Source organism: Kogia breviceps, unplaced genomic scaffold, assembly GCF_026419965.1.
Source record: "Kogia breviceps isolate mKogBre1 unplaced genomic scaffold, mKogBre1 haplotype 1 scaffold_49, whole genome shotgun sequence".
Taxonomy (NCBI): domain Eukaryota; kingdom Metazoa; phylum Chordata; class Mammalia; order Artiodactyla; family Physeteridae; genus Kogia; species Kogia breviceps.
Window position 1 is genome coordinate 2,139,578 of NW_026711928.1, and position 72,089 is coordinate 2,211,666.

A 72,089-nucleotide genomic window follows, 5' to 3' on the forward strand; every position below is an offset into this window, starting at 1 on the left:
GCTGGCGCCTGTCCACTGAGGTCTGGAGGCTGGTCCTTGGGCTTTTGGTGGCTGGGCCCATGTCCAGGGGCAGCTGTGCACTGAGGGTCTGAAGGCATCGTGTTCGCTGGTGGATGTGGCTATGCGCCTGCTCAGTTAGTTGCTTGGCCTGCAGCCCCCTAGTGCTTGTGTGTATAGTGTGGTGGAAATGGGTAAGGCTAGGTCCTGAGGCTAAATAGATAGAGGGAGGATTCTGAAATTTTGCTTGCTGGTGCCAGTGGCCGCGAGGTAGAATGAGCTCCCCCAGATGGCTGCTGCCAGTGTCCATGTCCCTGAGGCTGTGCTGTAAATGCCTCTTGCGTCTCTGGGAGACTCTCTAAGATCAGGGGGTAGGTGTAACGCAGGATCCTTGCAAATGACTGCTTCTGTTCTGATTCTCGGATCACGTGGGATTTTGTGAGCATCTTCTAAGAGTGGAATCTCTATTTCCCACAACCCTCTGGCTCTCTGGAAAATAAGCACTACTGGTGTTCAAAGCCCAACTTTCTAGGAACTCTTCTTCCCAGCACAGGATCCCTGGGCTTGGGAGCCTGATGTTGGGTTCATACCCCTTGCTCTCTGGGAGCCCCTCAGAAATTGTAATTATTCTCCCATGTGTGGGCCACCCCCAGGTGGTGTGGGTCTTGATGCTATTGAGATGTTGCCCCGTCCTTCCTGCCTTGCCGAGGGGCCTCTTATGTCTTTAGCTGTAAAACATCTTTCATGGTGAGTCCCGCTCTTTTCTTCAGTTGCTGCTCTGTAAACAATTGTGACTTTGGTGTGCGTCTGAGAGGCATCCAGCTCTGAGTTTCTGAATGCTACCATCTTGGACAGTCTCTCCACTTCATTCTTAAATCATATTATTTAATTTTTCTTAGTATCTTGTTTGATTCGTGACAGTTTGAAATTTATTATCACTCATGTTTACTTCGCCTGTTTTAAAAAATGGAATAGTGCATTCATTCAGTTTGAAATGAAGGTAGTGACCTGTGAATTTCCATACCTCAAAACTCAAGGATAGGACAAAAGCCTTTTCTACCTGTGTTACCCTCAAACTGTGCACCCCAGCCCAGCCTGGGGATTAACCTCTTGTACCCATGCTCACCTTCTGCTTTTGGACCGTAAACCATCACTGCATCTGTATGTGTGTTGACAACGTGAACTCTAGTCTTTCCAGTTTTTGTGTTTTGTTTTTTTGGTTTAGGGAATGGTCCTACTATGAATGTACATTTACTGGTCTGCTGAAGTTCATATATAAACCTGTCAAACACACATTACCAGAATTGGAATTGCTTGTATATACACTTTGCTAAATTTTAGAGACAATGCTAGAACAGAAGTAAATTGTATTTCAGGTCCCACAATATTCTCACACCATGAAAACCCTTCCCTTTTTCATATATCTGTGTGTAGTTTATCTTTATACCCATACTATATTTCCCAGAGATGGGTAAGTGTTATGTTTCTTGCCAGCACATTTACCGTATTGTTCAAAGTGAGGTGTTTACTGGTTTTAGCATGATCATATTTCCATGAACTCGCAAATACAAGATCTTCTCTCACACTGTCTTTTACTTCCTGCTGTTTTATATTGCCCTCCTAATTCTCAGTCCTGGTCTTTCTTTATGTTCTTCATCAACCTGGATAGGTTATACTATTTTCTCCTCTATTCAAGACCAACAGAATAGAATAGAACACCTAGAAATAAACCCTGATATATGGCCAAATGATTTTTGACAAGTTGCCAGACTTTTCAAAGTAAAAAGGATAGTATTTTCAACAAATGGTGCTGAGAAGTCTTGTTGTCAACGTGCAAAATAAGGAAGATGGACCCCTTACCTAACATCATATGCAAAAAATAATGAAAACGTATCAAGAAACTAAATATAAGACCTAATAAACTAAACAGTCTTAGAAGAAGACACAAGACAAGAGCTTCATGACATTGGATTTGGCAGTGTCTTCCTCAGTATGAAATGAAGGAACAACAAATGTACAGCTAACAAAAAATAAACAATTTGCAGTACATAATTAAAAAATAATGTGTATGAAAGAAATGTAAACAGAATAAAATGGCAACCCACAGATGGGAGAAAATATTTGAAAGCCATCTATCTGACAAGAGATTTCTCTTCAGAATATACCAAGAACTTCTACAACTCAACAAAAAGCAAACACCCTGATTCAAAAATGGATAAAAGACTTGAATAGATGGTTCTTCAAAAAGATGTACAAACGACTAAGCACTTGAATAGATGCTCCATATCACTAAATGCGTGTTTATATATTTGTGTGCATGCATACACACACAAGCACACACACACACATACACAAGCAGAAAACAAGTATTGGTGAGGAAGTGAGGGAGTAGGAAGCATTGTGATGTGTCAGAGGGAATGTAGAATGATACAGCTGCTTTGCAAAAGAGTATGGCAGTTTTTCAGATATTGAAAAATAGAATTACTCCATGATCCAGGAATCTTACTCTGAGGTATACCCAAAGGAACTGAAATCAGGGTCTTAAATATTTGTACTCTAGTGTTTAGAGCAGTAATAATCAGAGTAACTAAAATATGAGAGCAACCTACGTGTTCATTCACTGGTTCCTGGATAAGCAAAGTGTGGTATACTCATAGAATACAATATTATTCAGTGTGAAGAAGGAAAAGATCTAGGAATGTGCTACAACATGGATGAATCTTGAGGACATTTAGCTTCCAAAAATGCCACTTTTGTGACTTTTAGTGAGTCATAACAATACAACTACTTATTTCAATTATATGGGGTACTTAGTGTAGTCAAAACCATAGATCTGGGAGGGTAATGATGCTTTTCATGTGTTTATGGAACAAAAAGGAAAGTTAGGTTTAAAAGATATAGAGTTACAGTTTTAAAACGTAGAAAAGAATTAGAAAGATAAATGGCGATGTTGATCGCCCGATAATATGAATGTATTTAATATTACTGAACGCTGCACTTTATAATAATTAACATGTTATATTTTATGTTATTTGATTTTACCAACATACAAAATTGGGAAAGAATGTAATACGAGGGAAGGGAGTGGACCTGGGATACAGCAGACAGTAATCAGATGGGCGAGACACTGCATACGTTGAAGGAGAAGAGCTGAGAGTCTTCATTACTCTGAGGGTGTATTAAATAGATATGTGTGGGTGTACTGCTATCCCCCGTGGGTTATCTTAAGGAGTCTTTAATAAAGTCCATAAGGCTTGCTGAGGCTTTTTTAAAAACTGGATAACCTAGGAGATAATTAAAGGGTGGTACTTAAGTCTATGTCTAGGTTGACAGATTTTGCAGGGAACACGAACCCGAGAACAGTGGAAGTCCTGAGAGTGTAAGTACATGGAAATTAGAAAAAAAATAAAGGGAATTAGGAAAACTTTGGACTTGGAAGGTCATGTATTAATGAGTCAGACCTGAGGTCTCTAAGGAGTTATATACACAGTTGCTATTTGGATTACTTGTTGATAAAGACCAGTGGAAAAACTAGAGTCGTTTCCAAGTGTAGGTAAGATATACTGAGAGGATGGAGGTGGAAAGTAGGGAGGCCCAGAGAAAAGTGGGAAGGTCATATTGGGCTACGGTGGTGGTAATATCCAGCAGAACAGATGCTAGGGGAGAGTATGGATTCATCTTTCTTCTTTCGATTCCCCACCTCATCCTTAATAATTCTTTGGGACTGTTTCATTGCTCTGTGACGCAGGTACAGAATTCGCGTGAGGAGACTACACCCTCAGTGTCCAGCTGTCTGAGGCCTCAGTGTGCTTCAAGTGATGGAGAACTCTTTCTTCTTTATGAGAAGAGTTAGTACCTCGTAGCTAAACTTAGGCTGGAGCTTATGCAATATTGATTCCGTTTTATATATACTGTTGGCATAGAGGTTCCTCCTCCTCTTTTCTTGACCATTCTGAAATGAATCTATATTTCTCAATATTTGGGTATATCAGATAAATACATTAAGGAAAGGAATCTTATATATTGCTCCCTGCATAGTTTGCTCTTTCTTGTTTCTCCTTTACCTTTACTAAATTAGCACAGGGAGAGACCTTGAAATGTTCTAATCAGGAGAGGTTAGAACATCATATTTCTAGAGAGGTTGGTTGGACAGAGCAGGGGTCCCAGTGAAAATCAAAGCTTCTGTTTCTACTTGGAAGTTTACCTGTATAGAGTAGAGGGCTCCAGGAAATATCCTGGAATATTCCAATGTCCCTGCAGGAGATCATTAAGCGAGGCAGGATGTGGTAGCAGATCAGGGTCCTATGACATGTTTGTCAGTCATCTGATGTGAGATTCTCAGAGCCAATCCCATATGGTAGGGCTGACTGCAGAGTGAGGCAGCACCTGTGAAAACCTTTGATCGCATGTTAAAGATGAAGCTCTGATTCTGGGGAGAATTCTGTTGCCTGACTGAATGTCACTCTTCGGTGGGGATGAGATTCTGTGCTTTTCTTCTCTTGATGACCACTGACTGAAAATCTTTAGAGGATCATGTCTAGAAAGCATTCTTGATTTAATTTCTTAAAGAAGAAAACATAGAAAACATTTTTATCCACTTCCAAATTGAGGATCAAGGGGAATGACATCAGCGAAAACATCAGAGTCGGGAGCTCTGGCTTGTGTCCATCTCCAGAAACACGGACATACGTGGTCAAACCTGTCAGAATGATCTTTTCAACACATGTCAGTTTTCTTTTCTTTTCACCCTGTAGATTTATCTTTCATTGAAACTTAACTTACTACAGGATGTGGAGAATAAACAGGAAAGGTGAAACTGTATTTCCTGATGAACGAATCAGTAAGTCACATTAGCTGTTCTGAGCTATGTCTTACCCACCGTGACTGTAATTAAAACAAACAAACACGTTTTTTTTTGTTAAGTCAGTTCTGACATTTCCTCGTTAAAGACGAGGTAACAGATACAGACTTAGATCTCCCAGAATTGAGCAAACTTTTGATTGTACCTGTGCTGAATATATGAGCATGACCTGCTATAAATCTTCATGATACTGATTGCCACAACTGACAAATTCCCTTTTTCCACTCCTGATATGTTGCATGTAAGGAATGCACAGGTCACTAACCCCAGCTGGTCACAGGTAAACTCTGCCACATGGATTACTGCATGTTTTCCTGCCGGAAGACTACACATTCTTTTTTTTTTTTTTTTGGTGGTACGCGGGCCTCTCACTGCTGTGGCCTCTCCCGTTGCGGAGCACAGGCTCCGGACGCACCGGCCCAGCGGCCATGGCTCACGGGCCCAGCCGCTCCGCGGCATGTGGGATCTTCTCGGACCGGGGCACGAACCCGTGCCCCCTGCATCCGCAGGCAGATTCTCAACCACTGCGCCACCAGGGAAGCCCGACTACACATTCTTGAGTATCATGCCTGCAGAGTATCAGGACTCTTCTTTTTTCTGGATAATTTTATGAGAAAAATATAAATTGTATTTGCATATTCTTCATGTTTTTATTTATCAATTCTCTTTCAAGTCCTAAGTGCAGATATTAAAATGATTTCCAAGAGGGTGGTAAATAAGACAGCTACGTATATGCTCCAAAATTAGCAATAAAGCATAATACAATTGTAAATGCATTAATGTGTGATTAATATGTAGATATTTATGTAAAAGCAATTTTAGTAATGCTTTGTGGAGAGCTTCAGAATCTAGGTATTAAAATAAAAGAAGAAGGAGTTCTTGAAACTCTCAGGGAATTATAGAGAATTCTTTGTGTCTATAAATATCAACCTGAAATAATGCATATTCTCAGAAATAAACTAAGCATAAAATTGTAGGAAGAAACTTCATGAAATGAAAGAGCGTGTGCTGGCCATACAAGAAAAATAATATTCTCAGAGAATAATGAACAGTGTGGAGTTCAGCAGAAGGGTAATACAGACTCAGGCAGTAAATCTTTGGAGACCCTAATTATGAGTTCCTGATATTTCATCTTTGGAGAGACAGTAGTCAGTCATTTGAAATATGATGTTATAAGATGACGTTAACATACTTAAATACTTTCGTTTAGAAATGACCACTTAGAACCAGAATAAATGAAAGAGATCACAAAAGTATGTTTTTGTTGATTTTTAAAGACCTCAGGTGAGTGCTGATAATTTAAAAATCCATGATGTCTTTCACTGCAAAGTAAAGAAACTGTTAGAGTGGAGCGATGACTGGACTGGATGTCAATATTCTGACATCGGCTGAGTGTGATTCGTGTTTGGTAATTGCAGTCATTGTTGCTTTTGTTGTGGTCATCCATTTACAATGCTTGGTGTCAGTTGATTTATCTGTTGTAAAAATAAAATACAGTCTGTGTGTGTAAAAAAACATACGTGATGTCTTGATAAAGTTGTATGGAATTTGAGATCCAGAAAAAAGCATTTATTTTCTGTAATGCTAGGATGCTAATTGGACATTTTTGCAAGAAAGGGATTTCAGGATGCAAAAATCTCATGTCTCTAAGGTGGGAAGTCAGTTCATTGTGGAACATTCTATTAAACTTGTGTGAGTGGAGAAATAATCCTTTGCAAGGAAGAGGTCTCGATTCCCTTTTTAATAGTTAGTGGTTTATAGTATACCGAATGAGGAAAATGGCTATTTCTGAACTTTAGAAAAAAAGAATATAGTTTTTCTGCGTTTATATTGAGAAGCTGATGTAGAATATCCAAAATTCTTTATTTTGAAAAACAATGTAATTAATTTGACATAATTCATATATATTGAACCTGTGGTACACACACACAATAAAACTTACATTCAAAAATGTTTTGCACTTAAGAAATATTTTCTAGTGTAGTCAATTTACAATGTTGTGGGTTTTTTAATACATGTTTATTGGAGTATAATTGCTTTCTAACACTGTATTACTTTGTGCTTTACAACAAAGTGAATCACCTATAGGTATACGTATATTCCCCTTATCCCCCCTCTTGAGCCTCCCTCCACCCTCCCTATCCCACCCCTCTGGGGGTCATAAAGCACCGAGCTGATCTCCCTGGCTATGTGGCCGCTTACCACTAGCTCTTTTACATTTGGTAATGTATATATGTCAGTGCTACTCTCTCACTACGTCCCTGTCTCCCCTTCCACCCTGTGTCCTTAAGTCCGTTCTCTACATCTGTGCCTCTAGTCCTGTCCTATCACTAGGTTCGTCAGTACCATTTTTCTACATTCCATATATATGTGTTCATGTATGGTATTTGCTTTTCTCTTTCTAACTTACTTCACTCTGTATGACAGACTCTAGGTCCAACGACCTCACTACAAATAACTAAATTTTGTTCCTTTTTATGGCTGAGTAATATTCCATTATATATATGGGCTACATCTTCTTTATATATTCATCCATCAGTGGACATTTAGGTTGCTTCTATATCCTGGCTATTGTAAACAGTGCTACAGTGAACATTGTGGTACATGTATCTTTTTTTTTTTTTTTGTGGTACGCGGGCCTCTCACTGTTGTGGCCTCTCCCATTGCAGAGCGCAGGCTCCGGACGCGCAGGCTCAGCGGCCATGGCTCACGGGCCCAGCCGCTCTGCGGCATGTGGGATCTTCCCGGACCGGGGCACGAAGCCGTGTCCCCTGCATCGGCAGGTGGATTCTCAACCACTGCGCCACCAGGGAAGCCCCATGTATCTTCTTGAATTATGGTTTTCTCCAGGTATATGCCCAGTAGTGGGATTGCTGGGTCATATGATAGTTCTATTTTTAGCTTTTAAGGAACCTCCATACTGTTCTCCATAGTGACTGTATCAGTTTACATTCCCACCAACAGTGCAGGAGGGTTCCCTTTTCTCCACCCCCTCTGCAGCCTTTATACATTGTTGTATTAATTTCTGTATAATTAATTAATTATAATTAATTATATATACATATAATTAATATATATATTCTTTTCCATTATGGTTTAACACAGGATATTGAATATAGTTTCCTCTGCTATACAGTAGGTCTTTGTGGGTTGTCCATCCTATGTAGAATAGTTTGCTTCTGCTATTCCAAAACTCCCAATCTTTCCTTCGCTCTCTCCTTGGCAACCACAACTCTGTTTTCTGTATCTGTGTGTTTGTTTCTGTTTCACTGACATATTCATTTGTGTCCTGTTTTCGATCCCACATATAAGTGATATTATATGCTACTTGTCTTTCTGTTTCTGACTTACTTCACTTAGTATCATTATCTCTAGGTCCATCCATGTTGCTGCAAATGCCATTATTTCATTCTTTTTATGTCTGAGTAATATCTGTTGTATATGTATGCCACACCTTCTTTATACATTCATTTTTCAATGAGCATTTAGGTTGTTTCCAAGTCTTGGCTATTATAAATAGTGCTGCTATGAACATAGGGTTTCATGTGTCTTTTTGAATTATAGTTTTGTCTGGATATATGTCCACAAGTGAGATTGCTAGATCATATGGCAACTCTCTTTATAGCATTTTTGAGGAACCTCCATACCGTTTTCCATAGTGGGTGCACCTACTTACATGGCCACCAACAGTGTAGAAGGGTTCCTTTTTCTCCATATCCCCTCCAGCATTTGTTAATTGTAGATTTTTTTAATGATGGCCATTCTGATCTGTGTGAAGTGATACCTCATTGTAATTTGGATTTGCATTTCTCTAATCATTAGTGATGATGAGCATCTTTTCATGTGCCTGTTGGCTCTACTTATGTCTTCTTTGGAGAAATGTTTATTTAGGTCTTCTACCCATTTTTCCACTGAGTTATTTGTTATTTTGTTGTTGAGTCGTATGAGCTGTTTGTATAGTTTGGAAATTAAGCCCTTGTCAGTCTCATCATTTGCTAATATTTTCTCCCAGTCCATAGGGTGTATTTTCATTTTGATTATGGTTTCCTTTGCTGTGCAACAGCTTATAAGTTTGGTTAGTTCTTGTTTCTTTTTTGATTTTACAGTAAGTCTCCTCCATATGAACAAGTTCTGTTCCAAGAGTGCGTTTGTAAGTCCAATTTGTTTGTAAGTCCCACAAAGTTAGCCTAGGTACCCAACTTACACAGTCGGCTCTATGGTATTGTACCGTAATATGTTTATAATACTTTCCATGCAAACAATACATAAAAAACAAACACAAAAATAAAGAAAATGTTTTTAATCTGATAGTACAGTAAGTAGAAAAGTACAGTAGTACAGTACGACAGCTTTGATACTGGGGCTGGCATGGAGGGAAGAGGCAAGAAGAGTTACTGACTGGAGGAGGCAGAGGAGGTGGGAGAAGGTAGAGGTGGAGGATTATCAGCAGTAGGAGACAGAGGGCAAGCTGCCATTTCACTCACGTCTGACATTGATGGCAGAGGTTCTGGTTCCTTGCTGGATTTCATTCTATCTACCCTCTTGAAAAAATGATCCATTGATGTCTGGGTAGTAGTTCCTTTTTTCTCATCATAGGTGACAAGGTAGCGTAGCACTGGATTGCATTCTGAATGGTTGCCACCTTTGGGTACCATTCTAGGTTCGGGTCCTATACCTCAAAAACGAACAGTGCTTCCTCAAATAAAGAAGATTCCGTTGCCATTCTCTGTGTCGTGAATCTCTTCAGTTCTTCTGTTACCTCGTCTTCCTCCTGTCCCTCTTCATCCTTTCTCTGGACCTCCAATTCCATCAGCAAGCTCCTCATGTTGCACAGCAAGGAGTTCAATGAAGTCGTCCTCTTGCAGATCTAGCTGCAGCTTCTCTCTGTGGGTCACTACGTTGCTGAAGACCTCTTCAGACTTCTGATCTACCTTCTCAAATCCACAAAAATCACGAACAAACTGTGGGCAAAGTTTCTTCCAAACTCCATCCACGGTGCCCACCATACCCTCACACCGTGCAAAGTCAGTGTTTTTTATGGTCTTGTGGATGTTATAGTCCTTCCAAAGTTGTCCCTAGGTTGTTCCTGATTTGTCACTTACCTTCACTGCCTGACAAAAAGTGGGACATAAGTAATATTTCTTGAAAGTCACTTTAACTCCCTGGTCCATAGGTTGAATGAGCAATGTAGTATTCGGTGGCAGATGCACTACTTTGACGTTGAGATGAAAGTCATTCGTGGATGGGGGATGGCCCAGAGCATTGTTGAGCAGCAAAAGAATGTTTTGCTGGAATGTCCTTCTCCAAGCGATATTTCTCTACATCTGGGATAAAGTGGTGGTAAAAGCAGTCCTGGAACGTGGCCTGTGCAATCCAGGATTTAGGGTTATGCTTCCACACAACAGGAAGAGAGCCCTTGGCTATGTTTTTAAGGGTTCTTGGGTTCTCTGAATGATAAACTAAGAGAGGCTTCAGCTTCAATTCACCAGAAGCATTGCCACGAAACAACAGTTAGCCTATCCTTTGCTGTTTTACAGCCCGGCATCAACTTTTCCTCCTTACTGATGTAATTTTGGTCTGGCATCTTCCAGTACAGTTGTGTCTCATACACATTAAAAACCTGGTCGGGTAAATACACACCATCATCAATCATTTCTTAAAGTGTTTCCGGAAGTTCCTGGACATCTACCCTATATGCACTTGCTGCCTCTCCACTTACTTTTACATTGTGAAATTTGGCTCTAGCCTTGAACCGATGAAACCAGCCATGGCTGACATTAAAAGATGTGCCCTCTGATTCTTTTCCGTGTTTCTTCAAGTCTTCATAAAGGCCTTTAGCTTTCTCTTGAATCAGCATTAAGCTGAGCAGGACTCAGCGCTGATGTTGGTCTTGCATCTGCACACTGAGAAGTTTCTCCATCTCCTCCACCACTTTTCCATGCTTCTTCGATATTTTGTCAACATCGTCAGCACAGCAGACTTCACATGTTCCAAGATCTTGTCCTTGGTCTTTAGATTTGTGCCAGTGATTGAATGATTCATGTTATAAGAATGAGCGATGTCTAACATCTTTTTGCCTCGATCCACTCTCTCAATTACTTTCACTTTTCTTTCCATCATTATCGCTTGGCGCTTCTTAACAGTACCAGCTACATCACCACTGCTTTTACACTTGCCTCCAGACATCTTGGCCTTGAAATAAAGGTACTGTACTACTGTACTCTATAATACAGTACTGTAAAGCACACAAAAGCACAACCACTTATAGAGGATGCATGCACGTGACAATGTATGCCAGATACACAAACTAACTTACATGATTTGACACGCGAATGGACGTTTGCATCTTTGAAAGTTTTCAACTTGAAAGTTTGTATGTAGGTGACACTGTATTTCTGCTGCCTCGGGAGAACTACCTAGGAAAACTGTGGTATGATTTACGTCAGAGAATGTTTTGCTTATGTTCTCTTCTAGGAGTTTGAAGGTGTCTTATCTTATATTTAAGCATATAAGCCGTTTGGAGTTGATTTTTGTGTATGCTGTGAGGGTATGTTCTGACTTCACTGATTTGCATATGGCTGTCCAACTTTCAAAACACCACTTGCTGAAGAGACTATCTTTTCTCCACTGTATATTCTTGCCTCCTTTGTCGAAGGTTAATTGACCATAGGTGTGTGGGTTTATTTCTGGGATCTCTATTCCATTCCATTGATCCATGTATCTATTTCTGTGGCAATACCATGCGGCTTTGATTACTTTAACTTTGTAGTATTGTCTGAAATTTAGGAGGGTTATGCCTCCTGCTTTGTTCTTTTTCCTCAGGATTGTGTTGACAGTTCTGACTTTTTATGGTTCCAGATATATTTTAGGATTATTCTAGTTCTGGGGGAAATGTCATGGGTATTTTGATAGGGATCACATTAAATCTGTAGATTGCTTTGGGTAATATAGCCATTTTAACAGTATTAATTCTTCCCATCCAAGAGCATGGGATGTCTTTCCATTTCTTTGAATCATCTTCAGTTTCCTTTACTAATGTTTTGTAGTTTTCAGCATATAAATCTTTCACCTCCTTGATGAGAGTTTTATTCGTAAGTCTTTTATTTTTTTTGATGCCATTTAAAAAAGGGATTGTTTGTTCACATTTCCTTTCTGATATTTCATTGTTAGTGTAAAGAAATGCAACCAGGGACTTCCCTGGTGTCTCCATGGTTGAGAATCTGCCTGCAAATACAGGGGACATGGGTTTGAGCCCTGGTGCAGGAAGATCTCACATGCCGTGGAGAAACTAAACCTGTGTGCCACAGCTACTTAGCCTGCACACTAGAGCCCGTGAGCCACAAATACTGAGCCCGTGTGTCACAACTACTTATGCCCGCATGCCTAGAGCCCATGCTCTGCAACAAGAGAAGCCACTGCAATGAGAAGCCTGTGCACCACAATGAAGACTAGTCCCCAGTGGCCACAACTAGCAAAAACCTGTGCACAGCAATGAAGATCCAATGCAGCCAAAATAAATTAACAAAAAAGAAAAACAAGAAATGCAACCAATTTATGTATGTTAATCTTGTATCCTGCTACTTTGCTATATTTGTTTATCAATTCTAGTAGGTTTTGGGTGGAATTTTTAGGATTTCCTTTATATATATTATCATGTCATCTGCAAATGATGACAAATTTACCTCTTCCCTTCCAATTTGGTTAGAGTTTTTTCTTTTTTCTGTCTGATTGTTGTGGCTAGGACTTCCAGTACTATGTTGAAGAGAAGAGGTGAGAGTGGGAATCCTTGTCTTGTTCCGGATTTTAGCGGGAAGGCTTTCACCTTAGGAACATTGAGTATTATATTGCCTGTGGGCTTGTCATAAATAGCTTCTATTATGTTGAGATATGTTTCCTCTATACCCACTTTGGTGAGTGTTTTTATGATGAATGGATACTGAAGTTTTTCAAATGCTTTTTCGGCATCTATTGAGATGATCTTTTTTTTGTTTTTTTCCTTTGTTGATGGGGTGTATCATGTTGATTGATTTGCCTATGTTGAAACAACTTTGTGACACTGGGGTGAATCAAATTTGGTCATGGTGTATGATCCTCTTATGTGTTGTCAGATTCAGTTTTCTAATATTCAGATGAGAATTTTTGCATCTAAATTTATCGAAGATATTGGCCTGCAATTTTCTTTTTTGATAGTGTCTTTCTCTGTGCTTTTTTTTGGAAAGTCTTTATTGAATTTGTTCCAATATTGCTACTGTTTTGTTTTGGTTTGTTGTTTGTGAGGCATGTGGGATCTCAGCTCCACCACCAGGGATTGTACTCACACCCCCTGCACTGGAAGGTGAAATCTTAACTGCTGGACCACCAGAAAAGTCCTCATCTGTTTTTTGTTTGTTTGTTTTAGTCAATTTCTTTCTTTATTTTTGGATGCATTGGGTGTTCGTTGCTGTGCACGGGCTCTCTCTAGTTGTGGTGAGCAGGGGCTACTCTTCATTGTGGTGTGCAGGCTGTTCATTTCGGTGGCTTCTTTTTTTGCAGAGCATGGGCTCTAGGTGTGCAGGCTTCAGCAGTTGTGGCTATCAATCTCAGTAATTGTGGCTCATGGGATGTAGAGTGCAGGCACAGTCGTTGTGGCACACAGGCTTAGTTGTCCCATGGCATGTGGGATCTTCCCAGACCAGGGCTCGAACCGATGTCCCCTGCATTGGCAGATGGAGTCTTAACCACTGTGCCACCAGAGAAGTCACCCCACCTGTTTTTGATATCAAGGTGATGATGGCTTCATAGAATGTCTTTGGAAGTATCCCTTACTCTTCAATCGTTTTGAAGAGTTTGAGAAGAATTAGTGTAAGTTCTTTTTTGTATATTTGGTAGAATTTGTCTGTGAAATCATCTGATCCTGGACTTTTGTTGGTAAGGAGTTTTTTAAAATTACAGATTCTATTTTGCTTTTAGTGATCAGTATGTTCAAGTTATCTATTTCTTCTTGATTCAGTTTTGTTTGGCTGTAAAAAACCAACATATATTTTAACGTAATTTTAGCAACTAAATACTTACCATGTATTAGACCACAAAAGAGTGAAGAAAACAATATTAAAACAGTTTTTCAAATAGAAAAAGTATTGAAATATTTTTAAGAAATTGGGATAATAATGCTAATTACAATAATGACAAATTGTTCTGAACTTAAAGACTACTTTATTGGGCTTCCCTGGTAACGCAGTGGTTGCGAGTCTGCCTGCCGATGCCTGAGACACGGGTTCATGCCCTGGTCTGGGAGGATCCCACATGCCATGGAGCGGCTGGGCCCGTGAGCCATGGCCGCTGAGCCTGCGCGTCCGGAGCCTGTGCTCCGCAACGGGAGAGGCCACAACAGTAAGAGGCCCGCCTACCACACACAAAAAAAGACTATCTAAGATGCTTATTATATGCTTATTATAAGCATGATATTATATGCTTATATATTATATATGCTTATTATATGCTTATTATATTCTTATTATAGGCATGATATATGCTTATTGTTTTATTGTTTTAAAATACATGGAATGTTTTCTCCTTTCTAATGTAATTCTTTTATTTTACCTGTATATTGTGAAAAAAATGTAGTTGCACATAATATAAAAATTATACTTTAATAGGAGATATTAATCCGTTTACAGTTACTATAGTACTGAAAACACTTAGGTTTAGAGTTACCATGTTATTGAGTGCTCTTATTTATTTATTTATTTAAAAATATTTAATTTGGGGGGGGCATAAATTATTTATTTATTTTTATCATCTTTATTGGACTATAATTGCTTTACAGTGGTGTGTTAGTTTCTGCTTTATAACAAAGTGAACAAGCTCTACATATACATATATCCCCTTATCTCCTCCCTCTTGCGTCTCCCTCCCACCCTCCGTATCCCACCGTCTAAGTGGTCACAAAGTACTGAGCTGATCTCCCTGTGCTATGCAGCTGTTTCCTACTAGTTATCTGTTTTACATTTGGTAGTATATATAAGTCCATGTCACTCTCTCACTTCGTCAAGGCTTACCCTTCCCCCTCCCCATGTCCTCAAGTCCATTCTCTATGTCTGCGTCTTTATTCCTGTCCTGCCCCTAGGTTCTTCCCAACCATTTTCTTTCTTTTTTTTTTAGATTCCATATATATGTGTTAGCATACAGTATTTGTTTTTCTCTTTCTGACTTACTGCACTCTGTATGACAGACTCTAGGTCCATCCACCTCAGTACAAATAACTCAATTACATTTCTTTTTATGGCTGAGTAATATTCCATTTTATATTGAAGATGTGCAACATCTTCTTGATCCATTCATCAGTTGATGGACACTTAGATTGCTTCCATGTGCTGGCTATTGCAAATAGAGCTCCAATGAACATTATGGAACATGACTCTTTTTGAATGATGGTATTCTCTAGGTGTATGCCCAGTACTGGGATTGCTGTATCATATGGTAGTTCTATTTTTAGGTTTTTAAAGAACCTCCATACTATTCTTGAGAGTGGGTGTATCAATTTACACTCCCACCAACGGGGCAAGAGGGTTCTATTTTCTCCACACCTCTGCAGCATTTATTGTTTCTAGATTTTTGGATGATGACCATTCTTACCTGTGTGTGGTGATACCTCATTGTAATTTTGATTTGCATTTCTCTGATGATCAGTGATGTTGAGCATTCTTTCATGTGTTTGTTGGCAATCTGTATAACTTCTTTGGAGAAATGTCTATTTAGGTCTTCTGCCCATTTATGGATTGGGTTGTTTGTTTTTTTGATATTGATCTGCACGGGCTGCTTGTAAAGTTTGGAGATTAATCCTTTGTCAGTTGCTTCATTGGAAAATATTTTCTCTCATTCTGAGGGTTGTCTTTTCATCTTGTTTACGTTTTCCTTTGTTGTGCAAAAGCTTTTAAGTCTCATTAGGTCTCATTTGTTTATTTTTGTTTTTATTTCCATTTCTCTAGGAGGTGGGTCAAAAAGGATCTTGCTGTGATTGATGTCATAGAGTGTTCTGCCTATGTTTTTTCCTCTAAGAGTTTTATAGTGTCTGGGCTTACATTTAGGTCTTTAATCCATTTTGAATTTATTTTTGTGTATGGTGTTAGGGAGTCTTCTAATTTCATTCTTTTACCTGTAGATGTCCAGTTTGCCCAGCACCACTTACTGAAGAGGCCATGATTTCTCCATTGTATATTCTTGTCTCCTTTATCAAAACTAAAGTGACCATATGTGCATAGGTTTATCTCTGGGTTTTCTCTCCTGTTCCATTGATCTATATTTCTGTTTTTGTGCCACTACCATACTGTCTTGACTACTGTAGCTTTGTAGTATTGTCTGACGTCAGGGAGCCTGATTTTTCTAGCTCTGTTCTTCTTCTCAAGATTGCTTTGGCTGTTCAGAGTCTTTTGTGTTTCCATACAAATTGTGAATTTTTTTTGTTCCAGTTGTCTGAAAAATGCCATTGGTACTTTGATATGGATTGCATTGAATCTGTAGGTTGCTTTGGGTAGTATAGTCATTTTCACTATGTTGATTCTTCCAATCCAAGAACATGGTATATCTCTCTATCTGTTTGTGTCATCTTTGATTTCTTTCCTCAGTGTCTTATAGTTTGTTGAGTAAACGTCTTTTGTCTCCTTAGGTAGGTTTATTCCTAGGTATTTTATTCTTTTTGTTGCAGTGGTAAATGGGAGTGTTTCCCTAATTTCTCTTTCAGATTTTTCATTTTAGTGTATAGGAATGAAAGAGATATGTGTACGTTAATTTTGTATGCTGCAACCTTACCAGATTGATTGATTAAGTCTAGTAGGTTTCTGGTAGCATCTTTAGGATTCTCTATGTATAGTATCATGTCATCTGCAAACAGTGAGAGCTTAACTTCTTATTTTCTGATTTGGATTCCTTTTATTTCCTTTTCTTCTCTGGTTGCTGTAGCTAAAAATTCCAGAAGTGTGTTGAATCATAGTGGTGAGAGTGGGCAACCTTGTCTTGCTTCTAATATTGGTGGAAATGGTTTCACTTTTTCACCATTGAGAATGATGTTGGCTGTGGGTTTGTCATATATGGCTTTTATTATGTTAAGGAAAGTTCCCTCTATGCCTACTTTCTTGGGTTTTTAAAAAATCATAAATGGTTATTTAATATTGTCAGAAGAATTTTCTGCATCTATTGAGATGATCATATGGTTTTTATCCTTCAGTTTTTTAGTATGGTGTATCACATTGATTTGCATATATTGAAGAATCCTTGCATCCCTTGGATAAACCCCACTTGATCTTGGTGTATGATCCTTTTAATGCTCTGTTGATTTCTGTTTGCTAGTATTTTGGTGTGGATTTTTCCATCTATGTTAATCAGTGATATTGACCTGTAGTTTTCTTTCTTTGTGACATCTTTGTCTGGTTTTGGTATCAGGGAGATGGTGGTCTCATAGAATAAGTTTGGGAGAGATCCTCCCTCTGCTCTATTTTGGAAGAGTTTGAGAAGGATAGGTGTTAACTCTTCTCTAAATGTTTGATGGAATTTGCATGTGAAGCCATCTGGTCCTGGGCTTTTGTTTGTTGGAATATTTATAATCACAGTCTCAATTTCAGTGCTTGGGATTGGTTTGTTTATAGTTTCTATTTCTTCCTGGTTCAGTCTTGGAAGGCTGTGCTTTTCTAAGAATTTGTCCATTTCTTCCAGGTTGTCCATTTTATTGGCCTATAGTTGCTTGCAGTAATCTCTCATGATCCTTTGTATTTCTGCAGTGTCAGTTGTTACTTCTCCTTTTTCATTTGTAATTCTATTGATTTGAGTCCTGTCCCTTCTTTTCTTGATGAGTCTGGCTAATGGTTTATCAATTTTGTCTATCTTCTCAGGGAACCAGCTTTTAGTTTGTTTGATCTTTGCTGTTGTTTCCTTCATTTATTTTTCATTTATTTCTGATATGATCTTTATGATTTCTTTCCTCTGCTGACTTTGTTTTTTTTTTTTTTTCTTTCTTTCTCTAATTGCTTTAGGTGTAAGGTTAGCTTGTTTATTTGAGATGTTTCTTGTTTCTTGAGGTAGGATTTTATTGCTATAAACTTCCCTCTTAGAACTCCTTTTGCTGCATCCCATAGGTTTTGGGTCTTCATGTTTTCATTGTCATTTGTTTCTAGGTATTTTTAAATTTCCTCTTTGATTTCATCAGTGATGCCTTGGTTATTAAGTAGAGTATTTTTTAGCGTCCATGTGTTTGTATTTTTTACAGATTTTTTTTCCTGTAATTGATATCTAGTCTGATAGCATTGTGGTTGGAAAAGATACTTGATAATGATTTCAATTTTCTTAAATTTACCAAGGCTTGATTTGTGACCCAAGATATGATCTATCCTGGAGAATGTTCCACGAGCCCTTGAGAAAAAGTGTATTCTGTTGTTTTTGGATGGGATGTCCTGTGAGTATCAATTAAGTCCATCTTGTTTAATGTATCATTTTAAAGCTTGTGTTTCTTTATTTATTTTCATTTTGGATGATCTGTTCATTGGTGAAAGAGGGGTGCTAAAGTCCCCTACTATGATTGTGTTACTGTCGATTTCCCCTTTTATGGCTGTTAGCATTTGCCTTATGTATTAAGTTGCTCCTATGTTGGGTGCATAAGTATATAGAATTGTTATATCTTTTTCTTGGATTGATCCCTTGATGATATGTAGTGTCCTTCTTTGTTTCCTGTAATAGTCTTTATTTTAAAGTCTTTTTTGTCGGATATGAGAATTGCTACTCTAGCTTTCTTTTGATTTCCATTTGCATGGATTATCTTATTCCATCCCCTAACTTTCAGTCTGCATGTGTCCCCAGGTCTCAAGTGGGTCTCTTGTAGACCACATATATACCAGTTATGTTTTTGGATCCATTCAGCCAGTCTATGTCTTTTGGTTGGAGCATTTAATCCATTTACATTTAAGGTAATTATTGATATGTATGTTCTTATGACCATTTTCTTAATTGTCTTGGGTTTGTTATTGTAGGTCTTTTCCTTCTCTTGTGTTTCCTGCCTAGAGAATTTCCTTTAGCATTTCTTGTAAAGCTGGTTTGGTGGTGCTAAATTCTCTTAGTTTTTGCTTGTCTGTAAAGATTTTAATTTCTCTGTCAAATCTGAATGAGATCTTTGCTGGTTCGAGTAATCTTGGTTGTAGCTTTTCCCCTTTCATCACTTTAAATATGTCCTGCCAGTCCCTTCTGGCTTGCAGAGTTTCTGCTGAAAGATCATCTGTTAACCTTACGGGGATTCCCTTGTATGTTATTTGTTGTTTTTCCCTTGCTGCTTTTAATATTTTTTCTTTGTTATTTAATTTTTGATAGTTTGATTAATATATGTTTTGGCATGTTTCTCCTTGGGTTTATCTTGTATGGGACTCTCTGCACTTCCCGGACTTGATTAATGATTCCCTTTCCCATATTAGGGAACTTTTCAACGAAAATCTCTTCAAATATTTTCTCAGTCTCTTTCTTTTTCTCTTCTACTTCTGGGACCCTGATATTCGAATGTTGGTGTGTTTAATGTGGTCCCAGAAGTGTCTCAGATTGTCCTCAATTCTTTTCATTCTTTTTTCTTTATTCTGCTCTGCAGTAGTTATTTCCACTATTTTATCTTCCAGGTCATTTATCCATTCTTCTGCCTCAGTTATTCTGCTATTGTTTCCTTCTTGAGAATTTTAAATTCCATTTATTGTGTTGTTCATCATTGTTTGTTTGCTCTTTAGTTCTTCTAGGTCCTTGTGAAATGTTTCTTGTATATTCTCCATTCCAGTTCCAAGATTTGGGATCATCTTTACTATCATTACTCTGAATTCTTTTTCAGGTAGACTGCCTGTTTTCTCTACATTTGTTTGGTCCGGTGAGTTTTTACCTTGCTCCTTCATCTGCTGTGTGTTTCTCTGTCTTCTCATTTGGCTTTGGGGACTGTGTTTGGGGTCACCTTTTTGCAGGCTGCAGATTCGTAATTCCCATTGTTTTGGTGTCTGCCTCCAGTGACTAAGGTTGGTTCAGTGGGTTGTGCAGGCTTTCTGGTGGAGGGGACTGGTGCCTGTGTTCTGGTGGGTATGTCTGGATCTTGTCCTTCTGGTGGGCAATTCTGCATCCGGTGGTGTGTTTTGGGGTGTCTGTGGCCTTATTATGATTTTAGTCAGCCCCTTTGCTAATGGGTGGGCCTGCATTCCTGTCTTGCTAGTTGTTTGGCATGGGATGTCCGGCACCATATCTTGCTGGTCTCTGACTGGAGCCAGGTCTCAGCATGGAGACGGATATCTCTGGGAGAGTTTTCATCGTTTGATATTATAAGGTGCTGGAGGTCTCTGGTAGATAAATGTCCTGAACTTGGCTCTCTCACCTCAGAGGCACAGGCCTGACACATGGCCGGAGCAGCAAGATCCTGTCAGCCACACGGCTGGGGGTGAGAGCAAGAGGTAGCTTTGGTACATCTCAAAGACCACCAATGGGATTCACTGACCATTTTCTCCCCAGACGTGAAGAAAACAAAATTCAGTCTTCGTCTAGTCAGCCACTTTGGTAGCCAGCCTCCAAGATGGCCCTAATTATCCCCTAATTATCTCCCAGTCTTCATCTACCTGTGTGTCTCCTCACACTTGAAAAAAGCTCACTGTTTAACTAATAAGAAATTGCAGAAATGACAAAGTGCAGTTTCCAAGTTTATCAAAGGCATTGCAGCTTCTGCTTTGGTTTCTGCTAGATCACTCATCCTGGGGTAATCCAGCTTCCATGTCATGAGGACACTCAAGCAGCCCTAAGGAGAGATCCATGTGTCAAGGAACTGAGGCCTCTTACTTACAACCATGTGAGTGAGTCATCTCAGAAGTCAAAAGATTTAATTTTATTTATTTTTTGTTGCATTGGGTCTTCGTTGCTGCACAAGGTTTCTCTAGTTGTGTCACACAGGGGTTACTCATCGTTGCGGCGCACGGGTTTCTCCTTGCAGTGGTTTCTCTTGTTGTGGAGTATGGACTCTAGGTGCATGGGCTTCGTAATTGTGTCATTCAGGCTCAATAGTTATTGCTTGCAGGCTCTAGAGTGCAGGCTCAGTAGTTGTAGTGCACGGGCTTAGTTGTTCCATGGCATGTGGGATCTTCCCAGACAGGGCTCAAACCTGTGTCCCCTTTATTGGTATGGAGATTCTTAACCACTGTGCCACCAGGGAAGCCCCTGGTAACTAGTTCTTGAACTTTTCAGCCTCAGCAATTATGAGAAAACAAAAATATTCTGTTGTTTATAAAATACCAAGTCTCTCGTATTTTGTTTTAGCAGTGAAGGGGCTGGCTGAGGAGTAATATCTGTGAGCTTGAAGACATATCAAGAGAAACCTTTAAATCTCAAAAGAAAAAATGGGCAGGAAAGAAATCAGCAGAACAGAGTAATCAATAATTGTGAAACAGTGAAAATGCTGTGACCTATACATAATGGATATAGCAGGAGGAAAATAAAGGTAACAAAGAACAGAAAGAATTTTTTTAAATGACTGAGAATCTCCCCAAATTAATGTCTCACACTAAATCCATAACATCCAAACTTAGAGAAACATATGAATAGTAAAGAAAATTGACCAATATCTCTCAGGACCATCAATGCAAAAATCGTCAACAAAATATTAACAAATCAAATCCAACAATATTTTGAGAGAATTTTATATCATGAATGAGAAGGAATAATCCCAGTTATGCAAGGCTTGTTCAACATTCTGAAATCAAATAATTATATTCATCATATCAACACCCTAAAGACAATCATTAACATATCACTAGATTCAGAAGACCTTTGAAAAAGCCTAAAACCCATTCTTCATAAAAACTCTTAGTTAAAGAAATAGACTGGAAGTTTCTCAAGTTGATAATAAAGATCTACAGGAAACTTTGATCTTACCTCATGATTAATGGTTAAAAACATGAAGCTTTGTCACTAAGTTCAGGTAAAAACAAGGATGTCCCCTTTCATGACTCCTTTTCCATATTTTACTCCAAGTCCTTACTAATGCAATAAGGCATAAAAAGAAATAAAACAGTACAGATTGGTTAGAAAAAAATGAAAGCAGCCTAAATAAAATGTGGACCATTATACTTTATGGGCACCTCACCAAAGAAAATAGACACCATGCATATAAGTATACAGAAGAATAATCCAGATTACATGCTGCCATAAAAAAGCAAATTAAAAATACAATTACATACCACTATGTAACACTTAGAATGGCTAAAATGTGTACAATGACAAGGACAAATTCTGTAGCGGATGTGGAACATTAGGAAATGACATTTGTTATTGGTGGAAATGAAAAATAATGCAGCTACTTTGGTAGTCTGATTGACACTTGCTATAATATTGAACATTCCATTACTGTACAATCCAGCAAGTGTTCTCATGGATATTAACTGAAAGTAGTTTAAAACATACTTCCAGATGAAAACCTGCATATGGATATTTATAGCACCTAATTCAATATTGCCAAAATGTGAATGAAACTAAGGTGTCCTCCAATAGGTGAATGAAATGATATAGTATTAATATATACTGGGAATGGGATAATATTGAGCACTAAGAAAGTAAGCTATCAAGCCATAAAAATATATGGGAATTCTTTTTTTCTTTTGAAATGAGGTGATTTTCTTTATTTTGTAATTTAAATTTTATTGGAGTATAGTTGATTTACAATGTTGTGTTCATTTCAGCTGCACAGAAAGTGATTCAGTTACACATATGCATATATTCATTCTTTTTCAGAGTCTTTTCTGATAAAGATATTCCCAGAGTATTGAGTAGAGTTGCCTATACAGTAGGCAACAGTAGTGCTATACAGTAGGTCCTTGTTGCTTACCTATATTATATAGAGTAGTATTCATATGTTTACCCCAAGTTCTTGATTTACCCCTCCCCCCACCTTTCCCCTTTGGTAACCATAAGTTTGTTTTCCAAGTCTGTGAGTCTGCCTCTGTTTTGTAAGTTAGTTCATTTGTATCAATTTTTAGTTTCCACCTAGAAGTGATATCATACAATATTTGTCTTACTCTGTCTGACTCACTTCACTTAGTACAATCATCTCTAGGTCCATCCATGTTACTGCAATTGACATTATTTTCTTCTATTTTTTTTTCCTTTTGCGGTACACAGGCCTCTCACTGTTGTGGCCTCTCCCATTGCGGAGCACAGGCTCAGGATACACAGGCTCCGGATGCGCAGGTTCAGCGGCCATGGCTCACGGGCCTAGTCGCCCCATGGCATGTGGGATCTTCCCAGACCGGGGCATGAACCCGTGTCCCCTGCATCAGCAGGCAGACTCTCAACCACTGCACCACCAGGGAAGCCCCTATTTTCTTCTATTTTATGGCTGAGTCATATTCCATTATATATATGTATCACATATTCTTTACCTATATTCGTATGTTGATGGACATTTTGGTTGCTTCCATGTCTTCACTATTGTAAAGAGTGTTGCAGTGAACATTGGGGAAGATGTGTCTTTTCGATTTATGCTTTCCTTCAGATATGCACACAGGAGTAAACTTGCTGGATCATCTGGTAACTCTATTTTATTTTATTTTCTTTCATTTCATTTCAATTTCTTTGGAGTATAGTTGATTTACAATGTTGTGTTACTTTCTGCTACACAGCAGAGTGAAGCAGTTATACATATATCCAATCCTTTTTGGATTCCTTTCCCACACAGGTCATTACAGAGTATTGTGTAGAGTTCCTCAAGTGCTATACAGTAGGCCCGTATTTGTTATTTTTAAAATATATAGTGGTGGGCTTCCTTGGTGGCGCAGTGGTTGAGAGTCCGCCTGCCGATGCAGGGGACACGGGTTCGTGTCCTGGTCTGGGAAGATCCCACATGCCGTGGAGCGGCTGGGCCCGTGAGCCATGGCCGCTGAGCCTGCGCGTCCGGAGCCTGTGCTCCGCAACGGGAGAGGCCACAGCAGTGAGAGGCCCGCGTACCGCAAAAAAAAAATATATATATATATATATATATAGTGGTGTGTATATGTCAATCCCAATTTATCCCTCCTGCCTCCCCTTACTCTGGTAACCTCCAGCTGTGCTCCATAGTGGCTGTTGCCAATTGGCATTGCCACCAATAGTGAAGTATTTGTGGCACAGTAGTTAAGAATCTGCCTACCAGTGCAGGGGACACAGGTTTGAACCCTGACCCAGGAAGATCCCACACGCTGCAGAGCACCTAAGCCTGTGTGCCACAACTACTGAGTCTGCGCTCTAGAGCCCATGAGCCACAACTACTGAGCTCACGTGCCACAACTACTGAAGCCTGTGTGCCTAGAGCCTGTGCTCCACAACAAGAGAAGCCACCGCAAAGAGAAGGCTGCGTACCACAACGATGAGTAGCCCCCGCTTGCTGCAACTATAGAAAAGCCGCATGCAGCAACGGGGACCCAAAGCAGATTAAAATATACGAATAATATGTAGTAGGTTTCTCTTTTTTCCACACCTTCTGAAGCATTTCTTGTTTCTAGACATTGTGAGGATGGCTATTCTGAGTGGTTCTAGGTGATACTTCTTTGTACATCTGATTTGCATTTGTCTGACATAAAGCAATGGTGAGCATTTTCATGTGTGCTTTTTTTTGAACAGTGTGAGTAAAATGTACCCCTTGAAAAAGGGTTATTGAAAGGTTGCCTTGTTTTGAAGTCTATTTCGATTATCTACCCCAAGACATTTTTTTTGTGTGTGGTACACGGGTCTCTCACTGCCATGGCCTCTGCTACTGCAGAGCACAGGCTCAGGATGCACGGGCTCCGGATGCACAGATTCAGCGGCCATGGCTCACGGGCCCAGCTGGTCCATGGCGTGTGGGATCCTCCCGAACAGGGGCACGAACCCATGTCCCCTGCATCGGTAGGAGGACTCTCAACCACTGTCCCACCAGGGAAGCCCACCAAGACATTTTTTGAGGGCTGTTGTCACTTACAGCTTCCCAGGCATTGTGAATATGAAGTGCCTATAAGGTCCAGGTTTAGAATTGTTGTTATGGGAAAGAGAAGGTGGCAGGATTTCTCCTGTCCCTCTCTGGTTACTGACACAACCTTAGCTGTAGGGAAAGTCCTGTTCCTGGGTTTTAACTTAGAGCGGGATGTGCCTGACCAAACATGTAAGGGCTTCCGTCCCATTCCTCCTATCCCCTTCCCCTTCAGCCCCCGAACAAGCATAAACCCCTGCAGAGTCACCTGTTGAGGGGGCTGTCGTGTAGAGTCTGATGACCCTAACGAAGGAGTCAGAAGGTCGGAACCCAAACACCAGGGTATGTTGAGACCAGGTGATTTTCCAAATGTCATGCAGCCCAGAGAGCCCACCATCCTTTGGGTGTCAGAGGGTTGGTTTAGTAGTATGAGGGCACACTTCGATCTGGAGATTGTGATCCCATGCAGAGGGGACCAAGTACTACATGTTCAAGGGGGGTGAATTAGCTGGCGTATCCTTCCGAGGTCCTCAGGCCCACAACAGTCCAGCCTTGGGATCAAATTGTGTCTGTGTCCAAGGATGTGACACTAGCACGTCCACCGTGACTAAATGGATTTAGTGATCATTTTTCTTTTCTATAATTTAATTTTAAATTTATAATGGGGTATAGTTGATTTACCATGTTGTGTTCATTTTTGATATACACCAACATGATTCATTTATACAGAGATGACTATACATTCTCTTTGGAATTATTTTCCCATTGAGGTTACTAAAGGGTGTTGAGAAGAGTTCCAAGTGCTCTACAGCAGATCCAGTTTGATGACAAGTTTTCTCTCTGAAAATATGTATATACTAACTCCAACCTCATGATTTGTGCCTCCAACACACCTTTCCAGTTTGGTAACCATAAGTTTGTGTTCTAAGCCTGGGACTCTGTTTCTGTGTTGTAAGATAGTACCTTTGTATCAATATGTAGATTCCACAGATAAGTAATATCATATGATATTTATCATTGTCTGATTTATGCCACATAGTATGAATGCATCTACGTCCTTCTGAGTGGCTGCAAATGGCCTTATTTCATTCATTTCATGGCTGAGTAATATTCCACTGTACATATCTACCATAATTTCTTTATCCAGTCTTCCTTCCAAGGACGTTTACGTAACTTCCAAGTAGGGGCTCTTGTAAACAGGGCTGCATAAATTTTGGAGTGCCTGGGTACTGTCAATTTACATTTTTTCCAAGATACAGGCCCAGGAGTGGAAGTGCCATATGCTCTGAAGCTCTGCTTTTTAGATTTTTAAGGAATCACCACCCACTTCTCCAGAGTGGCTGTTAGCAATTTACATTCCCACCATCAGCTTGTCAGGGTTCCCTTTTATCCACACCCTGTCCTGCATTTCAGGTTTTACACTTTGTGAGGTTGGCCATTCTGACTGGTGCAAAGCGATACCGCTTCCTCACTCTTCCCGAACAGACGGTGTACCATCCTCTGGATGTCCCATTCATGTTTTACCTGGAGGAAGGGTCCTCTGCACCTGGAGATATGGGACCCATGGAATGGGGGCCAGGCAGTGTTACTGTAAAAGTACTGCATTTGCTGTCCCATCCTCAGCAAGCCTCTCAGACCCACGAGTGTAGAGCCTTAGGTCCCATCCAGCTGTGTGTCTAGATGTGGTCAGTCCAGGTTGCATCACAGCCCTTGAACACATTTTGTAAGAATTTCTCTCTCTCTCACTGTCTTTTTTTGTTCTTTTAATTTAATTTTATAATGGGGTAGAGCTGATTTTCAATACTATGATTCTTCCTGCACTACATCTATCCACTTGATTCACTTAAAGAGAGACACCAATCAATTCTTTTACAGATTCTTACAGTCTTATATACGCTTTTCCAGTGACAGCAGTGTGCTGAGTCCAGCTACTTGAGCTATTCAGCAGGTCCTGTTGATTACGTATTTTGTTTATGGAACCGTATCTATGCTAATTCCAACCTCCTGGTTTATGCATCACCCCCACCACACCTTTCTCTTTTAGAAGTCATAAATGTGTTTTCTTTATGTGTGACTCGGTTTCTGTTTTGTAAGTGAGTTCATGTGTAGCTATTTTTAGATACCACGTATAATTGATACCTTATGATAAGTCTCTACTAATGTCTGACTTACGTCACTTAGAATGATCGTACGTGAGTCTCCACGAGTTGCTGCAACTGGCCTTATTTCATTGATTTAATTGCTCAGGAATATTACATTGTACATAAGTACCACAAATTCTTTATCCATTTCTTCCTTCAAGGACATGTATGTTGTACCCAAGTTGAGGCATTTTAAGCAGAGCAGCATTAAACGTAGGGATGCCTGTGTCCTGTCGACTTTTGGTATTACCACTATATACGCCCAAGATTGGAAGAGCCATATGGTCTGTAGCTCTATTTTTCTGGAAGGTTAAGGAAACAGCATGCACTTTTCCAGAGTGGCCGTTGACTATTTACATCCCCCCAATCAGGATAAAGAGGCTTCCTTTGCTCCATGGCCTGAGCTGCATTTCTGCTTTACACTTTTCCAAAATGGCACTATTGACTAATGTGAAGTCAGAATACTTTGTAGTGCTGATTTGCATTTCGTGGTTGTTTGGTTCGCCAAAAAGGGCGTATGGGTTTTGCCTGAAAATGTTTATGTTTATAATGGGGTTTAGCTGATTTTCACTGCTGTGGTTATGTCGCTTTACACTCACGTGATTCACTTACACAGGGATATCAATAAATACATTTTAATATTTGTACAACTCAGATATATTCTTCTGTGGTGAATAGGGTGGGTTGAGTACAGATCATTGAGCAATAAGTAGGTCTTGAGGATTACCTACTTGGTTTATGGAACGGTTTATGTGCTAATTTCAAACTCTTGTTTTATGCATCACCCCACATCACCAATGCCCTGAAGCAGGCATCAGTGTGTTTTCAAATATTTAACTCTCTTCTATATTGTAATTCGGTTGATCTGTAGCGATTTTTAAAGGGATGTTTCAGGCAATTCTGCCTTGCGTTCAACGCCTCTTCGTAGGCTGACCTCAATATATTTTGGGGCAATAGTTATCGTTTAGAACTCTGCAGGTTTGGGAAGTGCAGTGCCCCTGAGCTCCATTTCCCAAGTCTCTTTTTTGTGAGTGGGACGCAACACGGCTGGATGGCTTCACGCCCTATTGTCGATCCGGGGTGGCAGGCAGAGCCTTTGGTGAATTCTTCTTCGTGATGGGAAATGAGAGTGACATGTGCCTGAGCACACACCTCCAGCGAGTCTCTCATTGGTTCCCCCTCTTGCAGTTCATCCTGCGGACAAATTGCAGACGGTACGAAAGAGGCATGGAAAGGCGCTGAGTCTCCAAGTGGGGAGATTGTTAGTAAGGGGGCCTGAATGGAGAACACGAGCACCAGGAGATGAAAACTGAGGTGAGTTTCAGAAAGCTTTCCCGATCCCACGGTGTAGCATCCGCTGGGTTTCCAATGAGTGCTTTCGCTGTCGGAAGATTGCGTTGAACCTGGAGAGTTGGGACCCATGGAATGGGGAGCAGGCAGGATTCCTTTCAAGGGTCTGCATTTGCTTTCCCAACCTCACCAATCGTCTCAGCCCCAAGAGTGTCCAGCCTTATGTCTTCTGCCGCTGGGGCTGTAGATGTGGTCAATCCTGGTTGCATGCCAGTCCCTGAACGCATTTTGGAAGAATTTCTCTCTGTTTTGCCCTGCTTGTTTCTTCTTTGTGTTGGAAATGTATCCTCAGAATGGGTCTGAGCTGATTTTCCCTGCTGTTTTTAGACCACTTTACACACACTTGATGCACTTACACAGAGATATCAAGACTTAGCTTTTAAGATGCTTACTAGTCGGATAGATACTTGTGCGATGAACAGGGTCTGGTGAGTCCAGTTGATTGAGCAAGGAGTAGGTCGTGTCCATTCCATATTCGGTTTTCGGAAGGGTATCTGTGCTCATTTCAAACTCGAATTTTATGCGTCACCCCACCTCACCTTTCCCCTGAAGCAGGCATAAGTGTGTTTTCTAAAAGCGTGACTCTGTTCTGTTTGGGGATTCATTTCATGGGGAGCGATTTTTACATTCCCTCGATAAGTGATATCATAAGTTTCTTTTTTTGTGGGACTTATTTCACTGAGGATGATCGTACCTAAATCCACTCAGGATGCTGCTACCAGCCTCATGACGTGGATTTCATGGCTGAGTGACACTCCATTGGACCTACGTAGCACCACTTGTCCACTTGTCCACTTGTGTTTGTCCACTTGTCCACTTGTCTTTGTCCACTTGGCTCTTTCCTGGGATATGAAACGTGTACCGGAGTGGAGGTTCTTGTCAAGACAGCAGCCCTCAACTTTGGGGTCCCTGTGTCTGGTTGATTTTTTCATTTTCCCAAGGTCAACGCCCATGTGTGGAAGTGCCCTATGCTCTGTGGTTCTGTGTTTTACATGTTTTGGGAAAGAGGATACACTTGTGAAGATTGGCTGTTGGCCATTGACATCCCGCCCATCAGCTTAACAAGGCTCCCTTGACTCCGTGGCCTGTCCTGCCTTTCTGGTTTTTAGACTTTTTTCGCCTGGCCCTTTTGCCCGGGGGTGGGGCGAGAGATTACTTTGTAGTGCTGATTTGCTCTCCCAGGTTGCTTGGTTGGCCAAAAAGGGCGTATGCGTTTTTTCCTGAATATATTCAGGAAAAAACGCATACGCCCTTTTTGGCCAACCGCATCAATGTCCACGTTCTGGCGCTTTTCATGTGCTATAGGGGCCATTCCGATGTACCCGTTGACATCCGTTTCCTGCAATTCTGCCTTGCGTTCAGCGCCTCTTCGTAGCCTGACCTCAATATATTTTGGGGCGATAGTTATCGTTTAGAACTCTGCAGGTTTGGGAAGTGCAGTGCCCCTGAGCTCCATTTCCCAAGTCGCTTTTTTGTGAGTGGGACGCAACACGGCTGGATGGCTTCACGCCCTATTGTCGATCCGGGGTGGCAGGCTGAACCTCTGGTGAATTCTTCTTCGTGATGGGAAATGAGAGTGACATGTGCCCGACCAAACACCTCCAGCGAGTCTCTCATTGGTTCCCCCTCTTGCAGTTCATCCTGCGGACAAATTGCAGACGGTACGAAAGAGGCATGGAAAGGCGCCGAGTCTCCAAGTGGGGAGATTGTTAGTAAGTGGGCCTGAATGGAGAACACGAGCACCAGGAGAGGAAAACTGAGGTGAGTTTCAGAAAGCTTTCCCGATCCCACGGTGTAGCATCCGCTGGGTTTCCAATGAGTGCTTTCGCTGTCGGAAGATTGCGTTGAACCTGGAGAGTTGGGAGCCATGGAATGGGGAGCACGCAGGATTCCTTTCAAGGGTCTGCATTTGCTTTCCCAACCTCACCAATCGTCTCAGCCCCAAGAGTGTCCAGCCTTATGTCTTCTGCCGCTGGGGCTGTAGATGTGGTCAATCCTGGTTGCATGCCAGTCCCTGAACGCATTTTGGAAGAATTTCTCTCTGTTTTGCCCTGCTTGTTTCTTCTTTATGTTGGAAATGTATCCTCAGAATGGGTCTGAGCTGATTTTCCCTGCTGGTTTTAGGCCGCTTTACACACACTTGATGCACTTACACAGAGATATCAAGACTTAGCTTTTAAGATGCTTACTAGTCGGATAGATACTTGTGCGATGAACAGGGTCTGGTGAGTCCAGTTGATTGAGCAAGGAGTAGGTCGTGTCCATTCCATATTCGGTTTTCGGAAGGGTATCTGTGCTCATTTCAAACTCGAGTTTTATGCGTCACCGCACCTCACCTTTCCCCTGAAGCAGGCATAAGTGTGTTTTCTAAAAGCGTGACTCTGTCCTGTTTGGGGATTCCGTTCATGGGGAGCGATTTTTACATTCCCTCGATAAGTGATATCATAAGTTTCTTTTTTTGTGGGACTGATTTCACTGAGGATGATCGTACCTAAATCCACTCAGGATGCTGCTACCAGCCTCATGACGTGGATTTCATGGCTGAGTGACACTCCATTGGACCTACGTAGCACCACTTGTCCACTTGTCCACTTGTCTTTGTCCACTTCTCCACTTGGCTCTTTCCTGGGATATGAAACGTGTACCGGAGTGGAGGTTCTTGTCAAGACAGCAGCCCTCAACTTTGGGGTCCCTGTGTCTGGTTGATTTTTTCATTTTCCCAAGGTCAACGCCCATGTGTGGAAGTGCCCTATGCTCTGTGGTTCTGTGTTTTACATGGTTTGGGAAAGAGGATACACTTGTGAAGATTGGCTGTTGGCCATTGACATCCCGCCCATCAGCTTAACAAGGCTCCCTTGACTCCGTGGGCTGTCCTGCCTTTCTGGTTTTTAGACTTTTTTCGCCTGGCCCTTTTGCCCCGGGGGGGGGGGGGGGGCGAGAGATTTCTTTGTAGTGCTGATTTGCTCTCCCAGGTTGCTTGGTTGGCCAAAAAGGGCGTATGCGTTTTTTCCTGAATATATTCAGGAAAAAACGCATACGCCCTTTTTGGCCAACCGCATCATTGTCCACGTTCTGGCGCTTTTCATGTGCTATCGGGGCCATTCCGATGTACCCGTTGACATCCGTTTCCTGCAGTTCTGCCTTGCGTTCAGCGCCTCTTCGTAGCCTGACCTCAATATATTTTGGGGCGATAGTTATCGTTTAGAACTCTGCAGGTTTGGGAAGTGCAGTGCCCCTGAGCTCCATTTCCCAAGTCGCTTTTTGTGAGTGGGACGCAACACGGCTGGATGGCTTCACGCCCTATTGTCGATCCGGGGTGGCAGGCTGAACCTCTGGTGAATTCTTCTTCGTGATGGGAAATGAGAGTGACATGTGCCCGACCAAACACCTCCAGCGAGTTTCTCATTGGTTCCCCCTCTTGCAGTTCATCCTGCGGACAAATTGCAGACGGTACGAAAGAGGCATGGAAAGGCGCCGAGTCTCCAAGTGGGGAGATTGTTAGTAAGGGGGCCTGAATGGAGAACACGAGCACCAGGAGATGAAAACTGAGGTGAGTTTCAGAAAGCTTTCCCGATCCCACGGTGTAGCATCCGCTGGGTTTCCAATGAGTGCTTTCGCTGTCGGAAGATTGCGTTGAACCTGGAGAGTTGGGAGCCATGGAATGGGGAGCACGCAGGATTCCTTTCAAGGGTCTGCATTTGCTTTCCCAACCTCACCAATCGTCTCAGCCCCAAGAGTGTCCAGCCTTATGTCTTCTGCCGCTGGGGCTGTAGATGTGGTCAATCCTGGTTGCATGCCAGTCCCTGAACGCATTTTGGAAGAATTTCTCTCTGTTTTGCCCTGCTTGTTTCTTCTTTATGTTGGAAATGTATCCTCAGAATGGGTCTGAGCTGATTTTCCCTGCTGGCTTTAGGCCGCTTTACACACACTTGATGCACTTACACAGAGATATCAAGACTTAGCTTTTAAGATGCTTACTAGTCGGATAGATACTTGTGCGATGAACAGGGTCTGGTGAGTCCAGTTGATTGAGCAAGGAGTAGGTCGTGTCCATTACATATTCGGTTTTCGGAAGGGTATCTGTGCTCATTTCAAACTCGAGTTTTATGCGTCACCCCACCTCACCTTTCCCCTGAAGCAGGCATAAGTGTGTTTTCTAAAAGCGTGACTCTGTTCTGTTTGGGGATTCCGTTCATGGGGAGCGATTTTTACATTCCCTCGATAAGTGATATCATAAGTTTCTTTTTTTGTGGGACTTATTTCACTGAGGATGATCGTACCTAAATCCACTCAGGATGCTGCTACCAGCCTCATGACGTGGATTTCATGGCTGAGTGACACTCCATTGGACCTACGTAGCACCACTTGTCCACTTGACTTTGTCCACTTGTCCACTCGTCTTTGTCCACTTGGCTCTTTCCTGGGATATGAAACGTGTACCGGAGTGGAGGTTCTTGTCAAGACAGCAGCCCTCAACTTTGGGGTCCCTGTGTCTGGTTGATTTTTTCATTTTCCCAAGGTCAACGCCCATGTGTGGAAGTGCCCTATGCTCTGTGGTTCTGTGTTTTACATGGTTTGGGAAAGAGGATACACTTGTGAAGATTGGCTGTTGGCCATTGACATCCCGCCCATCAGCTTAACAAGGCTCCCTTGACTCCGTGGGCTGTCCTGCCTTTCTGGTTTTTAGACTTTTTTCGCCTGGCCCTTTTGCCCCGGGGGGGGGGGGCGAGAGATTTCTTTGTAGTGCTGATTTGCTCTCCCAGGTTGCTTGGTTGGCCAAAAATGGCGTATGCGTCACGCCCTTTTTGGCCAACCGCATCATTGTCCACGTTCTGGCGCATTTCATGTGCTATCGGGGCCATTCCGATGTACCCGTTGACATCCGTTTCCTGCAATTCTGCCTTGCGTTCAACGCCTCTTCGTAGCCTGGCCTCAATATATTTTGGGGCGATAGTTATCGTTTAGAACTCTGCAGGTTTGGGAAGTGCAGGGCCCCTGAGCTCCATTTCCCAAGTCGCTTTTTTGTGAGTGGGACGCAACACGGCTGGATGGCTTCACGCCCTATTGTCGATCCGCGGTGGCAGGCTGAGCCTCTGGTGAATTCTTCTTCGCGATGGGAAATTAGAGTGACATGTGCCCGACCAAACACCTCCAGCGAGTCTCTCATTGGTTCCCCCTCTTGCAGTTCATCCTGCGGACAAATTGCAGACGGTACGAAAGAGGCATGGAAAGGCGCCGAGTCTCCAAGTGGGGAGATTGTTAGTAAGGGGGCCTGAATGGAGAACACGAGCACCAGGAGATGAAAACTGAGGTGAGTTTCAGAAAGCTTTCCCGGTCCCACGGTGTAGCATCCGCTGGGTTTCCAATGAGTGCTTTCGCTGTCGGAAGATTGCGTTGAACCTGGAGAGTTGGGAGCCATGGAATGGGGAGCACGCAGGATTCCTTTCAAGGGTCTGCATTTGCTTTCCCAACCTCACCAATCGTCTCAGCCCCAAGAGTGTCCAGCCTTATGTCTTCTGCCGCTGGGGCTGTACATGTGGTCAATCCTGGTTGCATGCCAGTCCCTGAACGCATTTTGGAAGAATTTCTCTCTGTTTTGCCCTGCTTGTTTCTTCTTTATGTTGGAAATGTATCCTCAGAATGGGTCTGAGCTGATTTTCCCTGCTGTTTTTAGACCGCTTTACACACACTTGATGCACTTACACAGAGATATCAAGACTTAGCTTTTAAGATGCTTACTAGTCGGATAGATACTTGTGCGATGAACAGGGTCTGGTGAGTCCAGTTGATTGAGCAAGGAGTAGGTCGTGTCCATTCCATATTCGGTTTTCGGAAGGGTATCTGTGCTCATTTCAAACTCGAGTTTTATGCGTCACCCCACCTCACCTTTCCCCTGAAGCAGGCATAAGTGTGTTTTCTAAAAGCGTGACTCTGTTCTGTTTGGGGATTCCGTTCATGGGGAGCGATTTTTACATTCCCTCGATAAGTGATATCATAAGTTTCTTTTTTTGTGGGACTGATTTCACTGAGGATGATCGTACCTAAATCCACTCAGGATGCTGCTACCAGCCTCATGACGTGGATTTCATGGCTGAGTGACACTCCATTGGACCTACGTAGCACCACTTGTCCACTTGTCCACTTGTCTTTGTCCACTTCTCCACTTGGCTCTTTCCTGGGATATGAAACGTGTACCGGAGTGGAGGTTCTTGTCAAGACAGCAGCCCTCAACTTTGGGGTCCCTGTGTCTGGTTGATTTTTTCATTTTCCCAAGGTCAACGCCCATGTGTGGAAGTGCCCTATGCTCTGTGGTTCTGTGTTTTACATGGTTTGGGAAAGAGGATACACTTGTGAAGATTGGCTGTTGGCCATTGACATCCCGCCCATCAGCTTAACAAGGCTCCCTTGACTCCGTGGCCTGTCCTGCCTTTCTGGTTTTTAGACTTTTTTCGCATGACCCTTTTGCCCCGGGGGGGGGGGCGAGAGATTTCTTTGTAGTGCTGATTTGCTCTCCCAGGTTGCTTGGTTGGCCAAAAAGGGCGTATGCGTTTTTTCCTGAATATATTCAGGAAAAAACGCATACGCCCTTTTTGGCCAACCGCATCATTGTCCACGTTCTGGCGCTTTTCATGTGCTATCGGGGCCATTCCGATGTACCCGTTGACATCCGTTTCCTGCAGTTCTGCCTTGCGTTCAGCGCCTCTTCGTAGCCTGACCTCAATATATTTTGGGGCGATAGTTATCGTTTAGAACTCTGCAGGTTTGGGAAGTGCAGTGCCCCTGAGCTCCATTTCCCAAGTCGATTTTTTGTGAGTGGGACGCAACACGGCTGGATGGCTTCACGCCCTATTGTCGATCCGGGGTGGCAGGCTGATCCTCTGGTGAATTCTTCTTCGTGATGGGAAATCAGAGTGACATGTGCCCGACCAAACACCTCCAGCGAGTCTCTCATTGGTTTCCCCTCTTGCAGTTCATCCTGCGGACAAATTGCAGACGGTACGAAAGAGGCATGGAAAGGCGCCGAGTCTCCAAGTGGGGAGATTGTTAGTAAGGGGGCCTGAATGGAGAACACGAGCACCAGGAGATGAAAACTTAGGTGGGTTTCAGAAAGCTTTCCCGATCCCACGGTGTAGCATCCGCTGGGTTTCCAATGAGTGCTTTCGCTGTCGGAAGATTGCGTTGAACCTGGAGAGTTGGGACCCATGGAAAGGGGAGCACGCAGGATTCCTTTCAAGGGTCTGCATTTGCTTTCCCAACCTCACCAATCGTCTCAGCCCCAAGAGTGTCCAGCCTTCTGTCTTCTGCCGCTGGGGCTGTAGATGTGGTCAATCCTGGTTGCATGCCAGTCCCTGAACGCATTTTGGAAGAATTTCTCTCTGTTTTGCCCTGCTTGTTTCTTCTTTATGTTGGAAATGTATCCTCAGAATGGGTCTGAGCTGATTTTCCCTGCTGGTTTTAGGCCGCTTTACACACACTTGATGCACTTACACAGAGATATCAAGACTTAGCTTTTAAGATGCTTACTAGTCGGATAGATACTTGTGCGATGAACAGGGTCTGGTGAGTCCAGTTGATTGAGCAAGGAGTAGGTCGTGTCCATTCCATATTCGGTTTTCGGAAGGGTATCTGTGCTCATTTCAAACTCGAGTTTTATGCGTCACCCCACCTCTCCTTTCCCCTGAAGCAGGCATAAGTGTGTTTTCTAAAAGCGTGACTCTGTTCTGTTTGGGGATTCAGTTCATGGGGAGCGATTTTTACATTCCCTCGATAAGTGATATCATAAGTTTCTTTTTTTGTGGGACTTATTTCACTGAGGATGATCGTACCTAAATCCACTCAGGATGCTGCTACCAGCCTCATGACGTGGATTTCATGGCTGAGTGACACTCCATTGGACCTACGTAGCACCACTTGTCCACTTGTCCACTTGTCTTTGTCCACTTCTCCACTTGGCTCTTTCCTGGGATATGAAACGTGTACCGGAGTGGAGGTTCTTGTCAAGACAGCAGCCCTCAACTTTGGGGTCCCTGTGTCTGGTTGATTTTTTCATTTTCCCAAGGTCAACGCCCATGTGTGGAAGTGCCCTATGCTCTGTGGTTCTGTGTTTTACATGGTTTGGGAAAGAGGATACACTTGTGAAGATTGGCTGTTGGCCATTGACATCCCGCCCATCAGCTTAACAAGGCTCCCTTGACTCCGTGGCCTGTCCTGCCTTTCTGGTTTTTAGACTTTTTTCGCCTGGCCCCTTTGCCCCGAGGGGGGGGGCGAGAGATTTCTTTGTAGTGCTGATTTGCTCTCCCAGGTTGCTTGGTTGGCCAAAAAGGGCGTATGCGTTTTTTCCTGAATATATTCAGGAAAAAACGCATACGCCCTTTTTGGCCAACCGCATCATTGTCCACGTTCTGGCGCTTTTCATGTGCTATCGGGGCCATTCCGATGTACCCGTTGACATCCGTTTCCTGCAGTTCTGCCTTGCGTTCAGCGCCTCTTCGTAGCCTGACCTCAATATATTTTGGGGCGATAGTTATCGTTTAGAACTCTGCAGGTTTGGGAAGTGCAGTGCCCCTGAGCTCCATTTCCCAAGTCGCTTTTTTGTGAGTGGGACGCAACACGGCTGGATGGCTTCACGCCCTATTGTCGATCCGGGGTGGCAGGCTGAACCTCTGGTGAATTCTTCTTCGTGATGGGAAATGAGAGTGACATGTGCCCGACCAAACACCTCCAGCGAGTCTCTCATTGGTTCCCCCTCTTGCAGTTCATCCTGCGGACAAATTGCAGACGGTACGAAAGAGGCATGGAAAGGCGCCGAGTCTCCAAGTGGGGAGATTGTTAGTAAGTGGGCCTGAATGGAGAACACGAGCACCAGGAGAGGAAAACTGAGGTGAGTTTCAGAAAGCTTTCCCGATCCCACGGTGTAGCATCCGCTGGGTTTCCAATGAGTGCTTTCGCTGTCGGAAGATTGCGTTGAACCTGGAGAGTTGGGAGCCATGGAATGGGGAGCACGCAGGATTCCTTTCAAGGGTCTGCATTTGCTTTCCCAACCTCACCAATCGTCTCAGCCCCAAGAGTGTCCAGCCTTATGTCTTCTGCCGCTGGGGCTGTAGATGTGGTCAATCCTGGTTGCATGCCAGTCCCTGAACGCATTTTGGAAGAATTTCTCTCTGTTTTGCCCTGCTTGTTTCTTCTTTATGTTGGAAATGTATCCTCAGAATGGGTCTGAGCTGATTTTCCCTGCTGGTTTTAGGCCGCTTTACACACACTTGATGCACTTACACAGAGATATCAAGACTTAGCTTTTAAGATGCTTACTAGTCGGATAGATACTTGTGCGATGAACAGGGTCTGGTGAGTCCAGTTGATTGAGCAAGGAGTAGGTCGTGTCCATTCCATATTCGGTTTTCGGAAGGGTATCTGTGCTCATTTCAAACTCGAGTTTTATGCGTCACCGCACCTCACCTTTCCCCTGAAGCAGGCATAAGTGTGTTTTCTAAAAGCGTGACTCTGTTCTGTTTGGGGATTCCGTTCATGGGGAGCGATTTTTACATTCCCTCGATAAGTGATATCATAAGTTTCTTTTTTTGTGGGACTGATTTCACTGAGGATGATCGTACCTAAATCCACTCAGGATGCTGCTACCAGCCTCATGACGTGGATTTCATGGCTGAGTGACACTCCATTGGACCTACGTAGCACCACTTGTCCACTTGTCCACTTGTCTTTGTCCACTTCTCCACTTGGCTCTTTCCTGGGATATGAAACGTGTACCGGAGTGGAGGTTCTTGTCAAGACAGCAGCCCTCAACTTTGGGGTCCCTGTGTCTGGTTGATTTTTTCATTTTCCCAAGGTCAACGCCCATGTGTGGAAGTGCCCTATGCTCTGTGGTTCTGTGTTTTACATGGTTTGGGAAAGAGGATACACTTGTGAAGATTGGCTGTTGGCCATTGACATCCCGCCCATCAGCTTAACAAGGCTCCCTTGACTCCGTGACCTGTCCTGCCTTTCTGGTTTTTAGACTTTTTTCGCCTGACCCTTTTGCCCCGGGGGGGGGCGGCGAGAGATTTCTTTGTAGTGCTGATTTGCTCTCCCAGGTTGCTTGGTTGGCCAAAAAGGGCGTATGCGTTTTTTCCTGAATATTCAGGAAAAAACGCATACGCCCTTTTTGGCCAACCGCATCATTGTCCACGTTCTGGCGCTTTTCATGTGCTATCGGGGCCATTCCGATGTACCCGTTGACATCCGTTTCCTGCAGTTCTGCCTTGCGTTCAGCGCCTCTTCGGAGCCTGACCTCAATATATTTTGGGGCGATAGTTATCGTTTAGAACTCTGCAGGTTTGGGAAGTGCAGTGCCCCTGAGCTCCATTTCCCAAGTCGCTTTTTTGTGAGTGGGACGCAACACGGCTGGATGGCTTCACGCCCTATTGTCGATCCGGGGTGGCAGGCTGAACCTCTGGTGAATTCTTCTTCGTGATGGGAAATGAGAGTGACATGTGCCCGACCAAACACCTCCAGCGAGTCTCTCATTGGTTCCCCCTCTTGCAGTTCATCCTGCGGACAAATTGCAGATGGTACGAAAGAGGCATGGAAAGGCGCCGAGTCTCCAAGTGGGGAGATTGTTAGTAAGGGGGCCTGAATGGAGAACACGAGCACCAGGAGAGGAAAACTGAGGTGAGTTTCAGAAAGCTTTCCCGATCCCACGGTGTAGCATCCGCTGGGTTTCCAATGAGTGCTTTCGCTGTCGGAAGATTGCGTTGAACCTGGAGAGTTGGGACCCATGGAAAGGGGAGCACGCAGGATTCCTTTCAAGGGTCTGCATTTGCTTTCCCAACCTCACCAATCGTCTCAGCCCCAAGAGTGTCCAGCCTTATGTCTTCTGACGCTGGGGCTGTAGATGTGGTCAATCCTGGTTGCATGCCAGTCCCTGAACGCATTTTGGAAGAATTTCTCTCTGTTTTGCCCTGCTTGTTTCTTCTTCATGTTGGAAATGTATCCTCAGAATGGGTCTGAGCTGATTTTCCCTGCTGGCTTTAGGCCGCTTTACACACACTTGATGCACTTACACAGAGATATCAAGACTTAGCTTTTAAGATGCTTACTAGTCGGATAGATACTTGTGCGATGAACAGGGTCTGGTGAGTCCAGTTGATTGAGCAAGGAGTAGGTCGTGTCCATTCCATATTCGGTTTTCGGAAGGGTATCTGTGCTCATTTCAAACTCGAGTTTTATGCGTCACCGCACCTCACCTTTCCCCTGAAGCAGGCATAAGTGTGTTTTCTAAAAGCGTGACTCTGTTCTGTTTGGGGATTCAGTTCATGGGGAGCGATTTTTACATTCCCTCGATAAGTGATATCATAAGTTTCTTTTTTTGTGGGACTGATTTCACTGAGGATGATCGTACCTAAATCCACTCAGGATGCTGCTACCAGCCTCATGACGTGGATTTCATGGCTGAGTGACACTCCATTGGACCTACGTAGCACCACTTGTCCACTTGTCCACTTGTCTTTGTCCACTTCTCCACTTGGCTCTTTCCTGGGATATGAAACGTGTACCGGAGTGGAGGTTCTTGTCAAGACAGCAGCCCTCAACTTTGGGGTCCCTGTGTCTGGTTGATTTTTTCATTTTCCCAAGGTCAACGCCCATGTGTGGAAGTGCCCTATGCTCTGTGGTTCTGTGTTTTACATGGTTTGGGAAAGAGGATACACTTGTGAAGATTGGCTGTTGGCCATTGACATCCCGCCCATCAGCTTAACAAGGCTCCCTTGACTCCGTGGCCTGTCCTGCCTTTCTGGTTTTTAGACTTTTTTCGCCTGACCCTTTTGCCCCGGGGGGGGGGGGCGAGAGATTTCTTTGTAGTGCTGATTTGCTCTCCCAGGTTGCTTGGTTGGCCAAAAAGGGCGTATGCGTTTTTTCCTGAATATATTCAGGAAAAAACGCATACGCCCTTTTTGGCCAACCGCATCATTGTCCACGTTCTGGCGCTTTTCATGTGCTATCGGGGCCATTCCGATGTACCCGTTGACATCCGTTTCCTGCAGTTCTGCCTTGCGTTCAGCGCCTCTTCGTAGGCTGACCTCAATATATTTTGGGGCGATAGTTATCGTTTAGAACTCTGCAGGTTTGGGAAGTGCAGGGCCCCTGAGCTCCATTTCCCAAGTCGCTTTTTTTGTGAGTGGGACGCAACACGGCTGGATGGCTTCACGCCCTATTGTCGATCCGGGGTGGCAGGCTGAACCTCTGGTGAATTCTTCTTCGTGATGGGAAATGAGAGTGACATGTGCCCGACCAAACACCTCCAGCGAGTCTCTCATTGGTTCCCCCTCTTGCAGTTCATCCTGCGGACAAATTGCAGACGGTACGAAAGAGGCATGGAAAGGCGCCGAGTCTCCAAGTGGGGAGATTGTTAGTAAGGGGGCCTGAATGGAGAACACGAGCACCAGGAGAGGAAAACTGAGGTGAGTTTCAGAAAGCTTTCCCGATCCCACGGTGTAGCATCCGCTGGGTTTCCAATGAGTGCTTTCGCTGTCGGAAGATTGCGTTGAACCTGGAGAGTTGGGAGCCATGGAATGGGGAGCACGCAGGATTCCTTTCAAGGGTCTGCATTTGCTTTCCCAACCTCACCAATCGTCTCAGCCCCAAGAGTGTCCAGCCTTATGTCTTCTGCCGCTGGGGCTGTAGATGTGGTCAATCCTGGTTGCATGCCAGTCCCTGAACGCATTTTGGAAGAATTTCTCTCTGTTTTGCCCTGCTTGTTTCTTCTTTATGTTGGAAATGTATCCTCAGAATGGGTCTGAGCTGATTTTCCCTGCTGGTTTTAGGCCGCTTTACACACACTTGATGCACTTACACAGAGATATCAAGACTTAGCTTTTAAGATGCTTACTAGTCGGATAGATACTTGTGCGATGAACAGGGTCTGGTGAGTCCAGTTGATTGAGCAAGGAGTAGGTCGTGTCCATTCCATATTCGGTTTTCGGAAGGGTATCTGTGCTCATTTCAAACTCGAGTTTTATGCGTCACCGCACCTCACCTTTCCCCTGAAGCAGGCATAAGTGTGTTTTCTAAAAGCGTGACTCTGTTCTGTTTGGGGATTCCGTTCATGGGGAGCGATTTTTACATTCCCTCGATAAGTGATATCATAAGTTTCTTTTTTTGTGGGACTTATTTCACTGAGGATGATCGTACCTAAATCCACTCAGGATGCTGCTACCAGCCTCATGACGTGGATTTCATGGCTGAGTGACACTCCATTGGACCTACGTAGCACCACTTGTCCACTTGTCTTTGTCCACTTCTCCACTTGGCTCTTTCCTGGGATATGAAACGTGTACCGGAGTGGAGGTTCTTGTCAAGACAGCAGCCCTCAACTTTGGGGTCCCTGTGTCTGGTTGATTTTTTCATTTTCCCAAGGTCAACGCCCATGTGTGGAAGTGCCCTATGCTCTGTGGTTCTGTGTTTTACATGGTTTGGGAAAGAGGATACACTTGTGAAGATTGGCTGTTGGCCATTGACATCCCGCCCATCAGCTTAACAAGGCTCCCTTGACTCCGTGGGCTGTCCTGCCTTTCTGGTTTTTAGACTTTTTTCGCCTGGCCCTTTTGCCCCGGGGGGGGGGGGCGAGAGATTTCTTTGTAGTGCTGATTTGCTCTCCCAGGTTGCTTGGTTGGCCAAAAAGGGCGTATGCGTTTTTTCCTGAATATATTCAGGAAAAAACGCATACGCCCTTTTTGGCCAACCGCATCATTGTCCACGTTCTGGCGCTTTTCATGTGCTATCGGGGCCATTCCGATATACCCGTTGACATCCGTTTCCTGCAGTTCTGCCTTGCGTTCAGCGCCTCTTCGTAGGCTGACCTCAATATATTTTGGGGCGATAGTTATCGTTTAGAACTCTGCAGGTTTGGGAAGTGCAGTGCCCCTGAGCTCCATTTCCCAAGTCGCTTTTTTGTGAGTGGGACGCAACACGGCTGGATGGCTTCACGCCCTATTGTCGATCCGGGGTGGCAGGCTGAACCTCTGGTGAATTCTTCTTCGTGATGGGAAATGAGAGTGACATGTGCCCGACCAAACACCTCCAGCGAGTCTCTCATTGGTTCCCCCTCTTGCAGTTCATCCTGCGGACAAATTGCAGACGGTACGAAAGAGGCATGGAAAGGCGCCGAGTCTCCAAGTGGGGAGATTGTTAGTAAGGGGGCCTGAATGGAGAACACGAGCACCAGGAGAGGAAAACTGAGGTGAGTTTCAGAAAGCTTTCCCGATCCCACGGTGTAGCATCCGCTGGGTTTCCAATGAGTGCTTTCGCTGTCGGAAGATTGCCTTGAACCTGGAGAGTTGGGACCCATGGAATGGGGAGCACGCAGGATTCCTTTCAAGGGTCTGCATTTGCTTTACCAACCTCACCAATCGTCTCAGCCCCAAGAGTGTCCAGCCTTATGTCTTCTGCCGCTGGGGCTGTAGATGTGGTCAATCCTGGTTGCGTGCCAGTCCCTGAACGCATTTTGGAAGAATTTCTCTCTGTTTTGCCCTGCTTGTTTCTTCTTTGTGTTGGAAATGTATCCTCAGAATGGGTCTGAGCTGATTTTCCCTGCTGGTTTTAGGCCGCTTTACACACACTTGATGCACTTACACAGAGATATCAAGACTTAGCTTTTAAGATGCTTACTAGTCGGATAGATACTTGTGCGATGAACAGGGTCTGGTGAGTCCAGTTGATTGAGCAAGGAGTAGGTCGTGTCCATTCCATATTCGGTTTTCGGAAGGGTATCTGTGCTCATTTCAAACTCGAGTTTTATGCGTCACCGCACCTCACCTTTCCCCTGAAGCAGGCATAAGTGTGTTTTCTAAAAGCGTGACTCTGTTCTGTTTGGGGATTCCGTTCATGGGGAGCGATTTTTACATTCCCTCGATAAGTGATATCATAAGTTTCTTTTTTTGTGGGACTTATTTCACTGAGGATGATCGTACCTAAATCCACTCAGGATGCTGCTACCAGCCTCATGACGTGGATTTCATGGCTGAGTGACACTCCATTGGACCTACGTAGCACCACTTGTCCACTTGTCCACTTGTCTTTGTCCACTTGTCCACTCGTCTTTGTCCACATGGCTCTTTCCTGGGATATGAAACGTGTACCGGAATGGAGGTTCTTGTCAAGACAGCAGCCCTCAACTTTGGGGTCCCTGTGTCTGGTTGATTTTTTCATTTTCCCAAGGTCAACGCCCATGTGTGGAAGTGCCCTATGCTCTGTGGTTCTGTGTTTTACATGGTTTGGGAAAGAGTATACACTTGTGAAGATTGGCTGTTGGCCATTGACATCCCGCCCATCAGCTTAACAAGGCTCCCTTGACTCCGTGGGCTGTCCTGCCTTTCTGGTTTTTAGACTTTTTTCGCCTGACCCTTTTGCCCCGGGGGGGGGGGGCGAGAGATTTCTTTGTAGTGCTGATTTGCTCTCCCAGGTTGCTTGGTTGGCCAAAAAGGGCGTATGCGTTTTTTCCTGAATATATTCAGGAAAAAACGCATACGCCCTTTTTGGCCAACCGCATCATTGTCCACGTTCTGGCGCTTTTCATGTGCTATCGGGGCCATTCCGATGTACCCGTTGACATCCGTTTCCTGCAGTTCTGCCTTGCGTTCAGCGCCTCTTCGTAGCCTGACCTCAATATATTTTGGGGCGATAGTTATCGTTTAGAACTCTGCAGGTTTGGGAAGTGCAGTGCCCCTGAGCTCCATTTCCCAAGTCGCTTTTTTGTGAGTGGGACGCAACACGGCTGGATGGCTTCACGCCCTATTGTCGATCCGGGGTGGCAGGCTGAACCTCTGGTGAATTCTTCTTCGTGATGGGAAATGAGAGTGACATGTGCCCGACCAAACACCTCCAGCGAGTCTCTCATTGGTTCCCCCTCTTGCAGTTCATCCTGCGGACAAATTGCAGACGGTACGAAAGAGGCATGGAAAGGCGCCGAGTCTCCAAGTGGGGAGATTGTTAGTAAGGGGGCCTGAATGGAGAACACGAGCACCAGGAGAGGAAAACTGAGGTGAGTTTCAGAAAGCTTTCCCGATCCCACGGTGTAGCATCCGCTGGGTTTCCAATGAGTGCTTTCGCTGTCGGAAGATTGCGTTGAACCTGGAGAGTTGGGAGCCATGGAATGGGGAGCACGCAGGATTCCTTTCAAGGGTCTGCATTTGCTTTCCCAACCTCACCAATCGTCTCAGCCCCAAGAGTGTCCAGCCTTCTGTCTTCTGCCGCTGGGGCTGTAGATGTGGTCAATCCTGGTTGCATGCCAGTCCCTGAACTCATTTTGGGAGAATTTCTCTCTGTTTTGCCCTGCTTGTTTCTTCTTTATGTTGGAAATGTATCCTCAGAATGGGTCTGAGCTGATTTTCCCTGCTGGTTTTAGGCCGCTTTACACACACTTGATGCACTTACACAGAGATATCAAGACTTAGCTTTTAAGATGCTTACTAGTCGGATAGATACTTGTGCGATGAACAGGGTCTGGTGAGTCCAGTTGATTGAGCAAGGAGTAGGTCGTGTCCATTCCATATTCGGTTTTCGGAAGGGTATCTGTGCTCATTTCAAACTCGAGTTTTATGCGTCACCGCACCTCACCTTTCCCCTGAAGCAGGCATAAGTGTGTTTTCTAAAAGCGTGACTCTGTTCTGTTTGGGGATTCCGTTCATGGGGAGCGATTTTTACATTCCCTCGATAAGTGATATCATAAGTTTCTTTTTTTGTGGGACTTATTTCACTGAGGATGATCGTACCTAAATCCACTCAGGATGCTGCTACCAGCCTCATGACGTGGATTTCATGGCTGAGTGACACTCCATTGGACCTACGTAGCACCACTTGTCCACTTGTCTTTGTCCACTTCTCCACTTGGCTCTTTCCTGGGATATGAAACGTGTACCGGAGTGGAGGTTCTTGTCAAGACAGCAGCCCTCAACTTTGGGGTCCCTGTGTCTGGTTGATTTTTTCATTTTCCCAAGGTCAACGCCCATGTGTGGAAGTGCCCTATGCTCTGTGGTTCTGTGTTTTACATGGTTTGGGAAAGAGGATACACTTGTGAAGATTGGCTGTTGGCCATTGACATCCCGCCCATCAGCTTAACAAGGCTCCCTTGACTCCGTGGGCTGTCCTGCCTTTCTGGTTTTTAGACTTTTTTCGCCTGGCCCTTTTGCCCCGGGGGGGGGGGCGAGAGATTTCTTTGTAGTGCTGATTTGCTCTCCCAGGTTGCTTGGTTGGCCAAAAAGGGCGTATGCGTTTTTTCCTGAATATATTCAGGAAAAAACGCATACGCCCTTTTTGGCCAACCGCATCATTGTCCACGTTCTGGCGCTTTTCATGTGCTATCGGGGCCATTCCGATGTACCCGTTGACATCCGTTTCCTGCAGTTCTGCCTTGCGTTCAGCGCCTCTTCGTAGCCTGACCTCAATATATTTTGGGGCGATAGTTATCGTTTAGAACTCTGCAGGTTTGGGAAGTGCAGTGCCCCTGAGCTCCATTTCCCAAGTCGCTTTTTTGTGAGTGGGACGCAACACGGCTGGATGGCTTCACGCCCTATTGTCGATCCGCGGTGGCAGGCTGAACCGCTGGTGAATTCTTCTTCGTGATGGGAAATGAGAGTGACATGTGCCCGACCAAACACCTCCAGCGAGTCTCTCATTGGTTCCCCCTCTTGCAGTTCATCCTGCGGACAAATTGCAGACGGTACGAAAGAGGCATGGAAAGGCGCCGAGTCTCCAAGTGGGGAGATTGTTAGTAAGGGGGCCTGAATGGAGAACACGAGCACCAGGAGAGGAAAACTGAGGTGAGTTTCAGAAAGCTTTCCCGATCCCACGGTGTAGCATCCGCTGGGTTTCCAATGAGTGCTTTCGCTGTCGGAAGATTGCGTTGAACCTGGAGAGTTGGGAGCCATGGAATGGGGAGCACGCAGGATTCCTTTCAAGGGTCTGCATTTGCTTTCCCAACCTCACCAATCGTCTCAGCCCCAAGAGTGTCCAGCCTTCTGTCTTCTGCCGCTGGGGCTGTAGATGTGGTCAATCCTGGTTGCATGCCAGTCCCTGAACTCATTTTGGGAGAATTTCTCTCTGTTTTGCCCTGCTTGTTTCTTCTTTATGTTGGAAATGTATCCTCAGAATGGGTCTGAGCTGATTTTCCCTGCTGGTTTTAGGCCGCTTTACACACACTTGATGCACTTACACAGAGATATCAAGACTTAGCTTTTAAGATGCTTACTAGTCGGATAGATACTTGTGCGATGAACAGGGTCTGGTGAGTCCAGTTGATTGAGCAAGGAGTAGGTCGTGTCCATTCCATATTCGGTTTTCGGAAGGGTATCTGTGCTCATTTCAAACTCGAGTTTTATGCGTCACCGCACCTCACCTTTCCCCTGAAGCAGGCATAAGTGTGTTTTCTAAAAGCGTGACTCTGTTCTGTTTGGGGATTCCGTTCATGGGGAGCGATTTTTACATTCCCTCGATAAGTGATATCATAAGTTTCTTTTTTTGTGGGACTTATTTCACTGAGGATGATCGTACCTAAATCCACTCAGGATGCTGCTACCAGCCTCATGACGTGGATTTCATGGCTGAGTGACACTCCATTGGACCTACGTAGCACCACTTGTCCACTTGTCTTTGTCCACTTCTCCACTTGGCTCTTTCCTGGGATATGAAACGTGTACCGGAGTGGAGGTTCTTGTCAAGACAGCAGCCCTCAACTTTGGGGTCCCTGTGTCTGGTTGATTTTTTCATTTTCCCAAGGTCAACGCCCATGTGTGGAAGTGCCCTATGCTCTGTGGTTCTGTGTTTTACATGGTTTGGGAAAGAGGATACACTTGTGAAGATTGGCTGTTGGCCATTGACATCCCGCCCATCAGCTTAACAAGGCTCCCTTGACTCCGTGGGCTGTCCTGCCTTTCTGGTTTTTAGACTTTTTTCGCCTGGCCCTTTTGCCCCGGGGGGGGGGCGAGAGATTTCTTTGTAGTGCTGATTTGCTCTCCCAGGTTGCTTGGTTGGCCAAAAAGGGCGTATGCGTTTTTTCCTGAATATATTCAGGAAAAAACGCATACGCCCTTTTTGGCCAACCGCATCATTGTCCACGTTCTGGCGCTTTTCATGTGCTATCGGGGCCATTCCGATGTACCCGTTGACATCCGTTTCCTGCAGTTCTGCCTTGCGTTCAGCGCCTCTTCGTAGCCTGACCTCAATATATTTTGGGGCGATAGTTATCGTTTAGAACTCTGCAGGTTTGGGAAGTGCAGTGCCCCTGAGCTCCATTTCCCAAGTCGCTTTTTTGTGAGTGGGACGCAACACGGCTGGATGGCTTCACGCCCTATTGTCGATCCGCGGTGGCAGGCTGAACCGCTGGTGAATTCTTCTTCGTGATGGGAAATGAGAGTGACATGTGCCCGACCAAACACCTCCAGCGAGTCTCTCATTGGTTCCCCCTCTTGCAGTTCATCCTGCGGACAAATTGCAGACGGTACGAAAGAGGCATGGAAAGGCGCCGAGTCTCCAAGTGGGGAGATTGTTAGTAAGGGGGCCTGAATGGAGAACACGAGCACCAGGAGAGGAAAACTGAGGTGAGTTTCAGAAAGCTTTCCCGATCCCACGGTGTAGCATCCGCTGGGTTTCCAATGAGTGCTTTCGCTGTCGGAAGATTGCGTTGAACCTGGAGAGTTGGGAGCCATGGAATGGGGAGCACGCAGGATTCCTTTCAAGGGTCTGCATTTGCTTTCCCAACCTCACCAATCGTCTCAGCCCCAAGAGTGTCCAGCCTTCTGTCTTCTGCCGCTGGGGCTGTAGATGTGGTCAATCCTGGTTGCATGCCAGTCCCTGAACTCATTTTGGGAGAATTTCTCTCTGTTTTGCCCTGCTTGTTTCTTCTTTATGTTGGAAATGTATCCTCAGAATGGGTCTGAGCTGATTTTCCCTGCTGGTTTTAGGCCGCTTTACACACACTTGATGCACTTACACAGAGATATCAAGACTTAGCTTTGAAGATGCTTACTAGTCGGATAGATACTTGTGCGATGAACAGGGTCTGGTGAGTCCAGTTGATTGAGCAAGGAGTAGGTCGTGTCCATTCCATATTCGGTTTTCGGAAGGGTATCTGTGCTCATTTCAAACTCGAGTTTTATGCGTCACCGCACCTCACCTTTCCCCTGAAGCAGGCATAAGTGTGTTTTCTAAAAGCGTGACTCTGTTCTGTTTGGGGATTCCGTTCATGGGGAGCGATTTTTACATTCCCTCGATAAGTGATATCATAAGTTTCTTTTTTTGTGGGACTTATTTCACTGAGGATGATCGTACCTAAATCCACTCAGGATGCTGCTACCAGCCTCATGACGTGGATTTCATGGCTGAGTGACACTCCATTGGACCTACGTAGCACCACTTGTCCACTTGTCTTTGTCCACTTCTCCACTTGGCTCTTTCCTGGGATATGAAACGTGTACCGGAGTGGAGGTTCTTGTCAAGACAGCAGCCCTCAACTTTGGGGTCCCTGTGTCTGGTTGATTTTTTCATTTTCCCAAGGTCAACGCCCATGTGTGGAAGTGCCCTATGCTCTGTGGTTCTGTGTTTTACATGGTTTGGGAAAGAGGATACACTTGTGAAGATTGGCTGTTGGCCATTGACATCCCGCCCATCAGCTTAACAAGGCTCCCTTGACTCCGTGGGCTGTCCTGCCTTTCTGGTTTTTAGACTTTTTTCGCCTGGCCCTTTTGCCCCGGGGGGGGGGGGCGAGAGATTTCTTTGTAGTGCTGATTTGCTCTCCCAGGTTGCTTGGTTGGCCAAAAAGGGCGTATGCGTTTTTTCCTGAATATATTCAGGAAAAAACGCATACGCCCTTTTTGGCCAACCGCATCATTGTCCACGTTCTGGCGCTTTTCATGTGCTATCGGGGCCATTCCGATGTACCCGTTGACATCCGTTTCCTGCAGTTCTGCCTTGCGTTCAGCGCCTCTTCGTAGCCTGACCTCAATATATTTTGGGGCGATAGTTATCGTTTAGAACTCTGCAGGTTTGGGAAGTGCAGGGCCCCTGAGCTCCATTTCCCAAGTCGCTTTTTTGTGAGTGGGACGCAACACGGCTGGATGGCTTCACGCCCTATTGTCGATCCGCGGTGGCAGGCTGAACCGCTGGTGAATTCTTCTTCGTGATGGGAAATGAGAGTGACATGTGCCCGACCAAACACCTCCAGCGAGTCTCTCATTGGTTCCCCCTCTTGCAGTTCATCCTGCGGACAAATTGCAGACGGTACGAAAGAGGCATGGAAAGGCGCCGAGTCTCCAAGTGGGGAGATTGTTAGTAAGGGGGCCTGAATGGAGAACACGAGCACCAGGAGAGGAAAACTGAGGTGAGTTTCAGAAAGCTTTCCCGATCCCACGGTGTAGCATCCGCTGGGTTTCCAATGAGTGCTTTCGCTGTCGGAAGATTGCGTTGAACCTGGAGAGTTGGGAGCCATGGAATGGGGAGCACGCAGGATTCCTTTCAAGGGTCTGCATTTGCTTTCCCAACCTCACCAATCGTCTCAGCCCCAAGAGTGTCCAGCCTTATGTCTTCTGCCGCTGGGGCTGTAGATGTGGTCAATCCTGGTTGCATGCCAGTCCCTGAACGCATTTTGGAAGAATTTCTCTCTGTTTTGCCCTGCTTGTTTCTTCTTTGTGTTGGAAATGTATCCTCAGAATGGGTCTGAGCCGATTTTCCCTGCTGGTTTTAGGCCGCTTTACACACCCTTGATGCACTTACACAGAGATATCAAGACTTAGCTTTTAAGATGCTTACTAGTCGGATAGATACTTGTGCGATGAACAGGGTCTGGTGAGTCCAGTTGATTGAGCAAGGAGTAGGTCGTGTCCATTCCATATTCGGTTTTCGGAAGGGTATCTGTGCTCATTTCAAACTCGAGTTTTATGCGTCACCGCACCTCACCTTTCCCCTGAAGCAGGCATAAGTGTGTTTTCTAAAAGCGTGACTCTGTTCTGTTTGGGGATTCCGTTCATGGGGAGCGATTTTTACATTCCCTCGATAAGTGATATCATAAGTTTCTTTTTTTGTGGGACTTATTTCACTGAGGATGATCGTACCTAAATCCACTCAGGATGCTGCTACCAGCCTCATGACGTGGATTTCATGGCTGAGTGACACTCCATTGGACCTACGTAGCACCACTTGTCCACTTGTCCACTTGTCTTTGTCCACTCGTCCACTCGTCTTTGTCCACTTGGCTCTTTCCTGGGATATGAAACGTGTACCGGAGTGGAGGTTCTTGTCAAGACAGCAGCCCTCAACTTTGGGGTCCCTGTGTCTGGTTGATTTTTTCATTTTCCCAAGGTCAACGCCCATGTGTGGAAGTGCCCTATGCTCTGTGGTTCTGTGTTTTACATGGTTTGGGAAAGAGGATACACTTGTGAAGATTGGCTGTTGGCCATTGACATCCCGCCCATCAGCTTAACAAGGCTCCCTTGACTCCGTGGGCTGTCCTGCCTTTCTGGTTTTTAGACTTTTTTCGCCTGGCCCTTTTGCCCCGGGGGGGGGGCGAGAGATTTCTTTGTAGTGCTGATTTGCTCTCCCAGGTTGCTTGGTTGGCCAAAAAGGGCGTATGCGTTTTTTCCTGAATATATTCAGGAAAAAACGCATACGCCCTTTTTGGCCAACCGCATCATTGTCCACGTTCTGGCGCTTTTCATGTGCTATCGGGGCCATTCCGATGTACCCGTTGACATCCGTTTCCTGCAGTTCTGCCTTGCGTTCAGCGCCTCTTCGTAGCCTGACCTCAATATATTTTGGGGCGATAGTTATCGTTTAGAACTCTGCAGGTTTGGGAAGTGCAGGGCCCCTGAGCTCCATTTCCCAAGTCGCTTTTTTGTGAGTGGGACGCAACACGGCTGGATGGCTTCACGCCCTATTGTCGATCCGCGGTGGCAGGCTGAACCGCTGGTGAATTCTTCTTCGTGATGGGAAATGAGAGTGACATGTGCCCGACCAAACACCTCCAGCGAGTCTCTCATTGGTTCCCCCTCTTGCAGTTCATCCTGCGGACAAATTGCAGACGGTACGAAAGAGGCATGGAAAGGCGCCGAGTCTCCAAGTGGGGAGATTGTTAGTAAGGGGGCCTGAATGGAGAACACGAGCACCAGGAGAGGAAAACTGAGGTGAGTTTCAGAAAGCTTTCCCGATCCCACGGTGTAGCATCCGCTGGGTTTCCAATGAGTGCTTTCGCTGTCGGAAGATTGCGTTGAACCTGGAGAGTTGGGAGCCATGGAATGGGGAGCACGCAGGATTCCTTTCAAGGGTCTGCATTTGCTTTCCCAACCTCACCAATCGTCTCAGCCCCAAGAGTGTCCAGCCTTATGTCTTCTGCCGCTGGGGCTGTAGATGTGGTCAATCCTGGTTGCATGCCAGTCCCTGAACGCATTTTGGAAGAATTTCTCTCTGTTTTGCCCTGCTTGTTTCTTCTTTGTGTTGGAAATGTATCCTCAGAATGGGTCTGAGCTGATTTTCCCTGCTGGTTTTAGGCCGCTTTACACACCCTTGATGCACTTACACAGAGATATCAAGACTTAGCTTTTAAGATGCTTACTAGTCGGATAGATACTTGTGCGATGAACAGGGTCTGGTGAGTCCAGTTGATTGAGCAAGGAGTAGGTCGTGTCCATTCCATATTCGGTTTTCGGAAGGGTATCTGTGCTCATTTCAAACTCGAGTTTTATGCGTCACCGCACCTCACCTTTCCCCTGAAGCAGGCATAAGTGTGTTTTCTAAAAGCGTGACTCTGTTCTGTTTGGGGATTCCGTTCATGGGGAGCGATTTTTACATTCCCTCGATAAGTGATATCATAAGTTTCTTTTTTTGTGGGACTTATTTCACTGAGGATGATCGTACCTAAATCCACTCAGGATGCTGCTACCAGCCTCATGACGTGGATTTCATGGCTGAGTGACACTCCATTGGACCTACGTAGCACCACTTGTCCACTTGTCCACTTGTCTTTGTCCACTTGTCCACTCGTCTTTGTCCACTTGGCTCTTTCCTGGGATATGAAACGTGTACCGGAGTGGAGGTTCTTATCAAGACAGCAGCCCTCAACTTTGGGGTCCCTGTGTCTGGTTGATTTTTTCATTTTCCCAAGGTCAACGCCCATGTGTGGAAGTGCCCTATGCTCTGTGGTTCTGTGTTTTACATGGTTTGGGAAAGAGGATACACTTGTGAAGATTGGCTGTTGGCCATTGACATCCCGCCCATCAGCTTAACAAGGCTCCCTTGACTCCGTGGGCTGTCCTGCCTTTCTGGTTTTTAGACTTTTTTCGCCTGGCCCTTTTGCCCCGGGTGGGGGGGGGGCGAGAGATTTCTTTGTAGTGCTGATTTGCTCTCCCAGGTTGCTTGGTTGGCCAAAAAGGGCGTATGCGTTTTTTCCTGAATATATTCAGGAAAAAACGCATACGCCCTTTTTGGCCAACCGCATCATTGTCCACGTTCTGGCGCTTTTCATGTGCTATCGGGGCCATTCCGATGTACCCGTTGACATCCGTTTCCTGCAGTTCTGCCTTGCGTTCAGCGCCTCTTCGTAGCCTGACCTCAATATATTTTGGGGCGATAGTTATCGTTTAGAACTCTGCAGGTTTGGGAAGTGCAGGGCCCCTGAGCTCCATTTCCCAAGTCGCTTTTTTGTGAGTGGGACGCAACACGGCTGGATGGCTTCACGCCCTATTGTCGATCCGCGGTGGCAGGCTGAACCGCTGGTGAATTCTTCTTCGTGATGGGAAATGAGAGTGACATGTGCCCGACCAAACACCTCCAGCGAGTCTCTCATTGGTTCCCCCTCTTGCAGTTCATCCTGCGGACAAATTGCAGACGGTACGAAAGAGGCATGGAAAGGCGCCGAGTCTCCAAGTGGGGAGATTGTTAGTAAGGGGGCCTGAATGGAGAACACGAGCACCAGGAGAGGAAAACTGAGGTGAGTTTCAGAAAGCTTTCCCGATCCCACGGTGTAGCATCCGCTGGGTTTCCAATGAGTGCTTTCGCTGTCGGAAGATTGCGTTGAACCTGGAGAGTTGGGAGCCATGGAATGGGGAGCACGCAGGATTCCTTTCAAGGGTCTGCATTTGCTTTCCCAACCTCACCAATCGTCTCAGCCCCAAGAGTGTCCAGCCTTATGTCTTCTGCCGCTGGGGCTGTAGATGTGGTCAATCCTGGTTGCATGCCAGTCCCTGAACGCATTTTGGAAGAATTTCTCTCTGTTTTGCCCTGCTTGTTTCTTCTTTGTGTTGGAAATGTATCCTCAGAATGGGTCTGAGCTGATTTTCCCTGCTGGTTTTAGGCCGCTTTACACACCCTTGATGCACTTACACAGAGATATCAAGACTTAGCTTTTAAGATGCTTACTAGTCGGATAGATACTTGTGCGATGAACAGGGTCTGGTGAGTCCAGTTGATTGAGCAAGGAGTAGGTCGTGTCCATTCCATATTCGGTTTTCGGAAGGGTATCTGTGCTCATTTCAAACTCGAGTTTTATGCGTCACCGCACCTCACCTTTCCCCTGAAGCAGGCATAAGTGTGTTTTCTAAAAGCGTGACTCTGTTCTGTTTGGGGATTCCGTTCATGGGGAGCGATTTTTACATTCCCTCGATAAGTGATATCATAAGTTTCTTTTTTTGTGGGACTTATTTCACTGAGGATGATCGTACCTAAATCCACTCAGGATGCTGCTACCAGCCTCATGACGTGGATTTCATGGCTGAGTGACACTCCATTGGACCTACGTAGCACCACTTGTCCACTTGTCCACTTGTCTTTGTCCACTTGTCCACTCGTCTTTGTCCACTTGGCTCTTTCCTGGGATATGAAACGTGTACCGGAGTGGAGGTTCTTGTCAAGACAGCAGCCCTCAACTTTGGGGTCCCTGTGTCTGGTTGATTTTTTCATTTTCCCAAGGTCAACGCCCATGTGTGGAAGTGCCCTATGCTCTGTGGTTCTGTGTTTTACATGGTTTGGGAAAGAGGATACACTTGTGAAGATTGGCTGTTGGCCATTGACATCCCGCCCATCAGCTTAACAAGGCTCCCTTGACTCCGTGGGCTGTCCTGCCTTTCTGGTTTTTAGACTTTTTTCGCCTGGCCCTTTTGCCCCGGGTGGGGGGGGGGCGAGAGATTTCTTTGTAGTGCTGATTTGCTCTCCCAGGTTGCTTGGTTGGCCAAAAAGGGCGTATGCGTTTTTTCCTGAATATATTCAGGAAAAAACGCATACGCCCTTTTTGGCCAACCGCATCATTGTCCACGTTCTGGCGCTTTTCATGTGCTATCGGGGCCATTCCGATGTACCCGTTGACATCCGTTTCCTGCAGTTCTGCCTTGCGTTCAGCGCCTCTTCGTAGCCTGACCTCAATATATTTTGGGGCGATAGTTATCGTTTAGAACTCTGCAGGTTTGGGAAGTGCAGGGCCCCTGAGCTCCATTTCCCAAGTCGCTTTTTTGTGAGTGGGACGCAACACGGCTGGATGGCTTCACGCCCTATTGTCGATCCGCGGTGGCAGGCTGAACCGCTGGTGAATTCTTCTTCGTGATGGGAAATGAGAGTGACATGTGCCCGACCAAACACCTCCAGCGAGTCTCTCATTGGTTCCCCCTCTTGCAGTTCATCCTGCGGACAAATTGCAGACGGTACGAAAGAGGCATGGAAAGGCGCCGAGTCTCCAAGTGGGGAGATTGTTAGTAAGGGGGCCTGAATGGAGAACACGAGCACCAGGAGAGGAAAACTGAGGTGAGTTTCAGAAAGCTTTCCCGATCCCACGGTGTAGCATCCGCTGGGTTTCCAATGAGTGCTTTCGCTGTCGGAAGATTGCGTTGAACCTGGAGAGTTGGGAGCCATGGAATGGGGAGCACGCAGGATTCCTTTCAAGGGTCTGCATTTGCTTTCCCAACCTCACCAATCGTCTCAGCCCCAAGAGTGTCCAGCCTTATGTCTTCTGCCGCTGGGGCTGTAGATGTGGTCAATCCTGGTTGCATGCCAGTCCCTGAACGCATTTTGGAAGAATTTCTCTCTGTTTTGCCCTGCTTGTTTCTTCTTTGTGTTGGAAATGTATCCTCAGAATGGGTCTGAGCTGATTTTCCCTGCTGGTTTTAGGCCGCTTTACACACCCTTGATGCACTTACACAGAGATATCAAGACTTAGCTTTTAAGATGCTTACTAGTCGGATAGATACTTGTGCGATGAACAGGGTCTGGTGAGTCCAGTTGATTGAGCAAGGAGTAGGTCGTGTCCATTCCATATTCGGTTTTCGGAAGGGTATCTGTGCTCATTTCAAACTCGAGTTTTATGCGTCACCGCACCTCACCTTTCCCCTGAAGCAGGCATAAGTGTGTTTTCTAAAAGCGTGACTCTGTTCTGTTTGGGGATTCCGTTCATGGGGAGCGATTTTTACATTCCCTCGATAAGTGATATCATAAGTTTCTTTTTTTGTGGGACTTATTTCACTGAGGATGATCGTACCTAAATCCACTCAGGATGCTGCTACCAGCCTCATGACGTGGATTTCATGGCTGAGTGACACTCCATTGGACCTACGTAGCACCACTTGTCCACTTGTCCACTTGTCTTTGTCCACTTGTCCACTCGTCTTTGTCCACTTGGCTCTTTCCTGGGATATGAAACGTGTACCGGAGTGGAGGTTCTTATCAAGACAGCAGCCCTCAACTTTGGGGTCCCTGTGTCTGGTTGATTTTTTCATTTTCCCAAGGTCAACGCCCATGTGTGGAAGTGCCCTATGCTCTGTGGTTCTGTGTTTTACATGGTTTGGGAAAGAGGATACACTTGTGAAGATTGGCTGTTGGCCATTGACATCCCGCCCATCAGCTTAACAAGGCTCCCTTGACTCCGTGGGCTGTCCTGCCTTTCTGGTTTTTAGACTTTTTTCGCCTGGCCCTTTTGCCCCGGGTGGGGGGGTGGCGAGAGATTTCTTTGTAGTGCTGATTTGCTCTCCCAGGTTGCTTGGTTGGCCAAAAAGGGCGTATGCGTTTTTTCCTGAATATATTCAGGAAAAAACGCATACGCCCTTTTTGGCCAACCGCATCATTGTCCACGTTCTGGCGCTTTTCATGTGCTATCGGGGCCATTCCGATGTACCCGTTGACATCCGTTTCCTGCAGTTCTGCCTTGCGTTCAGCGCCTCTTCGTAGCCTGACCTCAATATATTTTGGGGCGATAGTTATCGTTTAGAACTCTGCAGGTTTGGGAAGTGCAGGGCCCCTGAGCTCCATTTCCCAAGTCGCTTTTTTGTGAGTGGGACGCAACACGGCTGGATGGCTTCACGCCCTATTGTCGATCCGCGGTGGCAGGCTGAACCGCTGGTGAATTCTTCTTCGTGATGGGAAATGAGAGTGACATGTGCCCGACCAAACACCTCCAGCGAGTCTCTCATTGGTTCCCCCTCTTGCAGTTCATCCTGCGGACAAATTGCAGACGGTACGAAAGAGGCATGGAAAGGCGCCGAGTCTCCAAGTGGGGAGATTGTTAGTAAGGGGGCCTGAATGGAGAACACGAGCACCAGGAGAGGAAAACTGAGGTGAGTTTCAGAAAGCTTTCCCGATCCCACGGTGTAGCATCCGCTGGGTTTCCAATGAGTGCTTTCGCTGTCGGAAGATTGCGTTGAACCTGGAGAGTTGGGAGCCATGGAATGGGGAGCACGCAGGATTCCTTTCAAGGGTCTGCATTTGCTTTCCCAACCTCACCAATCGTCTCAGCCCCAAGAGTGTCCAGCCTTATGTCTTCTGCCGCTGGGGCTGTAGATGTGGTCAATCCTGGTTGCATGCCAGTCCCTGAACGCATTTTGGAAGAATTTCTCTCTGTTTTGCCCTGCTTGTTTCTTCTTTGTGTTGGAAATGTATCCTCAGAATGGGTCTGAGCTGATTTTCCCTGCTGGTTTTAGGCCGCTTTACACACCCTTGATGCACTTACACAGAGATATCAAGACTTAGCTTTTAAGATGCTTACTAGTCGGATAGATACTTGTGCGATGAACAGGGTCTGGTGAGTCCAGTTGATTGAGCAAGGAGTAGGTCGTGTCCATTCCATATTCGGTTTTCGGAAGGGTATCTGTGCTCATTTCAAACTCGAGTTTTATGCGTCACCGCACCTCACCTTTCCCCTGAAGCAGGCATAAGTGTGTTTTCTAAAAGCGTGACTCTGTTCTGTTTGGGGATTCCGTTCATGGGGAGCGATTTTTACATTCCCTCGATAAGTGATATCATAAGTTTCTTTTTTTGTGGGACTTATTTCACTGAGGATGATCGTACCTAAATCCACTCAGGATGCTGCTACCAGCCTCATGACGTGGATTTCATGGCTGAGTGACACTCCATTGGACCTACGTAGCACCACTTGTCCACTTGTCCACTTGTCTTTGTCCACTTGTCCACTCGTCTTTGTCCACTTGGCTCTTTCCTGGGATATGAAACGTGTACCGGAGTGGAGGTTCTTGTCAAGACAGCAGCCCTCAACTTTGGGGTCCCTGTGTCTGGTTGATTTTTTCATTTTCCCAAGGTCAACGCCCATGTGGGGAAGTGCCCTATGCTCTGTGGTTCTGTGTTTTACATGGTTTGGGAAAGAGGATACACTTGTGAAGATTGGCTGTTGGCCATTGACATCCCGCCCATCAGCTTAACAAGGCTCCCTTGACTCCGTGGGCTGTCCTGCCTTTCTGGTTTTTAGACTTTTTTCGCCTGGCCCTTTTGCCCCGGGGGGGGGGGCGAGAGATTTCTTTGTAGTGCTGATTTGCTCTCCCAGGTTGCTTGGTTGGCCAAAAAGGGCGTATGCGTTTTTTCCTGAATATATTCAGGAAAAAACGCATACGCCCTTTTTGGCCAACCGCATCATTGTCCACGTTCTGGCGCTTTTCATGTGCTATCGGGGCCATTCCGATGTACCCGTTGACATCCGTTTCCTGCAGTTCTGCCTTGCGTTCAGCACCTCTTCGTAGCCTGACCTCAATATATTTTGGGGCGATAGTTATCGTTTAGAACTCTGCAGGTTTGGGAAGTGCAGGGCCCCTGAGCTCCATTTCCCAAGTCGCTTTTTTGTGAGTGGGACGCAACACGGCTGGATGGCTTCACGCCCTATTGTCGATCCGCGGTGGCAGGCTGAACCGCTGGTGAATTCTTCTTCGTGATGGGAAATGAGAGTGACATGTGCCCGACCAAACACCTCCAGCGAGTCTCTCATTGGTTCCCCCTCTTGCAGTTCATCCTGCGGACAAATTGCAGACGGTACGAAAGAGGCATGGAAAGGCGCCGAGTCTCCAAGTGGGGAGATTGTTAGTAAGGGGGCCTGAATGGAGAACACGAGCACCAGGAGAGGAAAACTGAGGTGAGTTTCAGAAAGCTTTCCCGATCCCACGGTGTAGCATCCGCTGGGTTTCCAATGAGTGCTTTCGCTGTCGGAAGATTGCGTTGAACCTGGAGAGTTGGGAGCCATGGAATGGGGAGCACGCAGGATTCCTTTCAAGGGTCTGCATTTGCTTTCCCAACCTCACCAATCGTCTCAGCCCCAAGAGTGTCCAGCCTTATGTCTTCTGCCGCTGGGGCTGTAGATGTGGTCAATCCTGGTTGCATGCCAGTCCCTGAACGCATTTTGGAAGAATTTCTCTCTGTTTTGCCCTGCTTGTTTCTTCTTTGTGTTGGAAATGTATCCTCAGAATGGGTCTGAGCTGATTTTCCCTGCTGGTTTTAGGCCGCTTTACACACCCTTGATGCACTTACACAGAGATATCAAGACTTAGCTTTTAAGATGCTTACTAGTCGGATAGATACTTGTGCGATGAACAGGGTCTGGTGAGTCCAGTTGATTGAGCAAGGAGTAGGTCGTGTCCATTCCATATTCGGTTTTCGGAAGGGTATCTGTGCTCATTTCAAACTCGAGTTTTATGCGTCACCGCACCTCACCTTTCCCCTGAAGCAGGCATAAGTGTGTTTTCTAAAAGCGTGACTCTGTTCTGTTTGGGGATTCCGTTCATGGGGAGCGATTTTTACATTCCCTCGATAAGTGATATCATAAGTTTCTTTTTTTGTGGGACTTATTTCACTGAGGATGATCGTACCTAAATCCACTCAGGATGCTGCTACCAGCCTCATGACGTGGATTTCATGGCTGAGTGACACTCCATTGGACCTACGTAGCACCACTTGTCCACTTGTCCACTTGTCTTTGTCCACTTGTCCACTCGTCTTTGTCCACTTGGCTCTTTCCTGGGATATGAAACATGTACCGGAGTGGAGGTTCTTGTCAAGACAGCAGCCCTCAACTTTGGGGTCCCTGTCTCTGGTTGATTTTTTCATTTTCCCAAGGTCAACGCCCATGTGGGGAAGTGCCCTATGCTCTGTGGTTCTGTGTTTGACATGGTTTGGGAAAGAGGATACACTTGTGAAGATTGGCTGTTGGCCATTGACATCCCGCCCATCAGCTTAACAAGGCTCCCTTGACTCCGTGGGCTGTCCTGCCTTTCTGGTTTTTAGACTTTTTTCGCCTGGCCCTTTTGCCCCGGGGGGGGGGGGGGCGAGAGATTTCTTTGTAGTGCTGATTTGCTCTCCCAGGTTGCTTGGTTGGCCAAAAAGGGCGTATGCGTTTTTTCCTGAATATATTCAGGAAAAAACGCATACGCCCTTTTTGGCCAACCGCATCATTGTCCACGTTCTGGCGCTTTTCATGTGCTATCGGGGCCATTCCGATGTACCCGTTGACATCCGTTTCCTGCAGTTCTGCCTTGCGTTCAGCGCCTCTTCGTAGCCTGACCTCAATATATTTTGGGGCGATAGTTATCGTTTAGAACTCTGCAGGTTTGGGAAGTGCAGGGCCCCTGAGCTCCATTTCCCAAGTCGCTTTTTTGTGAGTGGGACGCAACACGGCTGGATGGCTTCACGCCCTATTGTCGATCCGCGGTGGCAGGCTGAACCGCTGGTGAATTCTTCTTCGTGATGGGAAATGAGAGTGACATGTGCCCGACCAAACACCTCCAGCGAGTCTCTCATTGGTTCCCCCTCTTGCAGTTCATCCTGCGGACAAATTGCAGACGGTACGAAAGAGGCATGGAAAGGCGCCGAGTCTCCAAGTGGGGAGATTGTTAGTAAGGGGGCCTGAATGGAGAACACGAGCACCAGGAGAGGAAAACTGAGGTGAGTTTCAGAAAGCTTTCCCGATCCCACGGTGTAGCATCCGCTGGGTTTCCAATGAGTGCTTTCGCTGTCGGAAGATTGCGTTGAACCTGGAGAGTTGGGAGCCATGGAATGGGGAGCACGCAGGATTCCTTTCAAGGGTCTGCATTTGCTTTCCCAACCTCACCAATCGTCTCAGCCCCAAGAGTGTCCAGCCTTATGTCTTCTGCCGCTGGGGCTGTAGATGTGGTCAATCCTGGTTGCATGCCAGTCCCTGAACGCATTTTGGAAGAATTTCTCTCTGTTTTGCCCTGCTTGTTTCTTCTTTGTGTTGGAAATGTATCCTCAGAATGGGTCTGAGCTGATTTTCCCTGCTGGTTTTAGGCCGCTTTACACACCCTTGATGCACTTACACAGAGATATCAAGACTTAGCTTTTAAGATGCTTACTAGTCGGATAGATACTTGTGCGATGAACAGGGTCTGGTGAGTCCAGTTGATTGAGCAAGGAGTAGGTCGTGTCCATTCCATATTCGGTTTTCGGAAGGGTATCTGTGCTCATTTCAAACTCGAGTTTTATGCGTCACCGCACCTCACCTTTCCCCTGAAGCAGGCATAAGTGTGTTTTCTAAAAGCGTGACTCTGTTCTGTTTGGGGATTCCGTTCATGGGGAGCGATTTTTACATTCCCTCGATAAGTGATATCATAAGTTTCTTTTTTTGTGGGACTTATTTCACTGAGGATGATCGTACCTAAATCCACTCAGGATGCTGCTACCAGCCTCATGACGTGGATTTCATGGCTGAGTGACACTCCATTGGACCTACGTAGCACCACTTGTCCACTTGTCCACTTGTCTTTGTCCACTTGTCCACTCGTCTTTGTCCACTTGGCTCTTTCCTGGGATATGAAACGTGTACCGGAGTGGAGGTTCTTATCAAGACAGCAGCCCTCAACTTTGGGGTCCCTGTGTCTGGTTGATTTTTTCATTTTCCCAAGGTCAACGCCCATGTGGGGAAGTGCCCTATGCTCTGTGGTTCTGTGTTTGACATGGTTTGGGAAAGAGGATACACTTGTGAAGATTGGCTGTTGGCCATTGACATCCCGCCCATCAGCTTAACAAGGCTCCCTTGACTCCGTGGGCTGTCCTGCCTTTCTGGTTTTTAGACTTTTTTCGCCTGGCCCTTTTGCCCCGGGGGGGGGGGGGGCGAGAGATTTCTTTGTAGTGCTGATTTGCTCTCCCAGGTTGCTTGGTTGGCCAAAAAGGGCGTATGCGTTTTTTCCTGAATATATTCAGGAAAAAACGCATACGCCCTTTTTGGCCAACCGCATCATTGTCCACGTTCTGGCGCTTTTCATGTGCTATCGGGGCCATTCCGATGTACCCGTTGACATCCGTTTCCTGCAGTTCTGCCTTGCGTTCAGCGCCTCTTCGTAGCCTGACCTCAATATATTTTGGGGCGATAGTTATCGTTTAGAACTCTGCAGGTTTGGGAAGTGCAGTGCCCCTGAGCTCCATTTCCCAAGTCGCTTTTTTGTGAGTGGGACGCAACACGGCTGGATGGCTTCACGCCCTATTGTCGATCCGCGGTGGCAGGCTGAACCGCTGGTGAATTCTTCTTCGTGATGGGAAATGAGAGTGACATGTGCCCGACCAAACACCTCCAGCGAGTCTCTCATTGGTTCCCCCTCTTGCAGTTCATCCTGCGGACAAATTGCAGACGGTACGAAAGAGGCATGGAAAGGCGCCGAGTCTCCAAGTGGGGAGATTGTTAGTAAGGGGGCCTGAATGGAGAACACGAGCACCAGGAGAGGAAAACTGAGGTGAGTTTCAGAAAGCTTTCCCGATCCCACGGTGTAGCATCCGCTGGGTTTCCAATGAGTGCTTTCGCTGTCGGAAGATTGCGTTGAACCTGGAGAGTTGGGAGCCATGGAATGGGGAGCACGCAGGATTCCTTTCAAGGGTCTGCATTTGCTTTCCCAACCTCACCAATCGTCTCAGCCCCAAGAGTGTCCAGCCTTATGTCTTCTGCCGCTGGGGCTGTAGATGTGGTCAATCCTGGTTGCATGCCAGTCCCTGAACGCATTTTGGAAGAATTTCTCTCTGTTTTGCCCTGCTTGTTTCTTCTTTGTGTTGGAAATGTATCCTCAGAATGGGTCTGAGCTGATTTTCCCTGCTGGTTTTAGGCCGCTTTACACACCCTTGATGCACTTACACAGAGATATCAAGACTTAGCTTTTAAGATGCTTACTAGTCGGATAGATACTTGTGCGATGAACAGGGTCTGGTGAGTCCAGTTGATTGAGCAAGGAGTAGGTCGTGTCCATTCCATATTCGGTTTTCGGAAGGGTATCTGTGCTCATTTCAAACTCGAGTTTTATGCGTCACCGCACCTCACCTTTCCCCTGAAGCAGGCATAAGTGTGTTTTCTAAAAGCGTGACTCTGTTCTGTTTGGGGATTCCGTTCATGGGGAGCGATTTTTACATTCCCTCGATAAGTGATATCATAAGTTTCTTTTTTTGTGGGACTTATTTCACTGAGGATGATCGTACCTAAATCCACTCAGGATGCTGCTACCAGCCTCATGACGTGGATTTCATGGCTGAGTGACACTCCATTGGACCTACGTAGCACCACTTGTCCACTTGTCCACTTGTCTTTGTCCACTTGTCCACTCGTCTTTGTCCACTTGGCTCTTTCCTGGGATATGAAACGTGTACCGGAGTGGAGGTTCTTGTCAAGACAGCAGCCCTCAACTTTGGGGTCCCTGTGTCTGGTTGATTTTTTCATTTTCCCAAGGTCAACGCCCATGTGTGGAAGTGCCCTATGCTCTGTGGTTCTGTGTTTGACATGGTTTGGGAAAGAGGATACACTTGTGAAGATTGGCTGTTGGCCATTGACATCCCGCCCATCAGCTTAACAAGGCTCCCTTGACTCCGTGGGCTGTCCTGCCTTTCTGGTTTTTAGACTTTTTTCGCCTGGCCCTTTTCCCCCGGTGGGGGGGGGGCGAGAGATTTCTTTGTAGTGCTGATTTGCTCTCCCAGGTTGCTTGGTTGGCCAAAAAGGGCGTATGCGTTTTTTCCTGAATATATTCAGGAAAAAACGCATACGCCCTTTTTGGCCAACCGCATCATTGTCCACGTTCTGGCGCTTTTCATGTGCTATCGGGGCCATTCCGATGTACCCGTTGACATCCGTTTCCTGCAGTTCTGCCTTGCGTTCAGCGCCTCTTCGTAGCCTGACCTCAATATATTTTGGGGCGATAGTTATCGTTTAGAACTCTGCAGGTTTGGGAAGTGCAGGGCCCCTGAGCTCCATTTCCCAAGTCGCTTTTTTGTGAGTGGGACGCAACACGGCTGGATGGCTTCACGCCCTATTGTCGATCCGCGGTTGCAGGCTGAACCGCTGGTGAATTCTTCTTCGTGATGGGAAATGAGAGTGACATGTGCCCGACCAAACACCTCCAGCGAGTCTCTCATTGGTTCCCCCTCTTGCAGTTCATCCTGCGGACAAATTGCAGACGGTACGAAAGAGGCATGGAAAGGCGCCGAGTCTCCAAGTGGGGAGATTGTTAGTAAGGGGGCCTGAATGGAGAACACGAGCACCAGGAGAGGAAAACTGAGGTGAGTTTCAGAAAGCTTTCCCGATCCCACGGTGTAGCATCCGCTGGGTTTCCAATGAGTGCTTTCGCTGTCGGAAGATTGCGTTGAACCTGGAGAGTTGGGAGCCATGGAATGGGGAGCACGCAGGATTCCTTTCAAGGGTCTGCATTTGCTTTCCCAACCTCACCAATCGTCTCAGCCCCAAGAGTGTCCAGCCTTATGTCTTCTGCCGCTGGGGCTGTAGATGTGGTCAATCCTGGTTGCATGCCAGTCCCTGAACGCATTTTGGAAGAATTTCTCTCTGTTTTGCCCTGCTTGTTTCTTCTTTGTGTTGGAAATGTATCCTCAGAATGGGTCTGAGCTGATTTTCCCTGCTGGTTTTAGGCCGCTTTACACACCCTTGATGCACTTACACAGAGATATCAAGACTTAGCTTTTAAGATGCTTACTAGTCGGATAGATACTTGTGCGATGAACAGGGTCTGGTGAGTCCAGTTGATTGAGCAAGGAGTAGGTCGTGTCCATTCCATATTCGGTTTTCGGAAGGGTATCTGTGCTCATTTCAAACTCGAGTTTTATGCGTCACCGCACCTCACCTTTCCCCTGAAGCAGGCATAAGTGTGTTTTCTAAAAGCGTGACTCTGTTCTGTTTGGGGATTCCGTTCATGGGGAGCGATTTTTACATTCCCTCGATAAGTGATATCATAAGTTTCTTTTTTTGTGGGACTTATTTCACTGAGGATGATCGTACCTAAATCCACTCAGGATGCTGCTACCAGCCTCATGACGTGGATTTCATGGCTGAGTGACACTCCATTGGACCTACGTAGCACCACTTGTCCACTTGTCCACTTGTCTTTGTCCACTTGTCCACTCGTCTTTGTCCACTTGGCTCTTTCCTGGGATATGAAACGTGTACCGGAGTGGAGGTTCTTGTCAAGACAGCAGCCCTCAACTTTGGGGTCCCTGTGTCTGGTTGATTTTTTCATTTTCCCAAGGTCAACGCCCATGTGTGGAAGTGCCCTATGCTCTGTGGTTCTGTGTTTTACATGGTTTGGGAAAGAGGATACACTTGTGAAGATTGGCTGTTGGCCATTGACATCCCGCCCATCAGCTTAACAAGGCTCCCTTGACTCCGTGGGCTGTCCTGCCTTTCTGGTTTTTAGACTTTTTTCGCCTGGCCCTTTTCCCCCGGTGGGGGGGGGGCGAGAGATTTCTTTGTAGTGCTGATTTGCTCTCCCAGGTTGCTTGGTTGGCCAAAAAGGGCGTATGCGTTTTTTCCTGAATATATTCAGGAAAAAACGCATACGCCCTTTTTGGCCAACCGCATCATTGTCCACGTTCTGGCGCTTTTCATGTGCTATCGGGGCCATTCCGATGTACCCGTTGACATCCGTTTCCTGCAGTTCTGCCTTGCGTTCAGCGCCTCTTCGTAGCCTGACCTCAATATATTTTGGGGCGATAGTTATCGTTTAGAACTCTGCAGGTTTGGGAAGTGCAGGGCCCCTGAGCTCCATTTCCCAAGTCGCTTTTTTGTGAGTGGGACGCAACACGGCTGGATGGCTTCACGCCCTATTGTCGATCCGCGGTGGCAGGCTGAACCGCTGGTGAATTCTTCTTCGTGATGGGAAATGAGAGTGACATGTGCCCGACCAAACACCTCCAGCGAGTCTCTCATTGGTTCCCCCTCTTGCAGTTCATCCTGCGGACAAATTGCAGACGGTACGAAAGAGGCATGGAAAGGCGCCGAGTCTCCAAGTGGGGAGATTGTTAGTAAGGGGGCCTGAATGGAGAACACGAGCACCAGGAGAGGAAAACTGAGGTGAGTTTCAGAAAGCTTTCCCGATCCCACGGTGTAGCATCCGCTGGGTTTCCAATGAGTGCTTTCGCTGTCGGAAGATTGCGTTGAACCTGGAGAGTTGGGAGCCATGGAATGGGGAGCACGCAGGATTCCTTTCAAGGGTCTGCATTTGCTTTCCCAACCTCACCAATCGTCTCAGCCCCAAGAGTGTCCAGCCTTATGTCTTCTGCCGCTGGGGCTGTAGATGTGGTCAATCCTGGTTGCATGCCAGTCCCTGAACGCATTTTGGAAGAATTTCTCTCTGTTTTGCCCTGCTTGTTTCTTCTTTGTGTTGGAAATGTATCCTCAGAATGGGTCTGAGCTGATTTTCCCTGCTGGTTTTAGGCCGCTTTACACACCCTTGATGCACTTACACAGAGATATCAAGACTTAGCTTTTAAGATGCTTACTAGTCGGATAGATACTTGTGCGATGAACAGGGTCTGGTGAGTCCAGTTGATTGAGCAAGGAGTAGGTCGTGTCCATTCCATATTCGGTTTTCGGAAGGGTATCTGTGCTCATTTCAAACTCGAGTTTTATGCGTCACCGCACCTCACCTTTCCCCTGAAGCAGGCATAAGTGTGTTTTCTAAAAGCGTGACTCTGTTCTGTTTGGGGATTCCGTTCATGGGGAGCGATTTTTACATTCCCTCGATAAGTGATATCATAAGTTTCTTTTTTTGTGGGACTTATTTCACTGAGGATGATCGTACCTAAATCCACTCAGGATGCTGCTACCAGCCTCATGACGTGGATTTCATGGCTGAGTGACACTCCATTGGACCTACGTAGCACCACTTGTCCACTTGTCCACTTGTCTTTGTCCACTTGTCCACTCGTCTTTGTCCACTTGGCTCTTTCCTGGGATATGAAACGTGTACCGGAGTGGAGGTTCTTGTCAAGACAGCAGCCCTCAACTTTGGGGTCCCTGTGTCTGGTTGATTTTTTCATTTTCCCAAGGTCAACGCCCATGTGTGGAAGTGCCCTATGCTCTGTGGTTCTGTGTTTGACATGGTTTGGGAAAGAGGATACACTTGTGAAGATTGGCTGTTGGCCATTGACATCCCGCCCATCAGCTTAACAAGGCTCCCTTGACTCCGTGGGCTGTCCTGCCTTTCTGGTTTTTAGACTTTTTTCGCCTGGCCCTTTTGCCCCCGGGGGGGGGGGGCGAGAGATTTCTTTGTAGTGCTGATTTGCTCTCCCAGGTTGCTTGGTTGGCCAAAAAGGGCGTATGCGTTTTTTCCTGAATATATTCAGGAAAAAACGCATACGCCCTTTTTGGCCAACCGCATCATTGTCCACGTTCTGGCGCTTTTCATGTGCTATCGGGGCCATTCCGATGTACCCGTTGACATCCGTTTCCTGCAGTTCTGCCTTGCGTTCAGCGCCTCTTCGTAGCCTGACCTCAATATATTTTGGGGCGATAGTTATCGTTTAGAACTCTGCAGGTTTGGGAAGTGCAGGGCCCCTGAGCTCCATTTCCCAAGTCGCTTTTTTGTGAGTGGGACGCAACACGGCTGGATGGCTTCACGCCCTATTGTCGATCCGCGGTGGCAGGCTGAACCGCTGGTGAATTCTTCTTCGTGATGGGAAATGAGAGTGACATGTGCCCGACCAAACACCTCCAGCGAGTCTCTCATTGGTTCCCCCTCTTGCAGTTCATCCTGCGGACAAATTGCAGACGGTACGAAAGAGGCATGGAAAGGCGCCGAGTCTCCAAGTGGGGAGATTGTTAGTAAGGGGGCCTGAATGGAGAACACGAGCACCAGGAGAGGAAAACTGAGGTGAGTTTCAGAAAGCTTTCCCGATCCCACGGTGTAGCATCCGCTGGGTTTCCAATGAGTGCTTTCGCTGTCGGAAGATTGCGTTGAACCTGGAGAGTTGGGAGCCATGGAATGGGGAGCACGCAGGATTCCTTTCAAGGGTCTGCATTTGCTTTCCCAACCTCACCAATCGTCTCAGCCCCAAGAGTGTCCAGCCTTATGTCTTCTGCCGCTGGGGCTGTAGATGTGGTCAATCCTGGTTGCATGCCAGTCCCTGAACGCATTTTGGAAGAATTTCTCTCTGTTTTGCCCTGCTTGTTTCTTCTTTGTGTTGGAAATGTATCCTCAGAATGGGTCTGAGCTGATTTTCCCTGCTGGTTTTAGGCCGCTTTACACACCCTTGATGCACTTACACAGAGATATCAAGACTTAGCTTTTAAGATGCTTACTAGTCGGATAGATACTTGTGCGATGAACAGGGTCTGGTGAGTCCAGTTGATTGAGCAAGGAGTAGGTCGTGTCCATTCCATATTCGGTTTTCGGAAGGGTATCTGTGCTCATTTCAAACTCGAGTTTTATGCGTCACCGCACCTCACCTTTCCCCTGAAGCAGGCATAAGTGTGTTTTCTAAAAGCGTGACTCTGTTCTGTTTGGGGATTCCGTTCATGGGGAGCGATTTTTACATTCCCTCGATAAGTGATATCATAAGTTTCTTTTTTTGTGGGACTTATTTCACTGAGGATGATCGTACCTAAATCCACTCAGGATGCTGCTACCAGCCTCATGACGTGGATTTCATGGCTGAGTGACACTCCATTGGACCTACGTAGCACCACTTGTCCACTTGTCCACTTGTCTTTGTCCACTTGTCCACTCGTCTTTGTCCACTTGGCTTTTTCCTGGGATATGAAACGTGTACCGGAGTGGAGGTTCTTGTCAAGACAGCAGCCCTCAACTTTGGGGTCCCTGTGTCTGGTTGATTTTTTCATTTTCCCACGGTCAACGCCCATGTGTGGAAGTGCCCTATGCTCTGTGGTTCTGTGTTTGACATGGTTTGGGAAAGAGGATACACTTGTGAAGATTGGCTGTTGGCCATTGACATCCCGCCCATCAGCTTAACAAGGCTCCCTTGACTCCGTGGGCTGTCCTGCCTTTCTGGTTTTTAGACTTTTTTCGCCTGGCCCTTTTGCCCCGGGGGGGGGGGGGCGAGAGATTTCTTTGTAGTGCTGATTTGCTCTCCCAGGTTGCTTGGTTGGCCAAAAAGGGCGTATGCGTTTTTTCCTGAATATATTCAGGAAAAAACGCATACGCCCTTTTTGGCCAACCGCATCATTGTCCACGTTCTGGCGCTTTTCATGTGCTATCGGGGCCATTCCGATGTACCCGTTGACATCCGTTTCCTGCAGTTCTGCCTTGCGTTCAGCGCCTCTTCGTAGCCTGACCTCAATATATTTTGGGGCGATAGTTATCGTTTAGAACTCTGCAGGTTTGGGAAGTGCAGGGACCCTGAGCTCCATTTCCCAAGTCGCTTTTTTGTGAGTGGGACGCAACACGGCTGGATGGCTTCACGCCCTATTGTCGATCCGCGGTGGCAGGCTGAACCGCTGGTGAATTCTTCTTCGTGATGGGAAATGAGAGTGACATGTGCCCGACCAAACACCTCCAGCGAGTCTCTCATTGGTTCCCCCTCTTGCAGTTCATCCTGCGGACAAATTGCAGACGGTACGAAAGAGGCATGGAAAGGCGCCGAGTCTCCAAGTGGGGAGATTGTTAGTAAGGGGGCCTGAATGGAGAACACGAGCACCAGGAGAGGAAAACTGAGGTGAGTTTCAGAAAGCTTTCCCGATCCCACGGTGTAGCATCCGCTGGGTTTCCAATGAGTGCTTTCGCTGTCGGAAGATTGCGTTGAACCTGGAGAGTTGGGAGCCATGGAATGGGGAGCACGCAGGATTCCTTTCAAGGGTCTGCATTTGCTTTCCCAACCTCACCAATCGTCTCAGCCCCAAGAGTGTCCAGCCTTATGTCTTCTGCCGCTGGGGCTGTAGATGTGGTCAATCCTGGTTGCATGCCAGTCCCTGAACGCATTTTGGAAGAATTTCTCTCTGTTTTGCCCTGCTTGTTTCTTCTTTGTGTTGGAAATGTATCCTCAGAATGGGTCTGAGCTGATTTTCCCTGCTGGTTTTAGGCCGCTTTACACACCCTTGATGCACTTACACAGAGATATCAAGACTTAGCTTTTAAGATGCTTACTAGTCGGATAGATACTTGTGCGATGAACAGGGTCTGGTGAGTCCAGTTGATTGAGCAAGGAGTAGGTCGTGTCCATTCCATATTCGGTTTTCGGAAGGGTATCTGTGCTCATTTCAAACTCGAGTTTTATGCGTCACCGCACCTCACCTTTCCCCTGAAGCAGGCATAAGTGTGTTTTCTAAAAGCGTGACTCTGTTCTGTTTGGGGATTCCGTTCATGGGGAGCGATTTTTACATTCCCTCGATAAGTGATATCATAAGTTTCTTTTTTTGTGGGACTTATTTCACTGAGGATGATCGTACCTAAATCCACTCAGGATGCTGCTACCAGCCTCATGACGTGGATTTCATGGCTGAGTGACACTCCATTGGACCTACGTAGCACCACTTGTCCACTTGTCCACTTGTCTTTGTCCACTTGTCCACTCGTCTTTGTCCACTTGGCTCTTTCCTGGGATATGAAACGTGTACCGGAGTGGAGGTTCTTGTCAAGACAGCAGCCCTCAACTTTGGGGTCCCTGTGTCTGGTTGATTTTTTCATTTTCCCAAGGTCAACGCCCAACGCCCATGTGTGGAAGTGCCCTATGCTCTGTGGTTCTGTGTTTGACATGGTTTGGGAAAGAGGATACACTTGTGAAGATTGGCTGTTGGCCATTGACATCCCGCCCATCAGCTTAACAAGGCTCCCTTGACTCCGTGGGCTGTCCTGCCTTTCTGGTTTTTAGACTTTTTTCGCCTGGCCCTTTTCCCCCGGTGGGGGGGGGGGGGCGAGAGATTTCTTTGTAGTGCTGATTTGCTCTCCCACGTTGCTTGGTTGGCCAAAAAGGGCGTATGCGTTTTTTCCTGGAAAAAACGCATACGCCCTTTTTGGCCAACCGCATCATTGTCCACGTTCTGGCGCTTTTCATGTGCTATCGGGGCCATTCCGATGTACCCGTTGACATCCGTTTCCTGCAGTTCTGCCTTGCGTTCAGCGCCTCTTCGTAGCCTGACCTCAATATATTTTGGGGCGATAGTTATCGTTTAGAACTCTGCAGGTTTGGGAAGTGCAGGGCCCCTGAGCTCCATTTCCCAAGTCGCTTTTTTGTGAGTGGGACGCAACACGGCTGGATGGCTTCACGCCCTATTGTCGATCCGCGGTTGCAGGCTGAACCGCTGGTGAATTCTTCTTCGTGATGGGAAATGAGAGTGACATGTGCCCGACCAAACACCTCCAGCGAGTCTCTCATTGGTTCCCCCTCTTGCAGTTCATCCTGCGGACAAATTGCAGACGGTACGAAAGAGGCATGGAAAGGCGCCGAGTCTCCAAGTGGGGAGATTGTTAGTAAGGGGGCCTGAATGGAGAACACGAGCACCAGGAGAGGAAAACTGAGGTGAGTTTCAGAAAGCTTTCCCGATCCCACGGTGTAGCATCCGCTGGGTTTCCAATGAGTGCTTTCGCTGTCGGAAGATTGCGTTGAACCTGGAGAGTTGGGAGCCATGGAATGGGGAGCACGCAGGATTCCTTTCAAGGGTCTGCATTTGCTTTCCCAACCTCACCAATCGTCTCAGCCCCAAGAGTGTCCAGCCTTATGTCTTCTGCCGCTGGGGCTGTAGATGTGGTCAATCCTGGTTGCATGCCAGTCCCTGAACGCATTTTGGAAGAATTTCTCTCTGTTTTGCCCTGCTTGTTTCTTCTTTGTGTTGGAAATGTATCCTCAGAATGGGTCTGAGCTGATTTTCCCTGCTGGTTTTAGGCCGCTTTACACACCCTTGATGCACTTACACAGAGATATCAAGACTTAGCTTTTAAGATGCTTACTAGTCGGATAGATACTTGTGCGATGAACAGGGTCTGGTGAGTCCAGTTGATTGAGCAAGGAGTAGGTCGTGTCCATTCCATATTCGGTTTTCGGAAGGGTATCTGTGCTCATTTCAAACTCGAGTTTTATGCGTCACCGCACCTCACCTTTCCCCTGAAGCAGGCATAAGTGTGTTTTCTAAAAGCGTGACTCTGTTCTGTTTGGGGATTCCGTTCATGGGGAGCGATTTTTACATTCCCTCGATAAGTGATATCATAAGTTTCTTTTTTTGTGGGACTTATTTCACTGAGGATGATCGTACCTAAATCCACTCAGGATGCTGCTACCAGCCTCATGACGTGGATTTCATGGCTGAGTGACACTCCATTGGACCTACGTAGCACCACTTGTCCACTTG